General features: G+C 43.1%; 2 protein-coding genes across 3 annotated transcripts; one reads left to right on the forward strand and one right to left on the reverse strand.

Moving 5' to 3' along the window:
• The first annotated feature begins 3,408 nt into the window (after nt 1-3,408).
• Nucleotides 3,409-9,876, forward strand: olfml3b (olfactomedin-like 3b). 2 transcript variants are annotated; one of them, XM_066670118.1, is made up of 4 exons: nt 3,409-3,642; nt 4,031-4,162; nt 7,383-7,668; nt 8,978-9,876. In XM_066670118.1, exons 2-4 carry the CDS (start codon nt 4,055-4,057, stop codon nt 9,760-9,762), a joined length of 1,179 nt encoding a protein of 392 aa, XP_066526215.1. In that variant the 5' UTR covers nt 3,409-3,642; nt 4,031-4,054; the 3' UTR covers nt 9,763-9,876. The 2 variants fall into 2 exon arrangements, with proteins under 2 accessions (XP_066526215.1, XP_066526214.1); XM_066670117.1 differs by lacking the exon at nt 3,409-3,642 and having other exon boundaries at nt 3,667-4,162.
• Nucleotides 9,877-12,690: 2,814 nt separating this feature from the next.
• Nucleotides 12,691-54,909, reverse strand: syt6b (synaptotagmin VIb). The gene is made up of 7 exons (XM_066670987.1): nt 54,478-54,909; nt 22,540-22,915; nt 20,172-20,748; nt 16,605-16,725; nt 16,345-16,516; nt 15,422-15,572; nt 12,691-13,702 (listed from the first exon to the last, which is right to left on the reverse strand). Exons 1-7 carry the CDS (start codon nt 54,638-54,640, stop codon nt 13,631-13,633), a joined length of 1,632 nt encoding a protein of 543 aa, XP_066527084.1. The 5' UTR covers nt 54,641-54,909; the 3' UTR covers nt 12,691-13,630.
• Nucleotides 54,910-62,938: the final 8,029 nt, after the last annotated feature.

The following is a 62,938-nucleotide window of genomic DNA, read 5'->3' on the forward strand; positions in this document are numbered from 1 at the left end:
GAAACTCACATACTGAGGTGTATTCTGTGGAATGTGTAGGTGCTGCCTCATGGTCAAAGTTGGCTGGATGTCAGACAGGTGGCAACACCCCAGTTCACACAATGTTTCTCCAGCCTCAGGAGAGACGGGGTGGACGGCTGTTCTGTTGCCAGAGAGAAACACAGAGACTTAGTGGAGATAGCTCATTCACTTTAACCTTACATGTATTATAAATAGCAGAGTGAGTTGTCATTCTGACCAGCTTCATTATAACATCAAACTACACGAGGAGAGTCACAAATGTAGCACAGACACGAGGGCTCCCTGAGATATGTCTGTCTACGTTTATGTATCTCCACTGTGTCCGTTTATTCCTAAACAGTTGGCTCTAAATGTAAAGGCTCTTTCCCTGCAGTTCATATGAGTGAAATTGCATTTAGTTACATTTATGTTTCCCACAGGAATTCTTATCTTTGTGTAACATTTGGCAGATAATAATGTGTTTAATATATTTTACCAGAGACATGTTTGAGTCTGTGTTCTCCTTGTGTCTATGTCACATTCACACCTACGGACAGTTTTGAGTCGCCAATCCACCTACCAATGTGTGTTTTTGGACTGTGGGAGGAAACCCACACAGACACAGAGAGAACACACCACACTCCTCACAGACAATCACCCGGAGGAAACCCATGCAGACACAGGGAGAACACACCACACTCCTCACAGACAGTCACCCGGAGGAAACCCACGCAGACACAGGGAGAACACACCACTCCTCACAGACAGTCACCCGGAGCGGGAATCGAACCCACAACCTCCAGGCCCCTGGAGCCGTGTGACTGCGACACTACCTGCTGCACCGTGCCGCCCCTGTATCTTTCAAGATCTGTATTTTATATGAAACAAATGTCTAACTTTTACACATTATGGTTAATGTGGTCTGTATGAAAGTAAATATAATTGTCTCTCTGTATATTTGATTGTATAGTGTTATAAATGGTGATTATTTCCAGTAATCAATTAAAAGCTCATGAATGTAAGCTGATATATTTTATGAGCTGAGCCACATTTATGATGATGTTGTATATTCCAGTTGAACTATGTCTCATATTAATAAAGTTTTTCCATTTTCACTGCTGTGTAAAGCCTAATCTGCAGAAAACATGCAGTTTATTCCAAGAACAATGCGGAGCACACACACATTTCCTGTGAAGATTAGATGTGATGTGAGATCTATGAGGGGATTATTAACTGGTCTCATTTCTCACCCCTGAGACCGTTCTGCGGAGGTGAGACGTCTTCCATTTACTAGAATATAAATATAAATTTGTGTTTTGTTAAGGTCTAGCTAAGGTCAACTCGAACCCTGCAAATTAGAATATTTCAGCCATTAATAAGCAGCCAATAACACAGACGACACTATGTTGCAAGCTTTCCGCATGCACTTGTTAGTTCCCATTTATGATTCATTACTTTGTTTAGATTCTGAACAGAATACACCACTTTAAAATGTTCAATACCTTGCTTCAAAAAAACTTTCAATATTAATAGTGCTCAAGGAATGTATTCTCAGAGGATCATATAAAGTAGAGTGAGTCAGTGCCGAATGATGAAATACACTGACAATAAATAACCCCTCTGTGGCACCTCAGGTTTATGAAATTAAGAGCCATTTTATGTTTTGAACCATAAAATAATTATTTTGTTTGAAAAAAAAAAACTGCATAATATTTACATTCAGAAAATAAAAATAAGAAAAAAATGAGGTTCAGAGAAAACCCCACTCCTCCAAAACGTAGCAGTTGTTTCCTCAATTATCTGTGGAAATAAAGACCAGATTATTTTTAAATGCAGATTAGATGTCAGAAGATCTATTAAGATTAAGTCTAATTACTTAACTTCAGGGCTGTAATATTGATCACACTTTGTTCGCCCTGAACACAGGGCCCTCACCAAGGCCAGTGATGACAGCTATTACATTTACAGCTGGTTGCGCTTCGAATATTAATATTACACGACCCTCTTTGGTATTTTGCTGCCACGTGATCATTTATATAATCACAAACATTTTAAAACATTGTGTTTTTAAAGAGGTATAGTCTTTTACTTTGTAAATACAGTAGTATGCACTTTTTTTTACTCTAGTCTCAAACACTATCTCCTTAACATTCACCAGTGTCTGATCCTCTGTACACAGTAAGAGGACGTCTTTTATAGAAATGACATGTAGAGAACATAAGGCAATGAACATAAATGGCTTTCTGTTGGTTAGAATCTGACAAGAAAAAAATATTCTATAAGGGTCACTGGGAACATAAAATTTAACATCCTTGCAACTTAAAAGTATAACTTAAGGACATCTTAAAGACAATGTTGTTGCTGGGAACTTGTGTAAAGAAACAGCATCTTTAATATTTTAAGATGAACGGAGACATATATCTACTACTGTGCTGATGATATAATGCAAATAAAGTTTCAAAAGGGAAACAAATTATTCAGTGCAAATAAAAATCAAATACACAGTGGATAAAGTGCCCCCTTGTGGAGACATCTGAGTGTTGCTTTCCTGTATTTGCCAACGCTGAATAATTAAAAATGTGCTGCACTTTACTGATTTTGACTCATTTGCTTTTCTGCTTAGTTTTGACCATGACTTATTTTTGAGTTTGTTAAAATGTAAAAACATTCTGATACATTTTACATGAAGTTATGGATCGTTTTGATTTTTTTTAATGTTATTATTATTATTGTATTGTCATAATTGATCATATAGTCAGTTATTTATTTCAAGCGTGCAGTTAACAAACGATGCAGCAATGCTTCCAAAAGTTTTTTTTTTCCTTTTTCTATTAAGTTACTATTTTCCTCTGGGTGACTGTCTGTGAGGAGTGTGGTGTGTTCTCCCTGTGTCTGCGTGGGTTTCCTCCGGGTGCTCCGGCTTCCTCCCACAGTCCAAAAACACACGTTGGTAGGTGGATTGGCGACTCATAAGTGTCCGTAGGTGTGAGTGTGTGAGACAAGGGCACATTTAATCAGCTAGGGATTCTGACTTCATAAACCCAAGGAAACAATTCCAATTTGTGTGGGGGGTTTTTTGAGACACAGTTAAGTGGTAGTGAGAGATTTGGGTGGAGACAGAAGGAGGGCTTTTTCCAGATAAATCATAAATCAGTGCGTACTGAATGGAGAAATGTAGAATTAAATCCAAGCCACTTTTTTGAGATTTCTTTCCGGAAATAATTTCTCAAAATGTAATTTTCATATTTTCATGTTTAATTTTAGAGGTTTAACTGACGACTGGAAGAGGATATTAAATTGTCTGTTACTGATACTTTAATAATAATCGTGTTTATAACATGCTCTAATAAATATAACCAACTACAATGTCATGGTGGTGGCTGCTAATAAAATAATCCTCACTTTCAAAAAGTCTCTCTCGTACAGTGCTTTTACAATGTTCAGTTCACCTTTTTTAACCTGTTTGATGTACATTGCCTGGTTTGCCAGGCTGTGTTTTAAAAATGAAATGAAGCTCGTCAGGTCGCCAGCTGCAGCGTTACACAACAGAGAGGGAGCCGTTGGAGCTCCAAGGAAAATAAAGACAACAAAAAAAGAGGACATTTCTGGGAATAGTTCCCTAACCAGGAACACAGAATGAAGGTCCGTTTCACTGTGAACTAAAAATGTCCAATGAGCTCTTAACGTTTATTTATTTTTGAATAATGATGAGTTTTTTCTGCAACAGAAGACGTAGCAGAAACCGTTAGCTTTTCTTCAGTCGAATAGCTTTGTAGCTTTGAATGAGAAACAGTGTAGAGGTGTTTTTGGTTGTTTACCTGACTGCCATGTTTTCAGCTTGTTTTAATACAACTTAATATTTACCAAATGGAGAGAGAAAAACGAAAACAGAGAAGTTGAGTGAAGTAAATAACAGAACCAGATGTGTCAGGCTCCTCCTCTCTCTCCCTCAATACCAAATTCCAGTCGAGCTGTAGACACTGTACGAGGGATTTTTCTCTTCCTCTTTCTCTGTTTCTCTCTCGTTCAGGACGAATAGCCCTAACTCACAGCCATGGTGCGAATCCTCCGCCTAGTCTTCGTTTTATTTTGTGGCCTGGCCGCAGCTCAGCAGCAGCAGGCCCTGATGGACTACTTGGAGAGGAGACTCCTGGCCATCGAGGTAAGCTAACGTCTGCCCCTGAGCCTCAGGACCCTGGCTGAGGGAGAAACAAGGGACACTGCATATAGACAACTCAAGACTATACACTGACAGAATATAAGACGCTTTAGTTTTTGTATTTTAGTATTCAGACGCTTTAGTTTTTGTTTTCCTCTCTTATTATAGACATATACTGTCTTATGACTTGTATTCAGAAGCATAACAAGAGTTCTGTTTGAAAAACTAAATTTATAAGGCATTAAAGTCAGTATTTAAATACACACCAACTGATCACTCACAACCTTGTGACCACCACCTTATATCTCTAGTCTATATCCATTCTCTCAGCTCCACAGGGAGCACTTTGTAGTTCTACAATTACAGATTGTTGTCCGTTTTACGCTCTGCGTTCTTAGTTTTCCCACTTCAACCCTTTCCTTCACAGAGCAGGTATGGCTTGGGTGGCAGATCATTCTCGAGGCGGCATTGACAGTGACGTGGTGATGATGTGTTAATGTGTGTTGTGTTGGCACAAGTGGATCTGACACAGCAGCAACACACCAAATTCATGTCAGTGTCTGTGCAGCGTTGAGAATGATCCACAAGCCCCATAATACCTGCTCTGTGGTGCTCCTCTGCTGCCAAATGCATTAGGTGTCATTATAAAAGACATTTTCACTGATTTAAAAGACTTCGTATAAAAAATAGCAATCATTCTGGAGGTAATGGAAGTTATGAGGGACAAAATTATTTAAAAAAAAAAACATTTAAAAACCTCAGAAGAATGTTTTATAACAAAAGCTTTATAAAATAAAAAAAAAACAAAGAAAAGAAAGAAAGAAAAAAAAAATCTAAAAGTAGGCCTGGACAATGCAGCGAAATTTATACTATTCATTCATTCATTCATTCATTGTCTGTAACCCTTATCCAGTTCAGGGTCGCGGTCGGTCCAGAGCCTACCTGGAATCATTGGGCTCAAGGCGGGAACACACCCTGGAGGGGGCGTGTGACTGCGACACTACCTGCTGCGCCACCGTGCCACCCATTTATACAATTATATCTTTCTTAATTATGGTCGATATGATTCTGATTTTGATACGAAAAATATAAAAGCCACAAAAAAGCTGCCAAGAACAAACAAGAACCATGACATCACCGTCCAATAATTAATATTTGTAAACTTTTGAGTTGCTGATTGGACCCCTGTAATCATGGGGGGTGGACGATGGAGTGCCACCAAAAGCTGACTATCATCTAACAACTACAGACTTCTCAAAGATGTATTTGCCAACATCAGCTGTGCAAAGAAGTACTGATTGTGTAAATATGAGGTGTTTCAATGCTGTTCCGTTATTTAATACATACTTAGTGGTGAAAAGTGGTGAACCCCATTTCACCACTTAGCCCTACCCCTCCATTTGGCCAAGAGCTAGGGGTGTCCCAGTTATTGTTGGGAAACGTAGGGCCAGGGGGTACCCCTTGAAAGTGAACTTTTCTTAGGGGCATACTTCAGACAAAGGCCTATTAATGCCTTGCGAATTACCGGCAAGATGTCCGCACAAGAGACCAGAACAGCCACAGATGTCAGTGTATAAGTGATAACTAGTAGTAATGCCTATGTCACGAAATTAATGGTGAACCAACTACATCCTTGCATCTCTGGCTACTGCAATATTTAATGTGGAATTGGAAGTTTGTGTTATAATTATCACAGATAATTAGTGGTGGGTGATAATATAGAAGTCCAGCAGATTTTCTCTGATATCGCTGCGGAGAGGCACTGAAGCGCTGCTCTTTTTTCTGTTCCGATGACGTATCTGCATCTCGAAGGGTTGTACTTTCAGCTGAGCTTCTTCTGGATCTGTTCTTTCCATTATCCTACTTTCTAAAGCATGTTCATATTTTTAGTGGCTGTTACATGGGACACTTTTGACACAGAACAAAGGGCCATTTCTTCTGCTCGACTCCCCTCATATATGGCGCCGCCTCCAGGTTTATAAACCCAAACTCATTTCCCCGTTCTCCCTGCTGCCGACTCTTCAGCTTTATTTCCTCTCTCCCTCATTCCTTGTTCGGCTGAAAAAAGAAAGTCTTCCAAGCTCCCGCCTCCACGCTGACTCTGCACATATGTTCCAGCAAAAGCAAGTCAATTCATGTGATTTTGTTCAAAGATGCTTGGCTTTGAATACTTTCCACTGATGCCCAGATTAAAAAAAGGCGTCTGCATAACTCTTAGCTGAGGTGTAACTCATATATTTACATCCTAATGTTTCATAGAGTCCAGCGTGTGTAACGTAGCTTTTGAAAATGTCCAAACAAACAATACCACCCCATACCTTCATCCTTTTTCCAAAACAACTTTCTGAAAACACTTGAACAAGTTCTTCTTGAGGATTCCATGAGTGAGAGCCTTGGGGAAATCATTTTCTACTGTATTCTTTTTCAACGTTGTAGTATAAGTGAAATTTCTCCACCATCTTGTGTAGCTACCTATTCATCAGTGGGTGTGTAGTGGCACATGCGCAGACGAGTACCAGCGCAACACAGACTACCACTGCAGCTCTGAGAATGACCATGCTCTGTGGGGGTCCTGAGAGTTGAAGAACAGGGTGAAAAGGGGGTAAACAAACAGAGCAACAGACTAAAGCCTGTAACTGTAGAATTAGAAAGTCCTCCTGTAGGGTCTGTGGAGCTGAGAGTATGGACAGTGAGTGTAGAAACAAGGAGGTGGCTGAACGTTGTGTGTATACACGCAGTGGAGAGAGAGACTTCACGCACATCCTTGGATCCTAGCGCTCTAACCCCAGTTAGCCAGAAATACAAGTAGTTGTTATAAATATTAAACAGTGTATAATAAAACTTTGCTTATCGCTAAAGCTTCCCTTATGTCTCTCACTAGTTTAGATGATTATCGTGGCCTCTCTCTCTGTGTACATCTCTCTCCCAGCAGTGAGGACGGTAACACATGGTTACTGCATCACACAGCAGTGGTTGTGAGAGCTTGGAACAACAAGCTGCTGCCTCTCAGTGGTGGTACAGACAGTTGTAACATGTTTGAGAGCTATTTGATTATTTGCTATTTGAGCTATTTGTTAAGTCCACAATAATGTGTAGAAAATGTGATCAAATGGACAATGAGTGTCCAAACAAAGGGGGTCCATTTTAATGTCACAAGGTGCTGTAAAATGTCACAGTTAAAAATCATTATTAAAGTCTTCTCCATTTGTTTGTCTTCGACTAGGATCGCATTTCCTTGTGGCATGAGCAGACGAGCCGCTATGCGTCAGAGCTGCGAGAATTCAAGCAGCAGATGGTGGCTCAGCTTGAGGGCCTGGACAAGAACAAGGAGGTGCTGCGGAGTGAGTTGGACTCAGTGGGAGCACGAGTGGACCGGGTGGAACGAGAGATGGACTACCTTGAGACGCAGAATGGCGCACAGCCCTGCGTGGATGTGGATGATAAGCTGGTGGAGCAGCAGGTGACTGTCGCTAAGGAGAAGAACAAGGCCAAGTACTCCAAGCTCACAGGTAAAGGGACTTCACAGAAACACTGCAGTTATATAGATAGATAGATAGATAGATAGATAGATAGATAGATAGATAGAAAACATTGACTGGATTCAGAACCCCTACCTTGTATCTACACTCATCGTCCATTTTATCAGCTCCACTGACCACACAGGAGCACTTTGTTGTTCTACAGTTACAGACTGTAGTCCATCTCTTTCTCTGTGTACTTTATTACCCCCTTTCACTCTGCTCTTCACTGGTCAGAATGGTCGTACAATGGTACCGTTAGATCAGACACAGCAGTGCTGCTGGAGTTTTTAAACCCCCTCAGTGTCTGGACTGAGAACAGTCCACCAACCAAAAACATCCAGCCGACAGCGTCCTGTGTCACTGATGAAGGACTAGAGGACGACCGACACACACTGTGCAGCGACAGATGAGCTACTGCCTCTGACTTTACATCTACAATGTGGACCAACGAGGGAGGAGTGTCTCAGAGAGTGGACACAGGGTTTAAAAACTCAAGCAGCACTGCTGTGTCTGATCCACTCTACACCAGCACAACACACACTAACACACCACCACCACGTCAGTGTCACTGCAGCGCTGAGAATGATCCACCACCACATCACACCTGCTCTGAGGGGGTCCTGAGCGCTGAGGAACAGGTGGAAAGGGGGGTAATAAAGTATGCAGAGCAACATGTGGACTACAGCCTGTAATTGTAGAACTACAATTACAGACTGCTCCTGTGTGGTCAGTGGAGCTGAGAGAATGGACAGTGAGTGAATAATCAGTGTATATAGGCACTTAACACTACAAGACTTGTGCATAAGCCATAGCACGGTTTACTGCTGCAACAAAACTTGTCATGGACAAGAATATTCATAGCACTTTTCCCTTGTAAGATCTACTGACGTGTCTAATACAGACTACACCCAGGCCTCAAAACCCTCATTATCTGATCCATGGTGTGGTATAATTGATTTTGTTTTCTCGGCTAATTAAAGCAGTGTGCTGGTGGCAGTGTTTTTATAATCAGGATACACATTCAAAACATGCTTTGGGATCAAGCGCATACTAATGTGACTGCCATTATAAAGTGCAGGATAAACACTTTAATTGAGCAAGCGAACAAGAATGCACTAATTAAAGTAGCGGCACAAAGTCATTACAAAAACAATGATGTGAATATTCTAAGACCAGCGTGATGTGATGTAAAATACTGAGTTGTTAGCGCTGCAGGAGATTGTTATTGTGCCTTTGAGTGTATAGTCGTGAGGAAGGTAACCTCATGGCGATAATCTAATTTGTACCATCTCTAAAGACTGCAGCGACATGATCTCCACCATAAAAGCCATGAAGATCCTCAAGCGAGTGGGTGGCAGCAAGGGCACCTGGACCAAAGACATGGGCAGCTCATCAGGGAAAGTGTACATCTTCAACAGCACCGGAGAGGACACGGTGTACGAGTTCAGCTCTCTCCGCGAATTCACCTCCTCCCAGGGCACTTCAGCAGCCACGTCCATCCACCTGCCCTCAGCTTGGGGTGGTTTGGGTCATGTAGTGTACAACAAGCACCTGTTTTACGTTAAAGAGGGTGAGGAGCTAAAGCTGATGAAGTATGACCTGCAGAAAAGTATGGTGGTGGACAGCGCAGTATTTCCAGCTAAAGACCAGCTACCAGTCTATACCCTCAATCCAGAGACGTACATTGACCTGGCTGCAGACGAAGAAGGACTGTGGGCCATCTATGCAACTAAAGAGAACCAGAACCATGTCTCTCTAGCCAAAGTGGACTCCAAAACACTGGCCATCGAGCAGATGTGGGATACTCCGTGTCCAAGAGAGAACGCAGAGGCTGCTTTCGTGGTCTGTGGCACCGTCTACGTGGTGTACAACTCGAAGCTCCCCAGCCGCTCTCGTATCCAGTGTGTTTTTGACGTGAGTGACATGGTGACGAATGATGACGCTCCTACAGTGTATTTCCCGAAACGCTATGGAACTCTTTCAAGCCTGAAATACAGTCCCACAGAGCAACTTCTCTATGCTTGGGATGATGGATATCAGATTCTTTACAAGCTGCAAATGAAGAAGAAACTGGAAGTGTAAAAAAAAACAAACAAACAAAATAATGCATCCTTCCAAGAAAACAAAATTATGATAATAAACGTTGAAAATTGTAAAACCTGATTTAATACACAATAAAACATTACATTAAATATTTTTGAACGGTTTAATGTTTTTTGTTAAGAATTATTGGAAAGGAATTCCGATTCCTAGGACTGCGACAACACATTTCATTCATTCATTCATTATCTGTAACCCTTATCCAGTTCAGGGTCGCAGTGGGTCCAGAGCCTACCTGGAGTCATTGGGCGCAAGGCGGGAATACACCCTGGAGGGGGCGCCAGTCCTTCACAGGGCAAACAACACATTTCCATATGGTTTTATTCATTTCTGCATTTTTGAAAATAAAATGGCTGACTCTTGATTAAATGATGATTATTTAATTCTTTCTTGTTCATGAATAAACCAATAATTTAGAGATTATTCAGACTCTGAAAAGTCATATTTCTTTACTGATACAATAATATGAAAATGTTTCAAAACATATTTTACATAATTATTGTATTTAGATGTAAAGTATACTTTAAATCATCTCTAGATTTCTTTACATCTAATACAATGTAAAGGCCATGTAAATAGCTCTGATGCTGTATTGTTGAGGGTATAGTGAAAAATAAAGTCTGTACATGTTCAGTACTAGAATACAACCTTTATAGGACTAAAATGTATAGTATGTCAAAAACAATATGAAATATATTCGTTATTTTAACACTTAACGATTGCTTTCGTTTAATGATTATTTAAAATAAAACAAAGCTTATTTTAAAAAATGTATAGAGAGGGAGATAGTGGAGGGGGTGAATTTATTTATATTTTCTATTTTTATAAACCTATAAATAAATAAATATAAATATAATTCAATAAATATATACAACAAAGTAAATAAAACAAAATCATCACTGTCCAATTAAATACACGTATCTCCCAAAATAGTTACTTCACAGGAGGAGGGAACAACCTTCTTGATTTTCAGTGGAAGTCAATGTAAAAAGATTGAATTCCAGGTAATTTCAGAGCGTTTCTGTTGGTTCATTCATCATGAAGTTTTACTGCAGTGTGAAGGGCATTGGCTGTGTTTAAATTCATTCATTTATTATTTTTACCTGCAATCATAGGGCACAAGACGGCAATACACCCTTGAGGGGGCGCCAGTCCTTCACAGGACAACACAGACACACATTCACTCACACCTACGACACATTTTTGAGTCGCCAATCCACCTACCAACGTGTGTTTTTGGGCTGTGGGAGGAAACCGGAGCACCCGTAGGAAACCCACGCAGACACAGGGAGAACACACCACACTCCTCACAGACAGTCACCCAGAAGAAACTCACACAGACACAGGGAGAACACACCACACTCCTCACAGAGAGTCACCCGAGGAAACCCACGCGGACACAGGGAGAACACACCACACTCCTCACAGACAGTCACCCGGAGGAAACCCACACAGACACAGGGAGAACACAACACACTCCTCACAGACAGTCACCCGGAGGAAACCCACGCAGACACAGGGAGAACACACCACATTCCTCACAGACAGTCACCCTGAGGAAACCCACACAGACACAGGGAGAACACACCACACTCCTCACAGACAGTCACCCGGAGGAAACCCACGCAGACACAGGGAGAACACACCACATTCCTCACAGACAGTCACCCGGAGGAAACCCACGCAGATGCAGGGAGAACACACCACACTCCTCACAGACAGTCACCCGGAGGAAACCCGCACAGACACAGAGAGAACACACCACACTCCTCACAGACAGTCACCCGGAGCAGGAATCGAACCCACAACCTCCAGGCCCCTGGAGCTGTGTTTAAATGATGAAGTGAACTAAAATCAATCAGAATGGAGGTGTGTGTTTTTAATTGGACAGTAACGACACCCAACATATGCTATAGCTTCTGATAACAATCAACAACTTCAACAGTTTTTCCTTAGACCAAAATGATAGTATAAAGACCATCAGAAATAGAACCAACAACTTTAATTACATTTCTGAAACACAAGGGGCGTTCTGAAACTAATAACTTTACAACATTACAAATACAAATTCTCAGTATAAAAAGTGAAAACATAATTGTTGCCAACTCAAAAATGGAAGAACGTTAGGTCTTTGATGCAATATCATTTCAATGTAAATGTAGGGAGGGGCTTCTGCCAAAGCAACTAGCAAAACTCATTATATCACCTCATGAAAATGAATAGGTTGAAGGAAACATACAATTAATGTTTTCATAGTTTTGCTCAAATGTAAATTCTCTTACTTTTTTTTCCAAGTGCTTGAAATTTTGGAATTTCTGCAGTTGACATGATGTTTGCCTCTGACACATGAGACTTTCAAATGAAAGCAATGCTACAAGTCTGCTATCACTAAAATAAACAGCATGCAAGTTTACCCCGCACCCTTAAATTCAGAGCTGTGGTCCTGATCATTGCAGCTTCTAGCTGTGGCTTGAAGGTACCAAATTATGGAATAATCTGGAAACTAAAACACAGCCTCTGACTGCCTCTTAGTAAAATTACAATTGTCTCTTGCCGTGCCAAGTTCACCTTACGTAGAATGATGGAGGGGGGTGAGATGTGGAAGACACGTTGACTGGCTCAAACACCATACCATAATCTAGATAATGTTATACTGCTAGGGAATGTTATAGTGCTATAGTGATTTTGTCAGAGCTGTCTTCACAGTAAATGATCTTCATTTTACAGAAATAGACGGTATAATAATGACTGTGTGTGAAAGTTTTGGAAAATGCAGTACAGGTTGTTTTTTTTTCCAGGTAAATGACATAAACATTGAAGGATGTCAAAGCCAAAAACAACTTATCCAACAAACATATATATATATATATATATATATATATATATATATATATAAATATAGCAGCCATTCTGTGTTCTGAACAAGTCAAAGATGCCATGGTCGGGTTTTCTGCTGTCTCTGAGGACATGAAAGATATAGAAAATGTCAGGTCTACACTAACCCGGACCACGCAGAAAGCGATACACTAATAAACCACCTGGATTTGCTCTTTAAATAACGTCGTAAACCCAAAAAATACCTTGAGAAGATACAGTGAAAATGGGAAAAATAGGAAATAGGAAAAATACTGATATGATAAATAACAAGGCTTTGTTTTATCTAGGATACTCATATAAGATTTATACATCTCCTTGTATCAAATTATCTACAATACTTTAAGTTTAGAGAAAAGCTAAGTAATTTAGAAAGGTTTGAACAAACAAATAAATCTGTAAATAATGTAAAATACTATTGAAATAGATTTGTCTCTTGGCTTTGATCTTAAACTCAAAGAATCACGAACCAGCACAAGGAAGAGTACTCTGTTCTCCTGAACTAATTCACACAAACTCAGATATGTGCCTCACCTCCTTGCACTGAACCAGTTTACAAACAAACAAACAAACAATCAAACAAAAACCTTGTAATCATTTCTAAACCCAAGAGAAGGAAACGTTATTCTGTATTTAACTAAGGTTACGTTAATTAAAGCATAAAATACACTATTCATTATACACTATATTAATTGCCTATTTGGGTGCAATTAAATATATATATATCGCAATTCATAATCCTCTGGACCTGACTGATGACTCCAGCCCATGGCAGAAACCTCCGCTGAAGATAAGAAAAAAACCTGATTCCCATCAGAAGCTTGGTCTTCCTTCTGTCTGTACCATAAGACGTGTCCAAACAGACAGGTGTCGTGCCACAGGTCGTCTTCAGGACGTGGGTTTTACTACAGTTCTCTGGCAGATCCTCAGCTTTTGAGAAGCCTTTAGAGAGAGGCCTGAGCCTCTAGCCACACCCCTATGGGCTGGAGGGGAGTCGAGGAGATGGACAGGACCCCTGACTGTCAAAGCTCGCAGTGCGGGTCTTCCACTGAGTGGAGAGAGAGAATACAGGAAGAGGACATTTCATTTAGAAAGATTTACGATGTATAATTTATTTATATTATTTCACAAAATGATACTATTAATTTATTAATTAATTAATTAATTCATTCATTGTTTGTAACCCGTAATCCAGTTCAGGGCGGCGGTGGGTCCGGAGTCTACCCGGAATCACTGGGCACAAGGCCATAATAAATGTTAATTAAAATAATTTTTACAAAAGATTACATGTTGAATCCACTGAGAGCTGCTTATTAGGATGTAAATTAAATGGTGTTTTGGTTTTATTATTGTACATTGGCTCCTGCACACACTGCCATGCAGAAATGTTCACCGTTCTGTGTCTTTGGTGCAGTTCACCTTTTAAAGGGAGTGAGAAGAATGAATCTGATTTTATAAAGTATCCAGCCTGAGCTCGGCTCTGAGAGAGGCTTTTATTTTATTGTCTGAGAGCAGATACCAAATTACCACTTTATACTTCTTTCACACACTTACGAGCATGTGCTGTGGTCTTATGCTTTATTTCTGTTCTTGGGCCATGTCTACAAATGTAGAGCCTAATATCTCTTCTTGTTTTATTTCCAGAATTATTTATTAATTATTTAAAAATGTATTTAAAATTCAAATATATTCAAATGGTGGTGCAGCAGGTAGTGTCGCAGTCACACAGCTCCAGGGACCTGGATGTTGTGGGTTCGATTCCCGCTCCGGGTGACTGTCTATGAGGAATGTGGTGTGTTCTCCCTGTGCCTGCGAGGGTTTCCTCTGGGTGACTGTCTGTGAGGAGTGTGGTGTGTTCTGCCTGTGTCTGTGTGGGTTTCCTCCGGGTGACTGACTGTAAGGAGTGTGGTGTGTTCTCCCTGTGTCTGCGTGGGTTTCCTCCGGGTGACTGTCTGTGAGGAGTGTGGTGTGTTCTCCCTGTGTCTGCGTGGGTTTCCTCCGGGTGACTGTCTGTGAGGAGTGTGGTGTGTTCTCCCTGTGTCTGTGTGGGTTTCCTCCGGGTGCTCCGGTTTCCTCCCACGCTCAAAAAACACACGTTGGTAGGTGGACTGGCGACTGAAAAGTGTCTGTAGGTGTGAGTATGTGAGTGAATGTGTGTTTGTGTGTCTGTGTTGCTCTGTGAAGGACTGGTGCCCCCTCCAGGGAGTATTCCCGCCTTGCGCCCAATGATTCCAGGTAGGCTCTGGACCCACCGCGACCCTGAACTGGATAAGGGTTACAGATAATGAATGAATGAATATATTCAAATATTTAACCTCAAACAAAGAAATAATTAGAATTTGATTTCTTATTCTGTCTGACAGCCCTGTAAACATTGGCATGCTGATAGCGTTACAATAAAACAGCATGTGTGGTGATGGTGTGAAAGGGGCTTAACAGTAAAGTTAATATCTGTACAGACCCAGAAGAGCAGCACAGACACTACCATGGCTTCAATACTTCCAGGCTGAGAACGAGCCATTACTGAAACCATTTCTGCTCAACATGGGTCAGAAAATGGCCACAGATATAAATAGGTGGCTGATAAATTGTAAGCGAGACAGGCTCCACTCAATAAATATGTTCCTGTATTTTGGAGCCAAAAAGTGTTGGAGCCAGTGTGTGTAAATATGGGGTGTTTTAAAAAGGTGTTTCTAAAGTGGATGGTAACACGGTGTGTATTTTTGAGGTTTTCTCTTGGTTCTCATTTTCGAGCAAAGGCTGTCACCTCTTTCTCAGACTTCTTAGGCTCTAGGAGTGGATGCCAATGAGCGATGGGTTTCCGAGGGTAAGCCAGCATCTCATTCCAGTGATCCCTGCCAAGCCCCTCAGCATGACTGCCCACACGGTTCACACCTATGACCTCATTGTGTCCCACTCTGTCGACCAAACACAGGAAACAGATGCGACAGATAACTGTGTTAAACCTCTACAGGAAAACTGTTTACGTCCCTAGAATATTTCTAATTTTAGCAATGAGTTGTTTTTATATTTCTGTGGCTAAAGCACTCTATGCTCTATATGCAATGTACTAATGGTCTGTTATGTAGGGTGACCAGACGTCCTCTTTTACCCAGACATGTCCTCTTTTTTAGACTTAAAAAAAAGTGTCCGGGCAGAATTTCACAAACATCCGGGATTTTGTTTTTCTAGAACTTGCATAGAACTCCGAGAAGCGTTTTGTTCACAAACTAGTCCCGCCCTCCCCTACTCCGATTGGTTCGCTTGAGTGAGAAGGGGGCGTGGTGAAGTAGCCTAAAGTCTTCTGATTGGACGGTCTGACTGTAGAGCTACTGTTATTGGTCGATAACCTTCTCTGTAAACATTCGGAGACGTGTCCTCTTTTTCACCATCTCAGATCTGGTCACCCTACTGTTATGATTGGTGCCCTGTATTGTTCCTGATTTAAAAAGCAGTCCAGGATGAAAAATCTTTTTAACTTTAATACCTTAAAGTCGGACAAATGAATATAAACAATATTTTGATATCATTGTAAAAGAAAACACAGTCAAATCAAACTTATTCTTTTATCTTTGCAATGTATGTGATAGTATGTTCTGTGGTGCAAAGATTAGCAAGCTCTGTGTAAAAAAAGTGATATTGCTATAATATAAATCATTTAATAAAACTTTATTTAAAAAACAAACTCACAAATCATAATCCATAACGGATATATGTAAGCTGACTTGCTCCATGTTTTCTGGAGGAATGTCGAAGATGATAGCTTCATTGTAAGTGGGGTTCAAGGTGTTCTTCTTTATTGTCGTTTTCTTCTTTTTCAATCGTTTCCCGTCACAAATCAGAGACACTTTCACGTACGGATCTGCCAGAGAACAAAGGGCTACATGTGTGACACTTCATGATCAGATTACATCACGGTCAAAAGCCCACACTCACACACACAGATGTACCTGAATAACCAGTTATGTCCATGGCTTTGAGATTCCGGCACTTGATGACAGTTATAGTGAGTCGCCCAGCAGTGGGAAGGTAGCAAAGGGAAAACATTATTTCCCCCAGGTCTACACTCTCCTAAATGAGCGAGAAAAACAAACACATAACACACATCCTGAGCCATTCCGTGTTCATTAACTTCAGTTCAAATTCTACTTTTTTTTTTTCAAATATTTCACTTTCAGCAGCATGGTCTTTTTCTGTCTGATTTAATGGAGGGTACAGAACGCTCTCAGACGGCCTTTGGAACAGTGGATTTGGAGCACGAGCAGCCTTGCTAAGTTACTGTCAAACGCACCAAATATGGAGACACTGGATCATTTCTGGAGTCAGATCCCAGAACACCACAAGTAGAGCATTAATAAAGAATGAGATGAGATTAATTCAAAATGAAAGTCTGTACAAACACACTTCACGAGCCCCGATTGCTAGCAGAACTAAGAGGTGTGTGCAAAACCAGAGTCAGTAATTTGATTCCTATAGTAAAGTAATGACCGTGTAACATTGTTTCTGGAGATATTTCTGGGTTGGTTTTGTTCTAGAGAGATCTCCAGTGATACCCAAGCCATATCCATGAGAGTAAATGGTCTTCCTGTCTCTAAGAGGAACAGTTGCTCTCTCTTCCTCTCCCTTGTTCCCTTTTACTCAATGTGATGCTTGCCATCGCAGGTGTCTTACATTTTCCAGTGTTATTCTCTCCAAATAAACAGAAATGGTGCCAGATTGGTCCCTGTAGAAGATGTCTTAACTTATTAAGGTTAGAAAATCAACAGAATGTAAAACTTGCTTGTAGCTTGTGCAGTTCTGATTAGATTTTTTCCTTCATCTGATAAACGCTGTCCCAACTGAAGCCAGGAGAACATTTACCATTTAATGCACATGTAAACAAACGTAAACCTTTTTATATTATGACAACCATGACAACAATATTGGTCAGAATATTCATCCATCCATCCATTATCTGTAACCCTTATCCAATTCAAGGTCACGGTGGGTCCAGAGCCTACCAGTAATCATTGGGCGCAAGGCGGGAATACACCCTGGAGGGGGCGCCAGTCCTTCACAGGGCCACACACACTCTCACACACTCACACCTACTGTCAATTTGAGTCGCCAATCAACCTACTGACATGTGTTTTTAGACTTTGGGAGGAAACCGGAGCAACCGGAGCAACCAGAGGAAACCCACGCGGACACAGAGAGAACACACCAACTCTTCACAGACAGTCACCCAGAGGAAACCCACGCAGACACAGGGAGAACACACCACACTCCTCACAGACAGTCACCTGGAGGAAACCCACGCAGACACAGGGAGAACACCACACTCCTCACAGACAGTTACCCGGAGGAAACCCACACGGACACGGGGAGAACACACCACATTCCTCACAGACAGTCACCCGGAGGAAACCCACGTAGACACAGGGAGAACACACCACACTCCTCACAGACAGTCACCCGGAGCGGGAATCAAACCCACAACCTCCAGGTCCCTGGAGCTGTATGACTGCGACACTACCTGCAGCGCCACCGTGCCGCCCCATTTAATTAAACAATAAGCTTCCAATTCTCTGTACCCAGTGCAATTTGGGAGATAACATGCAGACTACAAAATGAAAACAATTTTAATTCTCAGCACTTTTCTGTATTATGTCCTGCACAATTCTAAAGCATGCTGTATTTCAAATATCACAGTTTTATGAATCACGAACACCGACTCATTTGGAGCTCAGTTTGCTGGGCTTGCATGACAGAAGCATCATTAACATTACACATCGAAAGTCCCATTAACTCACTAACACTGTGCATGAAGGCTTTTATTCCCACATCCATAGAACAGAATTATTAGCTAGGCTTCAAGGCCTGCTGAGAGATAATTAAGAATGCAATTAGAGCCTGATTGTTAAAGTGATCATATGATGAGTTTGCACTTTACAGCTGGTTCAGGTCAATGGACAGAAGACTGCAGGGTATCTTTTATAAACTACGCTCAGCTTACAACACATCAACTGCTGAGGGCAGGACATTGTTCAAGAAATACCCAAAGAGTTTGTTTTTTGTGATCATTTGACAGTGTCATTACACCAGCTATAAGTAGAGACCCACAAATGACCTTAAAATGTACAAAGGATATCATTAAAATAGGTATCTTTTGTTAATAAAGTTAAATCCACAGAGGTTTAGAAGCGACATTCACATTTTTAATCAAAAAAATTGTATACAATTCTCAGGATGTTTTCATTTGCTTGTTCTCCTATTGGTATTTACTAAGACTCGGTGGCTGTAAATTGTTAAAAAAAAACCACAAAGGGTCTCGATCCAGTATGCTAGGCAGACTATGCTCTGTCTCTCTGCTCATGGCAGATAAAAGGCTTCTGGATTTATTTAAACAATGGAGAGATTTCCAAATTTTGAAAAACAGGAACTGAGATGTGGGTGTTGTCCTATTCCTGCTCTATAAGTGCATAATACTGACTTATTTTTGGATTACTCAAGTTGAAAATGTCTCTAAATATGGAAGAGCACTAACTGCATGAAAGTAAACGCAGAACGAATGTGCTACAAAAGAAACTACTCAAGTTTTTGTGGAAATTCAAAAAACTTACTGACATGTTAATCTCCGTCGTTTTGTTTTCTTCTAACATACCGTTCTACCTTAAAAGACGTAAAGCTTCCGAACATAAACCAGAGAGAACAGCATTTCCCTACAATTGTAGATGGTCCCTTTAAGTCTGTATCACTGGATATGCTTTTGCCACAATTTATTCTGAAAGAATCTCATTATGAAAAAGTACCTTTTAAGAACACATTTTAAAAAACAGTGCTACTGAAAAACGCATTCAAGGAGAACACAAACTTCCCAGATATGGCACATTAGCTAACAGACACCTGTGTTAACAAGCACCACAAGGAAAGACATAGCTCTCCCATCCACTCAGAATGTGAGGCCAATTATGTTCTCTAGGACTCCCAGCCTTAGATGGCTGAAACATCACTGGGGATCTCCCTAGCGATCTCCTGATGAAAGGGCCAACCTTTAGAGCACTGTGCCCCTTGGGAGCCTGTTTAAACCAACCATGATCTATGTAATCAATAATGTTTTAATAAGAATATTGAGGATTGCTTTCCCTAGATGCTTTATACCCTGAACAATCAGGATTAGGAACAAATACCTTGTTTCTACATGTCCATTTTATTGGCTCCACTGACCACACAGCACTCTGTAGTCACTAATACATCCCCAACACGTCACTGTGGTGGTCTGTGGGGTCCTGATCGTTGAAGAACAGGTTGACATGGGGATATGAAAGTATGCAGAGAAATAGATGGACTACAGTCAGTAAGTGTAGAACTACAGACTGCTCCTGAGTGTTGATATAAAGTCGGTGTTCCTAATTCAGTGATTGTTCAGCGTATATTAGAGCCTTCCTCATTATGAATACATTGATTTAACACCAGAGCAGATGAGCATCTTCCCTGTCTCAGCTTATCAGAGGTACAAAAAGGATGCATTGTCTTACACTAGTGGCGTACTGTATGTCTCTCCAGATGGAAGTCTCCCGCGAGAGGTCAGACGCTTCGAAGAGGTTGTCCAGTATCACCTCTCCGATCATGTCATGCCGAGAGAAGCGGTCAAAGTCAAACACGCTCAGGTGCAGCTTCCTGGCTGTCAGCTGCTCATAGGGCACGGAGAACTGGAACGTTTCCTCAAACGTGGGGTTTAGGGTCTTGCGGTGTACACGGGTCTGGAACTTACACTTTCGGTCCGGCAATAGGTAGATCTTTACGTAGGGGTCTGAGCTACCACACAAGTCCTTGGCTGGCAGATCCAGAGCCTTAATAATGGTGACAAGCAGGAGTTCCCCCTCGTAATCATACTTGAGAGAGAAGTTGATCTTGCCACAATTTTTTGTTGCTCCGTTCTTGGATGAGTCCTCTGCCTCCTGCGGGTTCTGTTTGTACAGTTCGGGCTGTATTCGGCCTAGGGATGCGGCTGTGCAGGTGGGGTGGTCCTCCACATCCAGAAATTCACTCCCGCGGTCCACACTGGTAACATGGTGCATCTGTCGGGGTAGGTGCTTTTTGAAGGAACTATGCCTGGAGAAGTATATTTACATTTAAAACTCCTGAACCATTCATGTGCATTTGGCTTTCAGTTGCCAATCTACATTTGAATCAAGCCTAGAGACCAAAGGCTAATTAACAGTGTGCTTCAAGTATATAGTAGAACAACAAACTGAACCTTGTGGAATTACTGGCACCTTAAAATATGATCTGATCTTCCTCAAAGTTACAGTAAAAACAAGAATCTGTGTAAACTTTCAACAACGTTATTGTACTTCAATATTCAATAGAACATTCAAGCATCCACCGGGTCGGTTGGAAAACTATACAGGCTAATGACTTAATCAAAAACAAAGTCCAATCAATGAAATTAAACTGGAAATGTTCATTCAAAATACTATATTTATCTGTTTTTCAAAAAAAGCATCCGTTGATTTGAACCATGCCGCAACAAGAGAGATCTCAGAAGACAAGACACATGATCAATTATTATTGATTTACATAATGCTCAAAGGCTTATGATGCAATCGATGAGTTTCGGTATTACTCAGTTTGCAGCTGGAGAAACTGTCTGCAAAATGGAGATGATTTAGTTGTTTCTCTACTCCTTTTGCAGTAACAGGTAAAGTAAGAATGCAGGTCGAACAAAAACAAGTTCGTTTACCAGATTCTCTAAATGTAATATTTCAGGAAGAACTCACATCTCTACACATGGGATAAAAAGGGTACCGCATACCGACATGAAAACATTCCAGCTATGAATTAAGGTGGAGGGGGCATCGGGATTTGGAGGTGCTGTGCTGTCTCTGGGCCTAGACTCAGCATCAGTTGAAAAGTCCCAACAAGACAATGACTAAACATTGACGTAAATGTAGTGAATTATGGGTTCCCAATAAAATCAGGTCCACAATACATTTATGACATGTAATTGTTGATTTAGCACCTTGACTTTGTCTTTACCTGTGACTTAGATGAAGAACAGATCACATAATTCGACCACTTAATGAACTTAATGCCATTTATTAAAAACGTAGTACATCCCACAGGGTTCACTTGAATATTCTGGCCACTGTTTAAACAGAATTCAGTGCCTTTCTAGGTTACACAAATACAATTAAATATAACAAACAAACAAGCAATAGCTCCGCAGTTCCAAGTGTCGGAGGACAGATATATAGCTCTGGGAATAATATTGGGGCTGAGTGTTCACACTCAGGTTATTTAACACTAATCACAAACAGCACTACTGTTCGCCACAAGCGTCTGTCTCCATTTACCTCAGTCATAATGAGAGAAAGATTTCCTGTCAGCTAAACACACTCAATAAAATCTAGAGACTGCTTTCGGGTCTAATGTTGCCTGACAGTTATGGGATTTTAAGCTTTAACTCAATTAGGAGTGACTTCAACTAACCTCAAAACTCTCTGCCAGTAAAACATGTACAGATCACGTTGTATTGTGTGTGATAACTGCATACGTTAATACACTCAGTTATTCTCAGCTCAGGGAGAAGGTTTTGAGTTATACCTAGTGTTCCACAGACACCATGGTGTTTCATCACGGACAAAATAAAGAAATATATTTTGTCTAAGCGAAGGCAACACTGACCAGACCTGTGCTCTATTGATAACCTCAGATATCATGTTTTGTTAAAGCTACAGTTAAAACAATGGCCTTAGCGTTTCCTAGGTTACCTCAGTAGAAAATGTAGGGGTCCCTAGGATATATATATATATTTAAACATACTTTAAATTATACCGTAAACATTAAGAATAATGGCAGCTTTCAGATGTTAAAAATAGTAAACCTTTAAAAAGTTCTGACCTGTTGGAGGACGCTGGCTCAGTGGTCTGCCGCGCGATGCGTGTGCGCCTCAAAAGGTGGTCCTTCATTGACAGTTGCACATCCGTGGGGATGTCTGGCGACGTATGACTAATTTTCACTGCTGCCTCAAGGAAGTTTTCAGGTCCCTTCAGCTTGTTGGCTGCCATGATGTCTCCTTGACCAGGGAAAAAGTCCTGCTCACCTTCTCTGGTGGGCTCTCTGTCCGAGCGGGCAGGGGTGAGGGCCGTGACACTGGAAGAGAGGGTTTCGTTTCGCCAGGGCACCCAACACAGCTTCCAAGCGATGAAGCTTATGACTACTAGCAGCAACAGGCCACACAGGAGAAATACCAGCAGCAGGACACTGAAAGAGATTCCTGATGAGGGCAACAGGGGCAGGAGAAAACAGGAAGACAAAAGAGAGTGAACATTTAGGAAAGAAACAGCACCAAGAAATGCTACAGTACCACGCTGGACTATGTCTAGGTTGGCTGAAATTTGACAGTAGCATTTTATACGTTGAACATCTAGACATTGTCATGAGCATTAGTCCTACAACTGATACCAGTCTGATACATACACTGAATTAGAAGCAACTACACTGACCTCGCAGGAGCACTTTATAGTTCTGCAATTACACACTGTAGTCCGTCCTGAACACTGTAGAGGAAACGGGACTAGGAAAGTATGAAAGAGAAACAGATGGTCTACAGTCTGTAGCTGTAGAATTACAAAGTGCTCCTCAGTGGAGCTGATAAAATGGACAATGAGCGCAGATATAGGTAGGTGTTCTTAATGCAGTGATCGTTCAGTGTACATCTCCATCCATCATCTGTAACCGTTTATCCACTTCAGGGTCACGGTGGGTCCAGAGCCTACCTGGAATCATTGGGCGCAAGGCGGGAATACACCCTGGAGGGAGCGCCAGTCCTTCACAGGGCAACACACACTCACACATTCACTCACACCTACGGGCACTTTTTGAGTTGCCAATCCACCTACCAACGTGTGTTTTTGGACCGTGGGAGGAAACCGGCGCACCCGGAGGAAACCCACGCAGACACAGGGAGAATACACCAACTCCTCACAGACAGTCACTCGGAGGAAACCCACGCAGACACAGGGAGAACACACCACACTCCTCACAGACAGTCACACGGAGGAAATCCACGCAGACACAGGGAGAACACACCACACTCCTCACAGACAATCACCCGGAGGAAACCCACGCAGGCACAGGGGGAACACACCACACTCCTCACAGACAGTCACCCGGAGGAATCCCACGCAGACACAGAGAGAACACACCACACTCCTCACACCCGGAGGAAACCCACGCAGACACAGGGAGAACACACCACACTCCTCACAGACAGTCACCCGAAGCTGGACACGAACCCACAACCTCCAGGACCCTGGAGCTGTGTGACTGCGACACTACCTGCTGCGCCACCGTGCCGCCCGCTGTGTACATCTTGGTTTCAAAATGTAAGAGCAAGTCCCCAGTCCTACTTTGAAGATATTACATTTCCTCAAACCTCTGCTTGTGATTTGCCTGCAGTGAACTTAACAGAGTTGTGCTACTGGTATGATAATGTTGCCATCCTGTCTGTCATCAAGTGTGATACTGAAAATAAACATTAAACAGAAGGCAAACACTTGTAAGAAGAAAGAAGACTAAGTGTCATGTGCTTTCTGGATCTGGTACATGTCGTATTCTCAGGAATCCGAAGGGGTATTTTTTCCTCTCTAAAAGCCATTGAGCGGGTGAGTATCTGGATAATAACCGAGCTTTCAGTCAGCCCCAGATTCCAAGAATCATCACATTGCTAACACTAGCACTGCAGTGTGCACTTCTTACTGAATTGCAAAAGCACTAAATGTAGTTATAGAGTCCTCAATGATGAAAAGAAAGGAAGGGCCATGGAGCAGCCACACAGGAAATATCTCATTGCAGGCTACTGCTCTCAGCTCAGGTGATTATACATCCGAATGGATAAGAAAACGCTGATCTACCCGTTTTTTCATGATTATTACAAATGTGTTGCTGTGGGATCCTCTGTAAGGATGGAATGCTTGGACGGCATCCAAGAAAACAAACGGTGAGTGCATCAATATAAATTTAAATTTCACTGACACTTGCAGCATTATCATCTTTTCCCACCGGAGCAAATTTGAGAGCTTACAAACAAACAGTTTTAGAAAGTAATTAACAATGCCTTAAATGTAGGACTAAGGCCACGGATGATTTATGTTTCAATGTATTTATTAGCATTTATATATTTTAATCCTCAACCAATAGAATCAATAAAAATGGTGTTATGTTGTTGTTGCCCTTCATCATTATGACACGAGTGCAGTGTTTGGAAAACACGTTTTATACTTGTAAACTATGATATAAACAGCACTGTTATTAAGGGTTAGTGTTAACTACATTAATAAATAGATTGCCATTAAACCACAGTCACTCCAGATTATTTTGAAGAGTCCAAAATCCATGAAACTAAATAAACAGTAAGCTCCATCGGAGTAACCTATAGTTATCTTACTTTTGTTTAAACATACTGTACCTCTGCTGTACGTACTGTACACGTTCTTCTTATAATTTTAGGAAATGTAGGAAATAAAGCATTGCCAAAGCAACTTAACCACATTCCAAAATCAAAAAAACAGATCCATACTGTCACGGATGAGGGGTGCGGACTGATTGAGGCGGACGCACTCGCTAAAACACAGAATACTTTATTAAACTGAAGTTAACAAAACAAAGACAGGCAGACTTGGACAGAGATAATCAAACAGAAACCTAGACTAAAGAGACAGATACTAACTAAAACTAAACAGAGGGAACTAGACAGACAGAGATAAACCTAGACAAAGCAAGCAAAACAACAAGACCGGGAACTGGAATCTAATGAGAACGAGAAGGACACAAAACGACAGGACCTGACTGGGAACACAACAAAACAAAGGTGAAATGTTCAACCCACAGGAAGTCAGGGAAGGGGACTTAAATACACGAACAGACGAGACACACCTGACACAGATAACGAGGGTGACGAACAAGGAGGCGGAACAAAGGCAGAGACAGGAAACAACAACAAACATTGCCATGTGCTCGCTCTCAGCACATGGCCGGAAAAAACAGACATGACGAGGGCGTGACACATACAGTCTTTGAACACAAGAAAAGTTCATTGTATGTACAATCTTAATGTACTTTCCACTTTTCTGCAATAAAACAAATGAAAAAGAAGCTGCAAAAAGCCCATTTTAAGTGCATTACATTTTGTGATGTCACAACATAAATGTATTTACACGTGCCAATTCTTTTTACCTTTCAGAAGGAATTGGCAATTTAATGTTTAATTCATTAATTCGATATCTGTAACCCTTATCCAGTTCAGGGTCACAGTGGGTCCAGAGCCTACCTGGAATCATTGGGCGCAAGGTGGAAATACACCCTGGAGGGGGCACCAATCCTTCACAGGCCAACACACACACACACATTCACTCAAACACTCACACCTACGGACAATTTTGAGTCGCCAATCCACCTACCAACGTCTGGGAGGAAACCGGAGCACCCGGAGGAAACCCACGTAGACACAGGGAGAACACACCACACTCCTCACAGACAGTCACCTGGAGCGGGAATCGAACCCACAACCTCCAGGCCCCTGGAGTTGTGTGACTGCGACACTACCAGCTGCACCACGGTGGCGCGCCCAATTTAATGTTTTTCACAAGAAAAATACAGAATAAAGGCATTTTAATGTGTGAATATATGAAGTATTCATTAATATGAACAACCAGTATCATAACCAGAGTAGAAAGGATATGCAATGACATAAAATCAAAAGATAAATAATTTGGTATTTTGGTTTTCTAACACTGTAGTTCGTAATAAGCTCTTATCTCATACGTGGCCCTGTCTCTTCTCTTTTCTCTTTTCACCGGCCTATTGTTGACTATGCTTTCATTTTGCATATGCAGTATGCTAATTTGACAATAATGTCATAGCACATTCTTTAACAGGTGTGTGGATCTCCTGTGTCAGCTACATTTTGCTCTGAATACATTAACAGCCATTTCAGATTTAGTGGTGTGATGATTTCAAAGCTCGGAGCATCAGCGAGAAACACATTTGCTTCTCAGACAGTCAGTCTCTGTCTCTTCTGCCTCAAATGAAATATTGATGGGAATGATGCAAGGTTATTCAATCATTACACAGTTTATGCTTTCGACGGAATCATATAACGATGCACTGCTGCTTCGGAGCAGGAACACACCAACCGAACAATCTCAGAGCTTCAAACACAGAGAAGTTAGTTTGTATCAGTGTCAGCGATATTCGGCAGCAGAAGAAAAACCATGGCATCAATATCAGAAATCATTCGACAAGGGGCTTTAAATAGCTGTCAGCACAGAGGAATAATCTCATTATTAATGTTGTATTATTGATTTATTTTTGCTGTTTCACGTTACTTAAGGTGGAAAGGTCTCCAAATTCAAATCAAACGCAGACAGAACATGCTACGAAGCTAAACAACGTACGAGTGAGCTTCTGTTTCTTTAGTTAATCCTCAGCCTCGTACAAACAACAGACATTTTCCCCCAAAACACACTGTTCACCCCTTGTTCAACTTTGAAAAATGCTCAAAAATATGAGGAATTTTACCAAGACAAAACAATCCATAATGACACCAAACTACTCTACTCTCTCACTCTACACTCGTCTGGCACGGCTGGGCATCACTAGGGGGCGGTAACATTAGTTCCCTAAACAGAGTGAAGACTAAGGAACAAGGCTGATGTACAAACACAGGGAAATGAGACACACCTGACACAAACGAGGGGGCAGTGTCAAGAGGTCAGGAGACACCTGTGAACATCAGTAAAATTACACAGAAGGAGGTGTGGCAAGAGATCACAAAGAGAACAAACCACTACAGTGATGATTTATTATAGTGAAGGAACAAGGAAAGCAAACTGGAAGGAGACGAAACACCAGAAGGCACAAAATAAAACAAACAACTAAGAACATGCATCAAACCTGAAATCACTCAAGTATGACACACAGCTCTATATATCCTCTCCTCCAGGTGACACTTCAGTGGCAACTCGAATCTCTGACTGTCTCTCTGACATATCTACATGGATGAAGGAACATCACCTCCAATTGAATTTATCCAAAACTGAACTACTGGTCCTCCCAGCCAAGCAAGCTATTCTCCACAACATCAGCATCAAGCTAGAGTCCCTATCAGTGGCTCCCACTAAGGTTGTAAGAAACCTGGGTGTCATGGTCAACAACCAGCTGACCTTTGCAGATCATGTTACCGCTGTAGCTCGATCGTGCCGCTTCTCCCTCTTCAACATAAGGAAGATTAGGCCAAACCTAACTCAACATACAACACAGCTCCTTGTTCAGGCGTTAGTAATCTCCCGTCTAGACTATTGCAACGCCCTCCTGACAGGTCTTCCGGCCTGTGCTGTGAGACCGCTACAGATGATCCAGAATGCTGCAGCACGCCTAAAAGAGCACATGTCACGCCCCTATTAGTTGAGCTGCATTGGCTACCCTTAGCTGCTCGCATCAAATTTAAATCACTAATGATGGCCTTCAGAGTATTCACTGGCTCTGCTCCCATCTTCCTCAATATACTCTTAAAACCATACATTAGCGCCCGCCCTCTCCGTTCCTCAAAGGAGCGCCAACTATTCTCATCTCAGGCTATTCTCATCTCTGGTACCACGCTGGTGGAACGAGCTTCCAAGCACCATCAGAGCAACAGAAACCCTCTCCGCATTCAAGAAATCCTTGAAGACCCAGCTCTTCCGAGAGTATCTCTTGCACTGAAAGTCTTTCTTTAATGCACTTATTACTTCCTGGCGTATTGCACTCAGTGTAAGGTAATTTGTATAAATCGTGCTGCTCTTTTGTAAGTCGCTTTGGATAAAAGCGTCTGCCAAATGCATAAATGTAAATATAAAAGTAAAAGTAAAGGCTGAGAGAAACTAAGAAACAAAACACTAAACAGGGATCAGGAAAAAAAACTAGAAACTTAAACTAAAGGAAGACAGAAGGAGACAAAAGGGTAATGAGCACTAGAATCTTAAAGGGATAAAAAGAAGGGCAGGAGATACAGGAGAAATACATAAAACACATAATTAAGAACAGTCACAGAGATAACAGACCGAGAACAAGAACTAAAGTGGGACACAGACAAGGAAGTGTAAACATGAAAATAACAATTAAGTGAGAATAATAAGGAACAATGGAACAAGGAGAAAGCTAGAAACACAGACACTAAGCCTGAAAGACCAAGAGTGAAAGAGATCCTAAAGACCTCAGAGAACATAGGGGCACGGAAACAACAGACTTCAAATGGTGGACCAACACAGAGACAAGGAACGGGGAATGAATGGGGCAGGGCTAGAAGAGCACAGGATGTAAACAAAGAATGTGTACAAGAAAACAAGACCAAAACTAAGGGGAAAAGAAGGGGAATCCTGGCTAGAGATTTTGACATTTTTCATATCCAAATATTAATATTAAATAATAAATATTAATATTAATTAGCTTTACATCTACAAAAGAAAGTTGAAAGAGATTTTCAGCCTGAACTGCTTTTTAAATGAGGCTCAGTTTGGGACGTTTTACTCAAATGTTAAAGTAGTAAATGTGAAAAAAAAATAATAAGTATAATATACTTAGAAAAAATATAAATAGAAAAAATAAAAAATATAATAAGTAATATATATATATATATATATATATATATTTTTTTTTTTTTTTTGTGTGAGAGAGAGAGAGAGAGAGAGAGAGAAAGAGAGAGAGAGGGATAGTGAAACAACCCCAGGATTTGTGGAGCATTTCCTGGGACCAATAAATCTAATTTAGGCTTGTTTGGTATCAAAGGCAGAGAGCAACTAAAGCCCCAGGGTTCTTCCCTTCTTTGAGTTTCTTCAAATCTAACCTGGTCTCCATAGAAACCTGTAAACCTGTCCATTAGTAATATCCTGACACTTGCCTAATTTGTTAAAAATAAAGAAACAAACAAACACAAAGATTACGTCAGAAATCTGAATCTGAAAGTAATGGTATGAGAAGCTTCCATTTGATTCTATTAGCTTCAGAACCGCTCCAGTCATTAAACATACAGTTCGGCTAAGAATAAAAGTCATAGTGGGGGGATGTAACCACCGAATGATGGCGGGTGTTGCGATCTATTCGTTTGCATCATGGCTGCATGTGGATGCAGAATAATTTCAAAGGAAACCAAAGCATTATCAGCATGATAAAGAACAAGAAAAGAAGAAACAATAAGCTGCAATAATCTGTCTCACATTTTTAGAGCTGTGCCCCTCTAGTAACTCGGTTCGCTCCATCACTGGAGTCAGCATTAGTGAAGAAAAAATGTAGTGGCTAAAAACTGCCTCCCCTTTGTCGGGTGGTGAGCACATCCAATATAAGTCTTTTTCACACTGCTGCACATTCACAATGACATGAAATCCACAGAAGAGTGCATCTGACATTAGCCCCCAGTCATTCATACAGCTCCCTTTTACACCCCTGTGACAGCTGTGTTTCACCACACACACTCCACAGTGTACAATACAACTTGCTCTAATGCAGCCATGGATTACATACTGCATTCACACTGCAGAAAAAAACGACCACCTTAAAGCAACACTAGGTGAGATTTGATGTTTGCTCCTGGGCTCCCACTGCTGTAGCAGAAGTCACTTTTACGGCATTGTTTCCAACCCGACTCGAAAGTGTCCGTAGGTGTGAGTGAATGTGTGTGTGTCTGTGTTGCCCTGTGAAGGACTGGGATATCCACTAAATTGGATAAGCAGTTACAGATAATGGATGGATGGATGGATGGATGGATGTTTCCAACCCTTCTCCCAAAGTTACACAGTACAGTTTCTGCAGTGCTGAGCCCAGAGTAGCAAAGACAGATGCCCTATTCTCAATACTGCAAGTCACTGAAGCAGCACATTAATTCTGAAGCTGAATTTTAAGGTAATTTTAAACATGTACTTTAGTGTTTTCCAACGTAACACTCCGTAAGCACTTCTGTACATTTTTTATTTAAAAGGGCAGGTGATGAAGAAAGCTTGGTGTAATGTATATGAGAGAAATAATGATGAATGAATTTGAACAATCTGCAGTCAGGGGCTACAGTGCTACACTGCACTTTTCTACCAACTTCTTGTTCTTTGAAGTCTTCTACCTGGAATCCCAATAATTCCTTAAGGGAAACATTCAAGACTATTTTAAATCCTTGTCAAGATCTGACTTGTGGAATAGATAAGTCTCTCTGTGCCCCTGTGACCCTGTTTACAATAAGGAAAAAATCCACATCTAACTCCACACTAATAACAGTTTACAGACAGGCAATTACTGAGAGGGCTGGGAGCTGGCCTATGATAACCTCACATTCAGGTAATGTCTGTGTCCCCTGTGCATAAAATCTCATTTCTACAGCAGAATGCCTGCTCTTGTGTTATCACTCCATTCGATGATGCTTCTAAAGCTGAGAAATGGCCACTTATTTGAACTTAATACAGAATTTCACTTTCATCAGATCACACAGCTGAAAGATGCATTGGCTGAGAATATTGGGCACAAGGCAGGAATACACCCTGGAGGGGGCGCCAGTCGTTCACAGGGTGACACACACACACTCACACCTACCGACACATTTGAGTCGCCAATCCACCTACCAACGTGTGTTTTTGGAGCGTGGGAGGAAACCGGAGCACCCAGAGGAAACCGACGCAGACACAGGGAGAACACACCACACTCCTCACAAACAGTCACCCGTAGGAAACCCACGCAGAGACAGGGAGAACACACCACACTCCTCAATGACAGTCACCCGGAGGAAACCCACGCAGACACAGGGAGAACACACCACACTCCTCACAGACAGTCATCCGAAGGAAACCCACGCAGACATAGGGAGAACACACCACACTCCTCAATGACAGTCACCCGGAGGAAACCCACGCAGACACAGGGAGAACACACCACACTCCTCACAGACAGTCACCCGGAGGAAACCAACGCAGACAGAGAGAACACACCACACTCCTCACAGACAGTCACCTGGAGGAAACCCACGCAGACACAGAGAGAACACACCACACTCCTCACAGACAGTCACCCGGAGGAAACCCACACAGACACAGAGAGAACACACCACACTCCTCACAGACAGTCACCCGGAGGAAACCCACACAGACACAGAGAGAACACACCACACTCCTCACAGACAGTCACCCAGAGGAAACCCATGCAGACACAGAGAGAACACACCACACTCCTCACAGACAGTCACCCCGAGGAAACCCACGCAGACACAGAGAGAACACACCACACTCCTCACAGACAGTCACCCGGAGGAAACCCACGCAGACACAGAGAGAACACACCACACTCATCACAGACAGTCACCCAGAGGAAACCCACGCAGACACAGGGAGAACACACCACACTCCTCACAGACAGTCACCCAGAGGAAACCCACGCAGACACAGGGAGAACACACCACACTCTGGTCCCTGGAGTGTGTGTCACCCTGTGAAGGACTGGTGCCTTTTCAAGAATTCTACATGTGATGGATCTTATAAATGCCCCAGTAATATTTTAAAGGAAGTATTTTTTCCCTTAAATTACTTCAAATAAGTTTCAAAATCATTGGGATCCACTTGTGATTATTCAAATGTTTTTTTCTTAAATCACTGTTTCAAACAGACATTGCAAATACACCAGAGTAGTCTTTTTAAAAAGTTCTTTATTATTTCATACACTGCTCACTTGATATACTTTTAGTAGAATTATTAAATTACTTTAAATTAGATGTTAATTAGACCTGGTTATTCTGATCAAACATCAATATCAATAAAAAGAAAACTATTAGGGAAATAATATTTGTAAACAGTAATTAAAATAACTGCATGGAATTTAAATAAAACCTTTAAATAAATTATAGATAAAAAATAAAACACTACAAAAAATCTAGATACAAATACAGACAAACATTTAATAATGCATTAGTTTGTTTTCACTCTATAAAACATGACCTTTAATTACCAACGAGATGGTGGTCAGTCAGAGTCCTGAATTAAAATGAAGCTAAACTCGAAACAAAAATGTATATATATAACAAACACCACAGAAATATATAATCTAAAAAATATTGATATCATAAATCATAAGCATTGTGTTGTTCCTATAATCTATAACAAATATAATAAATTACAAATACATCAGCAGAAGAATAAAAAACGAGAAATACAAAAAATAAATAAATAAATTAATTTGGGTTTGGAAAAAAAAATTACTTGAACTTTATCTCAACTTTTAATGAGACTTTAATGAGAGTCAGTAGAGCAGGATTAAACATAAGTGAAATAATCCAGTAATTAAACAAGGCAGCAAAATGTAGCTTGCTCATTAACAAGTTATTAACATGTTCCTCACCCTCTTAGCACCCTTCAGGCCAGTGTGTGCTCAGCAGAAACGAGCAGTAAATGTGCACAGAGACCACTCAAAAAATACAAGTGAAAAAAAGCACGGTTTCAGTTCCTAAAATGACAAGAATAGCTCCAATAAAAAAAGACTCAAAAAAAAAAAAAAAAAAACAGGACAATGTCGCCCACAGAAAAGCCAAGAAAGCCACGGCATGCGCCATACGCCAAGTAGGTGCTCACCTTCTCTCTAGTGAAATTGGCTTAGATTGGCATTTGTTGTGCTGGCGACTGGGGGACTGCAAGCCAGAGATAAGCGAGGGAAAGAGCAGGCTTAGCGCTTTTGATGGACACGAGCAGTCATTCACAGAAGAAGCTGGACTAAGGAACCAATGGGAGCATTGAGCAGCCCATATATCCCTAAATCTCATTTTCATTTCGAAAAGCAACAACAAGGCCTCCATGGGAGTGGATATTGAGCTATTTAAAGGCAGCCCTTTGAAGATGTCAATTGCAACCAGATATTAGCATCAAAGTGTTGACTGTAGCCATGGCTACAATATCCCTCTGGAACCAAAGGGCCAAAGGCCAAACAACGTGCTTGGTTTTCATCACGAGATACAGCTTTTTTTTTCTCATGGTACAGTAGACACATGGGCTTTTATAAGGCCTTCTTTGTCCCTGCCCCTGAACCTATTTAAAATGTTCTTTAGATAAAGAGTTGCCATTTAAAATACAGTGGGAAAATGGTTTCTCAACAGACTCTTAATTCTTTCACAATTCATTCATTATCTGTAAGCACTTATCCAGTTCAGGGTCGTGGTGGGTCCAGAGCCTTCCTGGAATCATTGGGCGCAAGGTGGGAATACACCCTGGAGGGGGCACCAGTCCTTCACAGGGTAACACACACACTCACACACTCACGCCTACGGACACTTTTGAGTCACCAATCCACCTACCAACATGTGTTTTTGAAGCGTGGGAGGAAACCAGAGCACCCTGAGGAAACAGATAGTCACCCGAAGGAAACCCATGCAGACACAGGGAGAACACACCACACTCCTCACAGACAGTCACCAGGAGGAAACCCACACAGACACAGGAAGAACACACCACACTCCTCACAGACAGTCACCCGGAGGAAACCCACGCAGACACAGGGAGAACACACCACACTCCTCACAGACAGTCACCCGGAGGAAACCCACACAGACACAGGGAGAACACACCACACTCCTCAAAGACAGTCACCCGGAGGAAACCCATGCAGACACAGAGAGAACACACCACACTCCTCACAGACTGTCACCCGGAGGAAACCCACGCAGACACAGGGAGAACACACCACACTCCTCCAGGTCCCTGGAGCTGTGTAACTGCGACACTACCTGCTGCGCCACCGTCTGCAAATCAACTGAAACAATTCAGTGAAGTTGAATGAACCTCACTGCACTAAAACTCTTATGAAGCAATACAATCTAATGTTTTTAAATCATCCTATGGCCAAAGATAAAAACAAAAAAAACATCATTGTTTCTAATCACTTTTGAGTTACAGAAGTGCATTGAAAAGTTATTGACTTATTGAACAATGCTCTCAACTCTGTAAGAGAAGAGCTGAGGCTACTTTGGTGATTAGTGAATGGAGTTCTTTTATATGAAATGAAATGTGCAATTATTTCTCACTGTGCAATGTACAACAAAATGTGTCTTCTGCATTTAACTAATCTGTGGCAGTGAACACACACTTGCTTAAGGGCCTCTCAGCCATGGACTGAGGAGGAGGACAGTGCTGTTCCTTCACTCCCACCGCCCCCAGTTTTCCTGCCGCTCGTGGAAATCAAACTAATGACCTCTCAGCCCTAAGCCCTCTGCTCTAACCGTTAGGGCACTGTGGCAACTGTAAACAATCATAAAACTAATCTAAAAATCTTCAACCCATCTAGAGGCAAACAGCTATTTTTGGGACTTTGAAATAATGTTCTAATTTGCATATTCCATCCATCCATTCATTATCTGTAACCGCTTATCCAGTTCAGGGTCGCGGGGGGGTCCAGAGCCTACCTGGAATCATCAGGCACAAGGCGGGAATACACCCTGGAGGGTACGCCAGTCCTTCACAGGGCAACACAGACACACACACATTCACTTACACACTCACACCTACGGACACTTTCGAGTCGCCAATCCACCTGCAACGTGTGTTTTTGGACTGTGGGAGGAAACCGGAGCACCCGGAGGAAACCCACGCGGACAACACACCAACTCCTCACAGACAGTCACCCGGAGCGGGAATCGAACCCACAACCTCCAGGCCCCTGGAGGTGTGTGACTGCGACACTACCTGCTGCGCCACCGCGCCGCCCAATTTGCATATTTTATTCTTGAATTCATCTGTTGTCTGTAACTTCTTACGCACCTGAGGAAGCTGACATGGAATCACTGGGTACAGGGCTTCAGCTATGGACACCTTTCCACAGTCAATGCACCAATTAAAACTGTGATTTTATTATTAAGAGCACAAATTGTAATCAATGTTTAAAAATAAAGTGAACTGAGCAGCTGTAGAAAGCCTACTCTCTCATCTTAGGTTTAAACCCAATAAAATAAAGCTATATCAATTTCTAAATGTCTAAAAATGAGTGTTAATCATCGTAAGCAATTCAGCATGACCCTTAATGGCACTCCAAGAACTTGCAGATATCATTTCCCGTTCTATTAGAGACAGTTAATGCACTGTCAGGGGGCTTCACTGTGAATAACCGCTGTGACTGAGAGAAAAAGAGGAGGCTCGAATGGAAACATAATCACATTTCACACAGACCACTGTAGAATAAATCAATTATTAACTGTAGTAGTGGAGTTAACCTGAACCTGGCGGTGTGCACAAGGCCCGCAAACAACTGCAGCGTTTTTCTGCATGCGGTATCTATAGCGTTTTCGCAGCCCTCCGCTCTGAATGCATTAAACATAAACCAAGACCCTACGCTCCACTACAAAGCACTGGGATACACTCACACACTTTCCTGATAGTCCCTGCAGAGTAGTCCTTTTGAGCCTCTCCTTCCTGAAATTGCATTTTGAATGTGTGTGTTTGTGTGCACATGTGTGTCTGTGTGTGTGTGTGTTTGTGTGCATATGTAAGTGTGTATGTGTGTGTGTTTGTGTGCATATGTGAGTGTGTATGTGTGTGTGTGTGTGTGTGTGTCTGTGTGTGAGTGTGTATGTGTGAGTGTGTATGTGTGAGTGTGTGTGTGTGTATGTGTGTGTGTGAGTGTGTATGTGTGTGTGTGTGTATGTGTGTGTGTCTGTGTGTGAGTGTGTATGTGTGTGTGTGTGTGTGAGTGTGTATGTGTGTGTGTGTGTGTCTGTGTGTGAGTGTGTATGTGTGAGTGTGTAAGTGTGTATGTGTGTGTGTGTGTCTGTGTGTGAGTGTGTGTATTTGTGTGTGTATGTGTGTGTGTGCATATGTGTGTGTGTCTGTGTGTGAGGGAGTGTTTGTGTGTGAGTGTGTGTGTGAGTGAGTGTGTAAGTAAGGGGTTGTGTGCATGTGTTCTCTCTTTCCACTTTGTTTACAGTGATGTGCTGTTCAGTGTGAGCTTGAGGCAGCTGGAGGACTGATGTGAGCATAAGCAATGTCACTGTCAATTATATCTTAACTCAGTGGGTTAGAGTAACACTGAGGGGGTGGGATGGCAGTGCACCATTCACATAGTAACTGAACACTGTCCCATTCAGAATTAGCTCAGGAACAGGTTCTGTCTCTCTGAGGCCCAGAGACTGTTGGAATTCCTAGATGGATTGGGGTGGGGCGGGGTTCCCCCAATCAACTTCAAATAAAACGACTCAATGCTGGAATTATTCAAATAATGTAACCCCTCCCCTTTTGTCCTGAAACATGTGGTGGGTGCTCATCAAATGCACATCAAAACATAAATGACTGTGGCTATAAAAGAATGATGCTTTATGCCTGTGCTCTCTCACAGCTCTGAAACTCAGAACACAGCGGTTTGACTTGAAGGAGTCTGTAGCCAAATTCAATTTGAGATACACTTCAAAGAGAGCAATAGTCACAAAGGCAGGTTGTGTATAAGATAAAGGTGTTGCTGAGGGCTCTGCAGGGTTTTTTGGTGTGTGATGGTGTTTTGGTCAAGATTTGAAGATTAAATGTAAAGTCACTGTTGACCCCTCGATGTGTGTGTGCACTGTATTCCACAGCTGAGTGTGTGTAAACACGTAGGGAAGCCTGCTTCTCGCTGAAAGGTGCAGATAGCGTTGGCTATATTCTAAAACATCATTAAACTTCACTTTCTGAGGTTTAATCACAAAAACAAACCTGATCAATAGAAAAAAACAGTGACACAGAGGACATGCAGTTTTCCTGTTACTGCAGAAAAGAACAGTTTTGGCTCCCACAGTGTTCCCTGACTTTGGACAAATCTGAACAACAACAGCCTTTGTTTTATATTTAAATTTGATTGAGACATTTTGCGGCTTCCTCCTTGGGACGAGCTCCTCCTCAGACAGAGTTTAAACGAGAGGAACCTTCCACCGAAGCAAAATGTGCTAAATGTGAGTGAGTGAGTTACGAAGCACACTGTAGATGTTGATATTGGGTTAAATTGATGTTGTGACGTCGACTGACGTCGTATCCACGTCTGCGTTGATGGCCCCTGACCACATTTTAACTGTCCAACAAGTGTCATCACACTAGAGACGTGCCTTTTACAGGATTGCATCTTTAAGCTGTAATTCTGATGGTGAGGTGACACCCATCTCTTCACTGTTCAGCACAAAGTTACTTGGCCTGGCCTTGTCACTGCACCACAGAAGCAGGTCACTGCACTAGCAGCACCCTTAACACACACACACACACACACACACACACACACTACAACCTCGCTCCCCTGCAACCCCCACTCACCCCCACCCCCCACCCCCCTCTTTCTTTCCTCTTATTCGCCTCCACAGGCTGCACTTCGAGTGAAAACGTTCCTTGTGTGAAGCACTCCATCCACAACAGAGCTCCGGGCTGCTCTCTGTAAACTACAAAAGGCCAAATAATGTCCTGCGATTCGCTGCAGTGTGTTTGAACACTGCTCTCGCGCTAATGGACGCTGTGGAGAAACCCACGGAGAAAACACAAGTAGCTGAACATTTACACACGCCATAAAACACTGTGCCGAAGCTCCGAAAAGAACAAAGCAGAAGGAGGTGAGAAGCTACAACCCGCGTAAAACCTGTTTGAACCGAAGTGGAATGCGCCATTGATTTTAAATATTTAGTCGCACGCAAAAGCATTAAATCAGATTTAAAACAGCTCCCACTTCAGCAGAACTCCATCGTCAGGACACTTCAGAGAGACGACACTCAGAAACTGCCAACTCGGCATCCACAAGTTTAAAAGCGTCCACGCACTCGTCAGACGCCGAAGAAACCCGAGATGGTTTTGCAACAAAGAACTTGGTTCAGAAAGAGAGGTCTCCTACCGCAGAGTGTGCTGTGTTCTTTCCCTCGCTCCTGCAGTAATTCCCACTCGCTTTTCCTGGTCAGTTTCCGCCGCGCTCCCACTTCTGAGACGTTCCCTCTCCTCGCGCTCAGCACCGAATGAGCTCCGCGCAGCTCCGCGCACGGGACCCGTTTCTATGGCACCCTTAGGAAGCCAGTCACCGTTCAGCGCAAGATGCCGTACTGCAAAGTGTCTAGGGACTAGATACAGCCGAATGTAGACACTCAACAACCCTGCGGCTAATGCCATTCAGCTCCAAAGCCCACTACCACCACAGGCGCTGTCCGTAGTCTATTATCAATCACACCAGCCATCACTTTATCTCTAATGAATAAGAGGGAGAAGGCTGCTTAGACCCAGATTATGTCTTTCATGTCTGTGGATGAGGTTTGCACATCAGCTGGAGAGCCTCATACATTTCAAACGGAGTGGAGAGAAAAAAGGGCTCTTATCTGTAAGATGCAGAGAGATACAAATGACCAGGAATAAAGCCCTTCATGTGAAAATCTACAGCCTGCTTCCCTCTGATGCAGCGAACACAGATTTATTCCTGAGGAAAGAGAGTTATCTGTAAAATCACATTTACATCATTCACACTAAGGTCTGCGCGTGTCACGGTGGTGTTATGCAGCATCTGTGATCTGTGGTTCACGCATCAGTGCATTAGTATTCTCCTAAACCTCCAAGGCTCTGGTCTGATGGCATGACTCCAAGCAAAAGATGTTGCAGTAGCTCCTAGCCTAGTTCTGGACCGATTAGCATGATACAGTGACTACATTAAGAGGGGGATGTGCTCTCTCTCTCTCTGTCTCTCTCTCTCTCTCACACACACACACACAGTGTCTGTGTCTCTCTTTGGGGTTTTATTTTAGTAGTAGACAGCAACATGAATCTATCTTACAGCCAGAGGCATTATGAAGCATATGATGCTCATCATGCACCTGCACCTCAGGTCGGCGTATTATTCCAATAAAGTCATGTAGTGACACGCTGCCAACAGCAGCCACTGCCCGCCCCCCCCCCCCCCAAACAGAAGACACCATTCTTCTTCATCTCCCAGCAGCGGTGTTTGCTCACATCATCACAACTCACTAAGAGCTCCTTTTAAACCCCACGGGCTGTGTATTAGTCTCCTGTTAAACTGTTCATTCTCTTCAGATTAAACCCATAGACCTCTCAGCGGGCCCCAACATTAGAAGCTTGGGTTTTTAAAGTGATGGTTTCCCTTGGTGTGGGCACTGGTCGCTAGATTAGCCTTAGGTTAAACTCTATAGGTTTTACATACGAAGCTGTTTTCTAGTGAAGTCTACGTCCCTTACTTCCACTGATCTTTAGCCGTGGGAGAGTTCCCTTAGAGCCTCAGTGGACAATCAGGACCGGGGTGTCCTCATCTGTCTGACATCAGGCCAACTTTGACTATGGGACAGCACCTGCACATCCCACAGAACCCTCCTCAGGATTTGGATCATGACTCATCTCTAAATCTTTATTAATATAATTCTTAACAAATTCAACTTTCATTTAGAATATGGTTCTAAACTTCACTGGTCTCAGTTTGCTTTCCTCCGGTGTCACCCAGAGGAGGCTGAGTTGCCTTTTTGGGGTTTGGTTCCTCTCTAAGTGTCTTTCTTAAGCGCCGAGGGACTTTTACCCTCAGATTTGTGACAACACCAAACACCAAAGTCAAACTGAATTTGGATTGAATCCCAGTGCCCTCCACCTGGGCCTTACATCTGCAGAGCGCCTGGTTCCTCCTTACACCATTCACCTCAAAGTCAAGCCGAAGTCAAAAACACACAGAGGGTTGAGACTGTGTTGCTCTGAGGCCCACGGTGCTGCAGTAAACACTAGTATATACTAATTGTAAAAAATTTAAAGGTCCCCGATGCTAACAGAAAAACAATAAAGAGACGTAAGCACCTAACAGATTCAAGTCTGTGGAGCGACTAGTGCAGTTCCTACAGACTTTAATGTGTTAGGTCCCTGTGTCACTTTATTGCTGAACGTACACCGCTTTACGGCCTCGCTCCCACACCTCAGCACCTGAGACATCCTTTGTAAAGCCTTATTGAGCAACATCGGAACTGACTTTCCTCATGTTCACGCTCCTGCATTTATTAGTCTCGATGTTCCCAGCTGCAGCCGACCGTCCTCTGGGTCTAGTGCCATTTGTCTCCGTGGCCCTGGTTATGGAAGTGTTTTCTGTTTTATTTGTGCTTTTGAAGTGAACTTGCACCAGTTTGAGGTCATTTTGGAATTTGTGGTTGAGGCTAATAGCCAATAAACAAATCAAACACCTACATTTATTCAGTTTAACTGAGTTATAACATGACTCCAAGATTCAGTGTTGACGCTGGCTGCTGTTATTGCTTCCTCCCTGCTCTGCCTTTCTGTGAGACACTCATTTACCTGAACAACCACGAGGTGGATTTTCTGAATAAACAGGTTCTCTCGCATTTTAGATCTGTGTGATTTGGTCAGATAAATAAGAGCCTTGTGGGATAAGCATGCATCTCCCAAGAAAGTAGTTTTGCAGGAGAAAGAAAAACCTTATTACGTTTTAATGGAAGTGGATGTAAAAAAATTTATTCAAAGTAATTTTAGAGCATTTCCATTGGTCTATTGGAGATACATGTTTTTAATCGGACAGCAACGATGTGAGTGATTATGGAGTGAATCACAAGTGTCACAAGTTCTACAAAATAAAAATAAATCAAGCAAAATTCTTAAAATCAAGAGCAGAAAGTATATGTTGTGAAAGCAAAACAGACAAAAATATACATCAGAAGTATGTATTTATAGGCTAAGCACCAGCCTTTAATATGAAAGTGTCAAACAAATAAATACAGTGGAATTTGAGTTCCTAACTTGTGTTTATTGATAGTCAGAAAACATGTTATTTCTTATTAATTCAAGGAATAAGGTTTAAAAGACCGTTGGTCCCAATCCCCCCCCAACGGTGTTCGGAAACTCTAATAGGCGTCTTGCCTGTGACGTAGATGGTGGACAACAACTCTAGAAGTTGCACAAAATGACGAAAAGGTGTGTTGTTTTTGGCTGCAATAATTCAATGTACAGTGGGACATCTGTGCACAAATGGCCCAAAGATCCCAAAATATCCAGAAAATGGACTACATTTGTCAACTTTAAACGGGCACTTTGGAAAGGACCATCCGCTCACTCCGTTATCTGTAGCTCATTTCACTGGTGCTTTTCCAACAATATGGGCATGTAAGGACACCAACGAAAGGTGTTCAAGAGCCTCTGTAACATGGAGGTAAACAGGGTAAGGACACTTACTTCGCCTGTTTTAGTTGGTGTTAGTTAACGTTAGCTTGACTTGCTAAACTCGGTGGCTCAGATTATACTCGGCTACGTAGCTGCATTACGGAGGTTTATAGTGTCGGATGAATTCGAGTTCGACTTTGATCACATTTACAAGAATAACGGTACCTCTAAATTTGAGTTTAGCTTATTGCTAGGCTACTGTCATGAATAATTTTGGTTATTTAGCTAGCTAGATACTGTCATAACAGTCAGTCATAATGGTGTTTTACCGCGGCGTTGTTCAGCTGTTGTCCACCAGTGACGTCACGGTTGCGTTCAAGAATTTCCGTAGCGAGCTCGGGTTTTTCCGTCAATTTAATAAAATTGTCAGTTTTAAAGCAAATTAAGCTGCTATTTTCATTTTAATTCATACTTATATTTGTCAGTAACTAAAATAATGTCAAATATTCATGGAGGTCCATTAAGTGGTGCTTAGCCTTTAAAAGATTCTCATTGTTTTTGTTTTTTGTATTTTTCCAATTCACAAGGCATTTTTATCCTCTTTCTAACATATATTCAATGGTGGTTGTTGGTTCAATTCCTAATTCTACCTACCCTTAGATAATCCAGGACATTAAATTGATATGTATTTTTGTTTCCATGGGTGTATGCAGTTTATGATGTTAATCTAATTATTCTTTCATAGCACATCAGTAATTTGGAACCTGACAGCTGCAATCATTGAAATACACAAACAACACATGGGAGTAGACTGAATTTGATTATACTTAGAGGCCCATGAGAGTGCTTGGTCTAAAAAAAAGCATACAGTACAAAGCTTATTCTCATGGAAATTACATACTGATTATTCATACACTCATTTGCATCTGCTAGGCTTTGCCATGCAGCCTAGTGTCATCCACTAATTGAATGGTGTGCAAACACTGCATTGAAGTTTTAATTGGCGATTGGTTTCCTGGCCCTCAGGGTCTGTGTAGATCAAGGTTACTACGAGATCTTACCAGAGCAGCACTGACTGAGGCCAAATAATTTAGGGCTCATATTAACCACAAATTTGTGTTGATTTTTCAAGTGGATGACGGCACCAGCCTCAGAGTCATATTAATATTTCACTCATGGGGTTAAACGGCAAAAAGTTTACCTTTAATCACAGTGGTTATAATTGTCACATTGATTATGAACACACAGTGTGCCAATGGGTGCTGTAAATATAAACACACCTTTGTTAATCTCCATTGAACTCTCTGTGATCAGATAATGAACATAGACCACGAGGGGAAAACAAAAATGGGCAAAAACACAAGACTAAAGTGAATCATTTTGATCTCTGGTCCTTCAACGACAAGAAAGTGCTTCAAGAACTGTGATTAATTTATAGTCGCTATATCCACATTGGTTTAGGTTTGCGTTACGTCCTTATCAATCACTGCACTATGTAGTTAGACCCACAAAACCCAGTTATCACTTCATTGTGCCAAAACAAGTCTTATCTTAGCTGTGTCCAGAACTGCTATTAATTCTCTGGGGGAACTGAGGCATTTGGGATGGACCACGGCACAGTGGAAACATATGTCATGGTCAGACAAATCATATTTTCAAGCCTGTTTTTCTCTGAACCAAAAAAATCAAAAATCAAAAAAATCATGAAGTCATTTTTATTGTTATAGAGTGGACAATGAGTGGACACTGTTTAACAACTTCAGCAGCACTGCTGTGTCAGATCCACACACCAACACACTTCCCACACATCACTGCAGCACTGAAAATAATCCAACACACAAATCATACCTTCTCTGTGAGGGTCCTGACCATTGAACGCATAGGATCAAAGGGGGCAAACGAAGTATGCAGAGCTACAGATGGGCTACAGTCATTAATTGTATAATAACTATTTGTTCCTGTAGAATGGACAGTGAGTATATATTGTGGTATGACGTTACAGCAGTTAGATTTGTCTGTTGTATTGTCTCTTCTCCTTTTAAAAACAAGTATTTTGAACTTGACTGGATTGCCCTCAGCCAAAGAGAATATGAAATTCACATAAGGGTTAACTCTAGAGAGCAGTGATGTCCTGGTCCTGAGTTGAGTCTGTTAATATTGAGTATTGAGTCCTGATCCGATACTTTAATTTTCCTCGTTATAAATCGGACTCAATGCTGATCTTTGAGATTGGATAGGGACATCTCTAATGAAGAGTGTAAACGACTGCAGAACAGTTTTTGCTCTTTATATTGTTATATTGTCAATAAAAGGCCAATATAAAGGTTCAGAAACTATTTAATTTCAAAGCTTAATAAAATTTTTCACATGGGTGACTGTCTGTGAGGAGTGTGGTGTGTTCTCCCTGTGTCTGCGTAGGTTTCCTCCGGGTGACTGTCTGTGAGGAGTGTGGTGTGTTCTCTCTGTGTCTGCATGGGTTTCCTCCGGGTGACTGTCTGTGAAGAGTGTGGTGTGTTCTCCCTGTGTCTGCGTGGGTTTCCTCCGGGTGACTGTCTGTGAGGAGTGTGGTGTGTTCGCCCTGGGTCTGCGTGTGTTTCCTCCAGGTGACTGTCTGTGAGGAGTGTGGTGTGTTCTCCCTGTGTCTGCGTAGGTTTCCTCCGGGTGACTGTCTGTGAGGAGTGTGGTGTGTTCTCTCTGTGTCTGCGTGGGTTTCCTCCGGGTGACTGTCTGTGAAGAGTGTGGTGTGTTCTCCCTGTGTCTGCGTGGGTTTCCTCCGGGTGACTGTCTGTGAGGAGTGTGGTGTGTTCGCCCTGGGTCTGCGTGTGTTTCCTCCAGGTGACTGTCTGTGAGGAGTGTGGTGTGTTCGCCCTGTGTCTGCGTGGGTTTCCTCCGGGTGACTGTCTGTAAGAGTGTGGTGTGTTCTCCCTGTGTCTGCGTGGGTTTCCTCCGGGTGACTGTCTGTGAGGAGTGTGGTGTGTTCTCCCTGTGTCTGCGTGGGTTTCCTCCGGGTGACTGTCTGTAAGGAGTGTGGTGTGTTCTCCCTGTGTCTGCATGGGTTTCCTCCGGGTGACTGTCTGTGAGGAGTGTGGTGTGTTCTCCCTGTGTCTGCGTGGGTTTCCTCCGGGTGACTGTCTGTGAGGAGTGTGGTGTGTTCTCCCTGTGTCTGTGTGGGTTTCCTCCAGGTGCTCCGGTTTCCTCCCACAGTCCAAAAACACACGTTGGTGGGTGGATTGGCGACTTAAAAGTGTCCGTAGGTGTGAGTGTGTGTGTGAATGTGTGAGTGTGTGTGATGCCCTGTGAAGGACTGGTGCCCCCTCCAGGGTGTATTCCCGCCTTGCGCCCAATGATTCCAGGTAGGCTCTGGACCCACTGCGACCCTGAACTGGATAAGCACTTACAGATAATGAATGAATGAATATAAAGACTATTATAATAGTCTATTGAAGACTATTGTAAGAAATGTATACTGTGAAATATCATTAATAGAATATTTGTGGAAAGTCAGGTGACAGTTGGGCAAAGCGCATAAATATTTCGCTAGTTATTACTGGCTTTCAGACGGAATAAAATTGTTAGTATCCACCTCTTCTCCCATTGACTGTCGAGGCTTTGCCTGACTTGTTAACCTCAGCCCAGTGCTGTTAAGCAGAGGAGAAATTTAACACAATTACGGATGAAATGTCACAGCCGCTCGTAACCGGTGGATCCGCCACTGGAAATTAGATTTCTGAAATGGGTCCATTTGGACGTAGCTCTCCTCCTAACATCCCCTACCCACTCTAAATCAGTTTCCCTGTCCTACCAACAGAGAAGGTTATTATTTGATTTCCCTTGGCCACAGACCTCAGCCAGGCTTTAACTTGTCCCTTTGTTCTCCCTTTCCTCCTTCTGCTGAAGTGTCCTTAAGAACCACCAGAGACACTTCTGGATCTGGAGCTGGAAATGTTTACTTCACCATCAAAATGCATTTTTGCTTGTTACAATTCTTAATCTGCTCAACATTTCAGTGTGATCTTTGGCTGATTGACCTCTTCACGATGCTCCATAGGAGGAGGCAGGCTGGTCAGTCACACACACACTCTGTCTCTGTCACATCTGTGTCACACACAATGTTTTAACGTGTGCAGAATGAGGCATGGATTTTTTTTGGGATGAAATAACCATGGACTTTCCAGGATAAAACTAAAAATGTTCCCCTAAAATCCCAATACTCACTCCCAAGCCAGTGGTGCTTTCTCACGTGCAAGTATACCATGGAGCAGTCTGGAAAATTCTGTTCTGTTTATTCTGAAGTCACTGCTGACAATAGCACACAGACCCTCTTATTGTGTGTGTTTTGATTTTTGATTTATTTTTAATTTTTTTTATAAAATGTCCAAATTTTGTAATATTTCTTGCCATGAAATGTTTCATGAAAATGATTTATTCATTATCTGTAACCCTTATCCAGTTCAGGGTTGCAGTGGGTCCAGAGCCTACCTGGAATCATTGGGCGCAAGGCGGGAATACACCCTGGAGGAGCGACAGTCCTTCACAGGGCAACACACACACACTCACACACACACTCACACATTCACTCACACACTCACACCTATGGACACTTTTGAGTCGCCAATCCACCTACCAGCGTGTGTTTTTGGACTGTTCACAGACAGTCACCCAGAGGAAACCCACGCAGACACAGAGAGAACACACCACACTCCTCACAGACAGTCACCCGGAGGAAACCCACGCAGACACAGGGTGAACACGCCACACTCCTCACAGACAGTCACCCGGAGGAAACCCACGCAGACACAGGGAGAACACACCACACTCCTTACAGACAGTCACCCGGAGGAAACCCTTGCAGACACAGAGATAACACACCACACCCTCACAGACAGCGACCTGGAGGAAACCCACACAGACACAGAGAGAACACACCACACTCCTCACAGACAGTCACCCGGAGGAAACCCACGCAGACACAGGGTGAACACGCCACACTCCTCACAGACAGTCACCCGGAGGAAACCCACGCAGACACAGGGTGAACACGCCACACTCCTCACAGACAGTCACCCGGAGGAAACCCACGCAGACACAGGGAGAACACACCACACTTCTCACAGACAGTCACCCGGAGGAAACCCTTGCAGACACAGAGAGAACACACCACACCCTCACAGACAGCGACCTGGAGGAAACCCACACAGACACAGAGAGAACACACCACACTCCACGAACCCACAACCTCAGGGTGCTCCGGTTTCCTCCCACAGTCCAAAAACACGCGCTGGTAGGTGGATTGGTGACTCAAACGTGTCCATAGGTGTGAGTGTGTGAGTGAGTGTGTGAGTGTGTGTTGCCCTGTGAAGGACTGGCACCCCCTTCAGGGTGTATTCCTGCCTTGCGCCCAATGATTCCAGGTAGACCCACCGTGACCCTGAATGAGATAAGCGGTTACAGGATGGAGGGATGTTTTTATTGCATTTTACACAATGTCCCAACTTTTCTGGAAATAGGGTTTGTAGATTATGCAACGTGTAAATGCAGAAAAAGCCTGTAACATCACTGTGTTTTTGTGATACAGTGCTAAGTGAAGAGATTAGATGTCAGTGTGATGGTGTGAAACAAAGCGTGAGAACAGGCCTGACGTTATTTCTCCCATTTGCTCTTTGAGTGTGGCTCAGATCGAAGCAAAATACTGCAGATAATGTCAGAAAGCTGGCACTGAGAGTTTAACACTGGATTACGCCGTCACAGGGGAGAGCTCGGGTGAGTGGGGACACAGATATCGATGATAAATCAGACAAATCCAGAGACATTTTATTACTGAATGGAGTCCTTTGTGAACATCTGTTCTGTAATTGACAAAGTCCAGGAGAAGTTCTTGGCAGTGGCATTCCTGAGTTCCTGAGACACACACACACACACACACACACACAATGAGGTTGAATAAATACCTCATGGATCTACAGGATTTCTCTTGCACAGACTGGACTCTGACTCTGAGAGAGAGAGAGAGAGAGAGAGAGAGAGAGAGAGAGGGAGAGAGAGAGAGAGAGCTATTTTCCGAGCCGAGTGTGTGTTATTTATTCATGGTCACATATTGCAGCACAAGAGTCAGTAGCACTGGAATGATCTGGAGAGTGCTCTGCAGGGGATCAGTCTGATAATACCATTCTACTGTGGCCTGACACTTCTCAGCACCATGCAAATATTTAGTGTCCTGTGGCAACTTAACTGGGGAAGATCTCTGATTGAAAGTGTTCACATTTCCTCATTCTTCGTATTTTCTTCGATTTCCTTTAGTCTCCTTCAGTCTGTAAAACACTGGAGGTTCTGTAAAACACAGAGATCCTGGCTCTGATTGCCCTCCACTGGTCAACTGTCAAGTCCAGTCCTGCCTTATCTTGTTTTGTTTGAGAGGAAGTGCAATTGACTTAACCCTCAAGGCGACACTTGAGCAGAATCTGTGTTGTTTGAGATGAATGTGGTCTTGCCCTCGCTCTCAAAACGTCCGGAAGCAAACATACAGAAAGGCAGCAGTGGGGTTTTTTAAATTCCAAAAATTTCATAAAATATCATCTACATTTAAACAAATAAAGGGGTCACACTGTGGTGTCGCTTCCACACATCTCCACTGACCTGTGTCACCCATTGTCTGTGAGGTGTGTTCTCCCTGTGTCTGTGTGGGTTCCCCCTGGTTTGTATCCTCATTCTACGTTTTCCACGCAAAAGATTCCATGGTGAATATCATCTCTGTCCAATTAAAAACATGTCTAAAATAGCAACTTTACAGAAGAAGAAAAAGACATTCTTGGCTTTCAATGGAAGTAATTTTAAAAAATGTATTCCAAGCCATTTTTGGAGCATTTCTATTGGTCAATTCATCATGAGTGTTTCACACAGTGCAGTAAAGTAAAAATGGATAAAAATGGAGATACAGGCTTTTCATTGGACAGTGATGGTATGTGCATTGGCAGTGCGCTGTGAGACACTGGTGCCCAATCAGGGGTGTGGTCTTTCCTTGCACCCAATGGCCCAGCCATGACCCTGAGCAGATGCAGTTACCAAACATTCGTTCATTCATTCATTCAGTCACTATCTGTAACCCTTATCCACTTCAGGGCGGCGGTGGGTCCGGACTCTACTCGGAATCACTGGGCGCAAGGTGGGATCACACCCTGGAGGGGGCACCAATCCTTCACAGGGCTACACACACTCACACACTCACACCTATGGACACTTTTGAGTCTCCAATCCACCTACCAACGTGTTTTTTTGGGCTGTGGGAGGAAACTGGAGCACCCGGAGGAAACCCATGCAGACACAGGGAGAACACACCACACTCCTCACAGACAGTCACCCGGAAGAAACCCACACAGACATAGGGAGAACACACCACACTCCTCACAGACAGTCACCCGGAGGAAACCCACGCAGACACAGGGAGAACACACCACACTCCTCACAGACAGTCACCCGGAGGAAACTCACGCAGACACAGAGAGAACACACCACACTCCTCACAGACAGTCAGTAAGAACTGATGACTATGGTTCAGTTCCCTGCTCAGGTAAAGCTCAGTTCGGTAAAACTCATATGATCAGTTTGTCTGTACATCACACTCCAAATGACTATTTAAAGGCATAAAAGGTAAACATATAAAGGGATATATGTTTAAAACTACTCTGTTTGCAAGTAATTTAAATCCTCAGTTAACAGTGGCCTTATAAAACATGGTATTTTTTAAATATTATTTTTATTTTTTCTCATGAAGCTCATAAGAGCTTACACTTCATTTATAAATAACATTACTCATTAAGATATTTAATTTTGAATAAGTCCTGCTAATAGAAGCTGTAAATAAAAATGTAAATGTAATAAATAGGTTAATAACGTTTAATGGCTGTAGCAGTATCAGCATGAGGGGTTTGGCATTGGCTGGATGCTGCAGCAGCTGCCCCTCCCAGTGTATGACCTTTGCTTCTTGGCAGACTTGCTGTGGAATCTTGCAGTGAGGCGACTGAGGCCAGCGGCAGGCCTCCATTCATCTAGCATTAATGCCTGTGGCTTCCTGCTACCAGAGCCATTTCTCCTTTCCTGCCTCAACAGCAGGCAGCTCCTCACCCAGCCCTCACCTTATTCTAAAGATGAGCATTTCACACATTATGTAAATCCTTCATCACTAATCTGCTATAGGAAACATATAACTGACGCCTGATGTTACAGACCCCATCTTTAATATCGGAATAAGCTGAAATACTAATGAAATAATTGCAGAATAAGGCCAGCGTGGGCAGTGTTGCTTTCAGAAGATTAAGAAAACATTTCAAATAAGTCGAGCAACACACTGGACACACTGTGTTTAAAAACTCCAGCAGCACTGCTGTGTCTGATCCACTCTACACCAGCACAACACACACTAACACACCACCACCACGTCAGTGTCACTGCAGCGCTGAGAATGATCTACCACCACATCACACCTGCTCTGTGGGGGTCCTGAGGGGATAAGAAAGTGGACTACAGTGTGTAAGTGTAGAACTACAGAGTGCTCCTGTGTGGTCAGTGGAGCTGAGAGAATGGACATTTTCAAAACTATATATTTTCCTCATCAAACGCACCTCAAACCATGGAAGAATAAATCTGTTGGAAAATACTGACAGAGTGACAGTGGCATGAGGATTAACTGACTGAAGATCAGTTGTAGCACATAAAAGCAAATGGACTTCTTGCAGAAGGGGGAAGAAAGCACGGAAAACAGCGTTTCTGGGGCAACAGTGAGATTTAACTTTTCTGAGGCAAGAGTGATTCGTGCTCGTTTATAGGTAACACCCAGAGGCTTTTCCTGTCCTTGTGGTTAGGGCCTGGGTGATGAGAGCCCTGCGGCATTTTATTTGATTTCTTAGATGATGTAAACTCAGAGTGGCAGTTAAATCTGTGTCTTGCTCCATGGTGTGTGTGTGTGTTTACCACCATCTCAAGTTAGAATCCATCTTAATTTGGCCTCATCTCAGAAGACATGTCCTCTATCCGCCAGCAAAGTGGTTTGCCAGTGTTTTGGTCGTAGCACAGCTTAGGTTTTTACTCATCTGTAAACTTAACTGGAGAAGAATATAATCTCACAAGAAGATATTTAATCAGAGAACATGGTTTTTGAAAAAAATCTTAATTTGACTGAATCAAAACGACCCGTGTGTTTCCTTGGAAATGTGTGAAAAGGTGATGGTACTGCAAAACAAATCTCACTCAAATAAAACAAAGTGGAGTGACCACTATAAAGTGTCCTGTTTTTTTTTTCAGCTTAATAAACAAATGCTGGCTGGAGGTTGGACAAACATTTCTCGACCGAAGTGAGTAACTGATTTAGTAAAATTACACTAACAATGTTTAGTTAGGGCGGCATGGTGGCACAGCAGGTTGTGTTGCAGTCACACAGATACCGGGACCTGGAGGTTATGGGTTCGATTCCTGCTCCGGGTGACTGTCTGTGAGGAGTGTGGTGTGTTCTCCCTGTGTCTGCGTGGGTTTCCTCCAGGTGACTGACTGTGAGGAGTGTGGTGTGTTCTCCCTGTGTCTGTGTGGGTTTCCTCCGGGTGACTGTCTGTGAGGAGTGTGGTGTGTTCTCTCTGTGTCTGCATGGGTTTCCTCCGGGTGACTGTCTGTGAGGAGTTGGTGTGTTCTCCCTGTGTCTGTGTGGGTGTCCTCCGGGTGACTGTCTGTGAGGAGTGTGGTGTGTTCTCTCTGTGTCTGCGTGGGTTTCCTCCGGGTGACCGTCTGTGAGGAGTGTGGTGTGTTCTCCCTGTGTCTGTGTGGGTTTCCTCCGGGTGACTGTCTGTGAGGAGTGTGTTGTGTTCTCCCTGTGTCTGCGTGGGTTTCCTCTGGGTGACTGTCTGTGAGGAGTGTGATGTGTTCTCTCTGTGTCTGTGTGGGTTTCCTCCAGGTGTCTGTCTGTGAGGAGTGTAGTGTGTTCTCCCTGTGTCTACGTGGGTTTCCTCCGGGTGACTGTCTGTGAGGAGTGTGGTGTGTTCTCCCTGTGTCTGCGTGGGTTTCCTCCAGGTGACTGTCTGTGAGGAGTGTGGTGTGTTTACCCTGTGTCTGCGTGGGTTTCCTCCGGGTGACTGTCTGTGAGGAGTGTGGTGTGTTCTCTCTGTGTCTGTGTGGGTTTCCTCCGGGTGACTGTCTGTGAGGAGTGTGATGTGTTCTGTGAGGAGTGTGGTGTGTGGTGTGTCCTCCCTGTGTCTGCGTGGGTTTCCTCCGGGTGACTGTCTGTGAGGAGTTGGTGTGTTCTCCCTGTGTGTGCGTGGGTTTCCTCTGGGTGACTGTCTGTGAGGAGTGTGGTGTGTTCTCCCTGTGTCTGCGTGGGTTTCCTCCGGGTGACTGTCTGTGAGGAGTTGGTGTGTTCTCCCTGTGTCTGCGTGGGTTTCTTCTGGGTGCTTCGGTTTCCTCCCACAGTCCAAAAACACACGTTGGTAGGTGGATTGTCGACTCAAAAGTGTCCGTAGGTGTGTGTGTGTCTGTGTTGCCCTGTGAAGGACTGGCGCCCCCTCCAGGGTGTATTCCCACCTTGCGCCCAATGATTCCAGGTAGGCTCTGGACACACCGCGACCCTGAACTGGATAAGGGTTACAGATAATGAATGAATGAATGAATGTTTAGTTATTTTGGTACAGTACCTAGCAAAAGTGTGATAGCTGTGGTAATCTTTTTGAACAATATATTTATCGCATGATAAATGCTCCTCTGTGGGTGGGCAGTGTGAGACAGAGGATACCACAAGGTAGAGCTGGGTAATGAATCTCACCTACCACTCACTGTCTATATGCAGAGTCACTGTACGCTGTAAGACACACTGGATAGTTTACTATAAATAAAACTGAGAAACCTTTTGTCTTAAAAAAGTGAACAAAAAAACATAACAGTTTACGCCTAAAAAGCAAATTGATTTAATATATTTCCCAGTGATGGACGAAGTACAGAAATCAAATACAGATACACAAGGTAAAATATTACTCTGGTAAAAGTATGATGATTCATCATGGCTCTAACGTCCTGGTGTCGTCTCTGTAACAAGACTCTGGTTCATCGCCTCATTTCAGATAAAAACACTTCAGAGTCTCTCACGGTTTCAGCAACATTTCACTACAGTGTCATTAATGACTCCGTCACTGATCTCTATTAAAAGTGTCATAAATAATAAAGGTCCATCAGGTAGAACCCAGCTGCTGTGGAGTTACAGTTTAAGATTCATCAGCAACTTAGATACAAGTTTAAAGTTAATGATAACAATAAAACGTAAACATCATAGGCCTTGGTTCATAAAGAAACTCACCAAAACAGGGACAGAGTTCAGAGGAAGTTAACAGAGACACTTAGTTTTTGTACTTTTTTACAGACACCAAGTAAATAAAATATTGATTTCTATTTAGTTATTCATTCATTCATTCATTCATTCATTCTGTAAGCGCTTTTCCAGTTCAGGGTCACGGTGGGTCCAGAGCCTACCTGGAATCATTGGGCGCAAGGCAGGAATACACCCTGGAGTGGATGCCAGAGGAAACCCACGCAGACACAGAGAAAACACACCACACTCCTCACAGACAGTCACCCGGAGGAAACCCACACAGACACAGGGAGAACACACCACACTCCTCACAGACAGTCACCCAGAGCGGGAATCGAACCCACAACCTCCAGGTCCCTGGAGCTGTGTGACTGTGACACCTACCTGCTGTACCACCATGCTGCCCCTATTTAGTTATATCCTCATGAATCTATTTATTAAAATACTATAATGTCTTTATTGAACCCTTAAAATGCGTAGGGAACAGGAAGCAAAGAAACAAGCAGCAATCTGGGCTTGGTGTGTGGTGAGAGTCAGGGACGTCACATGCCAGAAACCCCCATCTTTATAACAGAGAACCCCCACACAACACCACATCTCCTGACAAACCGAGCCAAACACACACACACACAAATAAAATACCCCTCAAATTAGCCCCTCAGCAAATGAAAGGGCAGACACTGCTCATACTGCGAGCTCCCTGTGAGTTCCCAGCACGTCTGCTGCCACAATACTAACACAAACTCATCCTTGCTTTCAAACAGCCATATGTTAGTGAATAAAAAGCACTGCATGAAGATGTCAGTTCCTCTGGTTAAAACAAATGCCTCCTGAAAGAGTTTCCTGACTCAGCAACAGCAAGCTGAAACAACAGAGGGATTTCACACTACAAAACTGTCCCCAGGGCTTTTCTCTTTATAACTAACTTAACCCTTCTATTTTTATTCAATTCAACCCTATTAATATATTAAAATACAGGGTTTACAGTGCTCTTACGTTAAAGTTACACATTACAAACTGTCAGTAACAAGAAACCTATTAATAAAACGTGCTGATGTTTAACGCAGAGTACTTTCAGTAGGTTCACACCTTTCTTCAGTGAATATGACGTTCCCTCATCAGACAAAACAAACTTCACAATGTAAACTCAACTAAAAAGACCCCAGCTCCAATGAGAGCCCCAGGTCATCAAACTTCTATCTGTGAATATCCTTTATTTTCTTCTTACACTTAAATGATATTACTGTAGTTTACCTGCTTCAAACGTCTACATTTCTTCAGCACAATTTTACCCTACACTTCACTCGCTTCAACAACTACAGCGTTGGTCTACTTTAACTACATTAAAAGTGGCTTTTTCTTTAAATTTCAAGCATTTACCTGAGCTGGAGAAGCCATGGCTGTGGTTGGTCAACAACACCAGGAAGTCCTGACATGTGTCTGAGTCCAGCAGAGGGCTTTCGTCCAGACAGAGGTCAACAATGAGGGCCACAGCCTTCTCGCAGAACACATCATGACCCTCAGGAGTATCAGCAGCACGCATTGTTCAATCTTTGCTCTGACAAGGTTTCTGTCTACAATCTAGGGCTGGGACGGAGCATGTGAACGGCAGCACATCAAAAATACATGACACTCCTTCTAGGTCTTGCTCTGTGGCAGATGCTGAGTGTGGGCATGTCTATGAGTGTGGATAGGTGCAGGTGCGAAGGGCTTAATGTAGCACCAAGAAGCCCTGTGTGCTCTGGGGCAAAAGCACTGCATAACATCAGATCAAAATCGGCTTTGCTTCATGGTTCAGTGCCCTTTATCCTTGTTCCTGCATTCATTCCTTTTTCCCTGCTCTTATCTTTTTCAGCCACTCTCTCACAGGAGAGTGACTAGACGGAGGGCGATGGCTGGAAAAGAGGAGGTTCCTCTGTTCACTCCTCCCCTTGTCCTCCACTTCTCTGCTTCCTCTAGCCAGACTGGAATGTGGTTATTTCCAAACACAACAAATTGATGTTCCCCTTCCCCAAGTCTCCGATCTTTTAATATTAATATTTAATAGTGCTCTACTGTGCTTTTCCTTTCTTGAAAATTCTCCAAGGCTTCACATGGCGTCTTGCGCAATACTGAAATTTATGGAATTGAGTATAATTCAGAGCTTTCAAAAGGAAATAATGAAGAGATAAATGCATTTTGTTTGAAGCCAATATTAAATTCTACTAGAAAAGCTCCTACACATGAGTGAAAGTAATCTTAATTCACACAGTGGTCATATATTTATACAAACATCATACTGTATTCATACATTTATAGTTATGTTTTAAATGTGTTTTTTATTAGAACTTTATTTAATTCATTTGGCTTTACATTTATTGAAGGGCCCAGGCGTCTCTGTCCCCCACAGCATCCACCAGCTCCTCCTGGGAGTTCCCAGGCACATTACGAGTGTGGCACATTACGGTCAACATTACGACTCCTTTTCCCATCCCTCGTGAACAAGACCCTGAGATACTTGGTAAAGGTTCTTACCCCAGACCTGAAGGGAGCATGCCATCAGTTTCTGGGAGATTAACATGGCCTGAGACTTGGAGGCGCAGACCCAAGTACCGACTGCTTCCTTCACACTCAGCTGAAAACTGTGCAAGTGAACGCTGGAGGCCTCCAAGCAACGAAGCCTAAAGAACAGCACTGTCTGCATATAGCAGGTAATATTGACATATTTTTGCTGTTTCTTATCATTTATGTAGGAACCCACTCTAAATTCAGGAAAGTGCTAACTATATGTTAGCGAAAGTAAACACAGAGCGAAAGTGCTACAAAACTAAACAGCTCCAGTTACAAATGAATTTCTGTGGGAATTCAAACAGTGAATAAAACTTACTTAGCCATAACAAACATAGTTTGTTTCCATTTTACTGAGTCAGGGCTGCGTACAAACGCCAGACCTTTTTTCCATCATGCTAACAGACTAGAGATCCAGCAAACGGTGAAGAAATATTCTCTGATTTTGGATTTAAATCGTGAACATTACCTTTAAACAGTGGGTCAGATTTAGTTAATACTCAGCAACATCTGGCTGAAGGCACCAGTGCAGTACAGCACAATCAACTCTGTGTTTTATCTACACATTGTTTTAAGACACAATAGACACGAGTTTCTTGTTTTCTTGGACAGATGGTCAGTCAAGGAAATGCCCTCTGCTATCCCTACTGAGCCAATTTACTGCAAGTGGTTGCATTTTTCGTGCTCACATTATCTCAGCTGTCCAACGGCATTGTGAGAAAGAAGTGGGCGTGTCTGTTGTTTCCAACCTACTTGCTAAATCAATGTGTATTGATTAGCATTTAAGCCTCACAGTGTTTCTTACCTGAGCAATTCTGTCAGGTCTGGCTTTGTGCTTGCTTTACACCATCCTTTATTTTTTTTGCTCTATTGATGGCATGATTAAAGATTATATAGAGCAGTATTGCAGCATCTTGCTCTATGTAGGATGTGTGTGGTGTGTGTGTGTGTGTGTGTGTGTGTGTGTGTGTTTAACCTTGTTATTCTCTTACCCTTCAGGTTTGAAATATAAGTACTATATAAGAAAAATGTCCAGTGTACATTATCTAATGCTTACTGCATATCCATTATGACATTTCTTATGTGCCCCAAGAAATGGAAATCATTAACGTGTGACACTAATGCTACGAGTTTGATTTATTTGGAACAATTTTCTAATGCAATTTGAGGGTTTGATCCTCACAGTCATTTTGGACATGTCAGTTTATATTTCAGCTACTAGCTTGACTGCTGCATAAAAAAATGAACCTGCAGGTTACATTATGGAAACAACACAGACACAATTTTGCTCAGCCTTTAAACTGTGAGCTTTTACACTGCAGCTTTTGGTTTTAAAGTATGCACTGAACCATTGAACTCAGGTTTTAACCTGCGTTTTCATTTTAAATGATGCTTGACTGATTTTCATATAATATTGTGATTGTTAGGCTCCTCTGGCACCTTTAAGATACGCCAGCACAGTTCTGCAGAGTGAATCACTGTAATGCTTTGGAATGGAAAAGCATGTAACCCCACTTTCAAAGGGGATCTGAGTTTCTAGAGCACACGTGGAGTTCAGTGAATGAATATCAGTATTTATTAAAAATTTACTAACAGACTAGCTGTGGTTGGGAGTAAGGCCTTTTTGCTGCTCTGACTGGAAATGGTCCTACTTTTGGTCCTACTGCAGCAGCTGGTAGAGTCTCTGTCACAGCTCCAGGGTCCTGGAGTTTGTGGGTTTCGAGTCCCACTCCGGGTGACTGTCTGTGAGGAGTGTGGTGTGTTCTCCCTGTGTCTGCGTGGGTTTCCTCCGGGTGACTGTCTGTGAGGAGTGTGGTGTGTTCTCCCTGTGTCTGCGTGGGTTTCCTCCGGGTGACTGTCTGAAGAGTGTTGTGTGTTCTCCCTGTGTCTGTGTGAGTTTCCTCCGGGTGACTGTCTGAAGAGTGTGGTGTGTTCTCCCTGTGTCTGTATGGGTTTCCTCCGGGTGACTGTCTGTGAGGAGTGTGGTGTGTTCTCCCTGTCTCCACGTGGGTTTCCTCCGGGTGACTGTCTGTGAGGAGTGTGGTGTGTTCTCCCTGTGTCTGTGTGGGTTTCCTCCGGGTGACTGTCTGTGAGGAGTGTGGTGTGTTCTCCCTGTGTCTGTGTGGGTTTCCTCCGGGTGACTGTCTGTGAGGAGTGTGGTGTGTTCTCTCTGTGTCTGCGTGGGTTTCCTCCGGGTGCTCCGGTTTCCTCCCACAGTCCAAAAACACACGTTGGTAGGTGGATTGGCGACTCAAAAGTGTCCATAGGTGTGAGTGTGTGAGTGAATGTGTGAGTGTGTGTTGCCCTGTGAAGGACTGGCGCCCGCTTCAGGGTGTGTTCCCGCCTTGCGCCCAGTGATTCTGTGTAGGCTCCAGAACCAGCACTGCCCTGAACTGGATAATGGTTGCAGGCAATGAATGAATGAATGAGTTATATTCCCTATGTGAATGTGTTGGTTTAACCCTTTCCAAATGTGTCCTCTTGGCAGTGTTTCTTGAGGCTATCATTAAATACCTAGTTTTACTGAGGTTAATAATGATTTCATTATCTGGAAACAAATTTTGTTTTTCGCACTAAACCATAACAAATCTACTCATAAAAACGTATAAAAAATTATAGTTTTATTAGACTGTTTTTATTTTAATTAAATGCCATGTGGTTTACGTTGTGAACAGTGTATGATGAATGCAACATGACTTTAAATAAATAACGTGTAAATAAAATTCTATACTTTTCTTACATTTTAAATGCGTGTTGTCCCCAGTGTTACTTGAGAGGTGGATTTCCTCTGAAACTTGTGATGCCAGCCACCTATTCTTTTCTGAACTGCTGCTCAGATAACATCACTTGACCCCTGATTGCACTTGGAGCAGAAAATCAAATGCCCAGTTCTGTTACATCAGCTAACCAACGCCTGTATCGAGTAGCATCACGGTGAGTGATGGGGAACAGGGAAGGCCATTCAATTCTGTTCATTATTCTTCATTGGACTCCGGCCACAGGTGACTGAGGCATTACTGGTGATTAAGCTTTGGCCGTATCATGAGTTCAAACAGTTACAGCACTCAGGAGCACCTGAAAGGCATTGTATTTTTCATTCTCCTATAAAGTTAGCATTTTCTCAAATGAGGAGTTTGTTAAGATATGATGTCTAGACTCTATTTATTACATGTGTAAGGTCAAGTTCGTGTCAAAAAGGATCTCAGCAATGATGATGCTACACCTCATTAGCGTGTGTTCTCCTGTGGACGGGAGGGGCTTTTTTACACAGGCTCAGTGGCCCCTGCTGCGGAGGCCCAGCACACAGATGAATATTTTACAGGGTGACAGTGAGGGGCCTCAGCTGTCTCCAACTCTGCCGAACCCATTTGAAAGGATGGAAAAATTGGTGGCAAGGGACACAAGCCATTCTCTGCAGAATTAATTTTAGTCATCGAAACAGGTGAGATCCTTTTCTTCTGAGATTGAATGGTCAGTTTATAGAGGATCAATTCGTTATGGGACCGAAAAGGAGACGGATAGCGGTCTGCTGTTTTGCCAGATGGCATTATCTTACACACTGAATGGGTCACTAATTAGTGAGATTCCCTGAAGCTATAGACCCTTAGTAAAGTATGGCTTTAATAATACGCGATGGTGTCTCTTATCCTTTCTGCTGACAGTAAAAACAATGAAAGTGTTCAAATCAATGTAAAGTGTTCCCTGGGACGCCGTAAAAAGTGTTCAACTCAAAAATCACAAGAACCCTAAGCCAGCTACTAAACCTGCTACACATTACAGTGGACTTTTATGAAATATGAATATGTGCCCTGTATATTACAGGTCTTTGAGAAGCTTTGGTGCTTACATCAAGGTTTTATTGTTTGTGATAATGTAGTAGAGGAAAATAGAGTGTAAAGGGCTCGATTCCCGCTCTAGGTGACTGTCTGTGAGGAGTGTGGTGTGTTCTCTCTGTGTCTGTGTGGGTTTCCTCCGGGTGACTGTCTGTGAGGAGTGTGGTGTGTTCTCTCTGTGTCTGTGTGGGTTTCCTCCGGGTGACTGTCTGTGAGGAGTGTGGTGTGTTCTCTCTGTGTCTGTGTGGGTTTCCTCCGGGTGACTGTCTGTGAGGAGTGTGGTGTGTTCTCCCTGCGTCTACGTGGGTTTCCTCCGGGTGACTGTCTGTGAGGAGTGTGGTGTGTTCTCCCTGTGTCTGCGTGGGTTTCCTCCAGGTGACTGTCTGTGAGGAGTGTGGTGTGTTTACCCTGTGTCTGCGTGGGTTTCCTCCGGGTGACTGTCTGTGAGGAGTGTGGTGTGTTCTCTCTGTGTCTGTGTGGGTTTCCTCCGGGTGACTGTCTGTGAGGAGTGTGATGTGTTCTCACTGTGTATGTGTGGGTTTCCTCCGGGTGACTGTCTGTGAGGAGTGTGGTGTGTTCTCTCTGTGTCTGTGTGGGTTTCCTCCGGGTGACTGTCTGTGAGGAGTGTGGTGTGTTCTCTCTGTGTCTGTGTGGGTTTCCTCCGGGTGACTGTCTGTGAGGAGTGTGGTGTGTTCTCCCTGTGTCTACATGGGTTTCCTCCGGGTGACTGTCTGTGAGGAGTGTGGTGTGTTCTCCCTGTGTCTGTGTGGGTTTCCTCCGGGTGACTGTCTGTGAGGAGTGTGGTGTGTTCTCCCTGCGTCTACGTGGGTTTCCTCCGGGTGGCTGTCTGTGAGGAGTGTGGTGTGTTCTCCCTGCGTCTACGTGGGTTTCCTCCGGGTGACTGTCTGTGAGGAGTGTGGTGTGTTCTCCCTGTGTCTGCGTGGGTTTCCTCCAGGTGACTGTCTGTGAGGAGTGTGGTGTGTTTACCCTGTGTCTGCGTGGGTTTCCTCCGGGTGACTGTCTGTGAGGAGTGTGGTGTGTTCTCTCTGTGTCTGTGTGGGTTTCCTCCGGGTGACTGTCTGTGAGGAGTGTGATGTGTTCTCACTGTGTATGTGTGGGTTTCCTCCGGGTGACTGTCTGTGAGGAGTGTGGTGTGTTCTCTCTGTGTCTGTGTGGGTTTCCTCCGGGTGACTGTCTGTGAGGAGTGTGGTGTGTTCTCTCTGTGTCTGTGTGGGTTTCCTCCGGGTGACTGTCTGTGAGGAGTGTGGTGTGTTCTCCCTGTGTCTACATGGGTTTCCTCCGGGTGACTGTCTGTGAGGAGTGTGGTGTGTTCTCCCTGTGTCTGTGTGGGTTTCCTCCGGGTGACTGTCTGTGAGGAGTGTGGTGTGTTCTCCCTGCGTCTACGTGGGTTTCCTCCGGGTGACTGTCTGTGAGGAGTGTGGTGTGTTCTCCCTGTGTCTGTGTGGGTTTCCTCCGGGTGACTGTCTGTGAGGAGTGTGATGTGTTCTCACTGTGTATGTGTGGGTTTCCTCCGGGTGACTGTCTGTGAGGAGTGTGGTGTGTTCTCTCTGTGTCTGTGTGGGTTTCCTCCGGGTGACTGTCTGTGAGGAGTGTGGTGTGTTCACCCTGTGTCTGTGTGGGTTTCCTCCGGGTGACTGTCTGTGAGGAGTGTGGTGTGTTCTCTCTGTGTCTGTGTGGGTTTCCTCCGGGTGACTGTCTGTGAGGAGTGTGATGTGTTCTCTCTGTGTCTGTGTGGGTTTCCTCCGGGTGACTGTCTGTGAGGAGTGTGGTGTGTTCTCTCTGTGTCTGTGTGGGTTTCCTCCGGGTGACTGTCTGTGAGGAGTGTGGTGTGTTCTCTCTGTGTCTGTGTGGGTTTCCTCCAGGTGACTGTCTGTGAGGAGTGTGGTGTGTTCTCTCTGTGTCTGTGTGGGTTTCCTCCGGGTGCTCCAGTTTCCTCCCACAGCCCAAAAAAACATGTTGGTAGGCGGATTGGCGACTCAAAAGTGTCTATAGGTGTGAGTGTGTGAGTGAATGTGTGTGTGTGTGTGTGTGTGTTGCCCTGTGAAAGACTGGCGCCCCCTCCAGGGTGTATTCCCACTTTGCGCCCAATGATTCTCCACCATGACCCTGAACTGGATAAGGGTTACAGATAATGAATGAATGAATGAATGAATAATTAATCAAGCTACATCTCTCACGGACCCTGATTAATATCAGTCATGGTGCTTGGAATCAGTCTACATAGATTTCCATTCCACAAAGTGACTCAACGGGGCCTAATCTATACTTCCCTAGAGGGTAAAGTTGGAATGATGTATCATATGTTAATTGTTGTGGGAGCAGAAGTGCTAAATCCAGGTTCTGTAAATACAAACCTTTCCGTTCATATAGATCTGATGGCCTTGACACGTCTGAGGCTGGGTTGAGAAGATTAAAGCCGAACAGTTGGACTGAAATCCTGGAGCGGGTTAAATACTACATCTTTGTGAGAGTGACATCACAATTCCATGTTAAGGTTAAGCATAATGGCAGGAGTTTGGCAGTCAATAAATAAATAAATAAATAAATAAATAAATGAATAAATAAATAATCTCCAAAATAGTCATTTTACAGGAGAAGCATAAAAAACTCTAACGTTCAGTGGAAGTCAGTGTAGAAATATTTTATTCAGAGTAAGTTTGGAGCATGTCTACTGGTTCATTCATCATTACATTTTCACACAGTGACAAAGAGTGAAGGACAGCATCTGTGTTCAGACGATGTAGTAAATTTAAAACGGTCAGAAATGAGATACGATGTTTTTTTAGACAGTGACCATTTATTACTTCCAACATCCACCATGTTTTAAGCACCCACCTCTTGCACTACACTACAGAAACTCCACTGTGTAAAATTTGAAGGAGGGGAGTACTGTTAAAGTGAATTCCACTCTGAAACTTTAGGGGGAGCCCAAGAGCGAAAACACAAAATCATGCACAATGCTGCTTAGGCGAATTCTAATTGTATGTGATGTACACAGTGTTATGAGACGTTGCAGATTTAAGTCATGAGGGGCTCAGTACTTCTTCATCAGGCCAGGCACAGAACCTGACGGTACATCTGCTGTTATAACGCTGCATTCGTCTTATACAGACTCCTGAGAAAAGAAACCACGGTCTCTGTGCTTTTTGCTGTGAGCAGTGGAACAGTTGGCCTGATAATAACGTGCAAATTCTGAGGGAGGGCATTGCATGCATCACCTTCTTGAGCCTGGGAACAAATTTCGATCTGCAACGCTGACACATGGCAGAGGGCCTAACTCTTCCCCAGCCCACAGCAGCATGAGGACATGACTTCTGCCTTCTGTGAGTCCTGTGCCTGTACAACACACGTCATTCTGACGTTCCCAATGTTGTATTTCCTTCTTGACCAATTTCGACCATAAACGCATGTGTATTAACGTGTATTTTTATTCCAGATTA

Source organism: Hoplias malabaricus, chromosome 5 (assembly GCF_029633855.1).
Source record: "Hoplias malabaricus isolate fHopMal1 chromosome 5, fHopMal1.hap1, whole genome shotgun sequence".
Lineage (NCBI taxonomy): Eukaryota > Metazoa > Chordata > Actinopteri > Characiformes > Erythrinidae > Hoplias > Hoplias malabaricus.

What these genes read in the sequence shown, in the direction of transcription:
- olfml3b (XM_066670118.1), top strand. Translation starts at nt 4,055, where the DNA reads ATGGTGCGAATCCTCCGCCTAGTCTTCGTTTTATTTTGTGGCCTGGCC. An exon ending in GGAGACTCCTGGCCATCGAG is followed by an intron (nt 4,163 to 7,382) that starts GTAAGCTAACGT and finishes GTCTTCGACTAG; the next exon opens with GATCGCATTTCCTTGTGGCA. An exon ending in CAAGTACTCCAAGCTCACAG is followed by an intron (nt 7,669 to 8,977) that starts GTAAAGGGACTT and finishes CCATCTCTAAAG; the next exon opens with ACTGCAGCGACATGATCTCC.
- syt6b (XM_066670987.1), bottom strand. Translation starts at nt 54,640, where the DNA reads ATGCGTGCTGCTGATACTCCTGAGGGTCATGATGTGTTCTGCGAGAAG. An exon ending in ACATACAGTACGCCACTAGT is followed by an intron (nt 16,726 to 20,171) that starts GTAAGACAATGC and finishes TCGCTCATTTAG; the next exon opens with GAGAGTGTAGACCTGGGGGA. An exon ending in CTAAGAAGTCTGAGAAAGAG is followed by an intron (nt 13,703 to 15,421) that starts GTGACAGCCTTT and finishes CTCTCCACTCAG; the next exon opens with TGGAAGACCCGCACTGCGAG.